This window comes from Malania oleifera, chromosome 3 (assembly GCF_029873635.1).
Source record: "Malania oleifera isolate guangnan ecotype guangnan chromosome 3, ASM2987363v1, whole genome shotgun sequence".
Classification (NCBI taxonomy): domain Eukaryota; kingdom Viridiplantae; phylum Streptophyta; class Magnoliopsida; order Santalales; family Ximeniaceae; genus Malania; species Malania oleifera.
In genome coordinates this window covers 49,876,107-49,948,195 of record NC_080419.1, presented here as the reverse complement: position 1 = coordinate 49,948,195, position 72,089 = coordinate 49,876,107, and the positions used below count along the sequence as shown (strand labels likewise).

Here is a 72,089-nt window from a genome sequence, read left to right as displayed (position 1 = left end):
TGGGAAAACAAACTAGAGTGAAATTTGATACAGCAATCCACCAGACTGAAGGTATTTTAGACTAGATCCATACAGATGTATGGGGGCCCACAAAAACGGCTTCGTTGGGTGGTATGCATTATTTTGTTACTTTTGTTGATGATTTTTCTAGAAGAGTTTGGGTGTATTCTATGAAGCATAAAAATGAAGTGTGTGATATTTTCCTTAAGTGGAAAAAATTAGTTGACACTCAAAATGGCAAAAAGATTAAAAGGCTCAGATCAGATAATGGTGGTGAATACACGAGTGACCCGTTTATGAAGATATGTCAGGATGAAGGTATTACTCGACACTTCACAGTTTGAAATACACCACAGCAGAATGGGGTGGCAGAGCGTATGAATCGGACTTTGCTGGAGAAAGTTCGATGTATGTTGTCTAATGCTGGGTTAGACAAAAGGTTTTGGGCTGAGGTTGTTAAATATGCATGTCATCTTATCAATCGTCTACCATCATCTGCAATAGGGGGAAAAGCATCCTATGAGGTATGGTCTGGAAAGCCTGCTAGTGATTATGATTCTTTACATGTATTTGGTACTATGGCTTATTATCATGTTAAAGAATCTAAGTTGGACCCAAGAGCCAAGAAAGCAATATTCTTGGGGATAAGTGCAGGAGTCAAAAGGATACCATCTTTGGTGTCTAGAGAAGAAAAAAATGATTTTAAGTAGAGATGTAACTTTTGATGAACTTGCGATGATGAAGAAAACAATACGCAAGGAGTCACGAGTTGAAGAGAAGACCATTGGTACTCAACAACAGATGGAGGTTGAGACAATTTTGGGAAACCCAGTGAGAAATGAGACTACACAAGGTAACTCTCCAGTTACGGTGGGGAATAGTGTACAAGAATAGGAGATTTCAATTCGAGAATCTTCACAGCAACAAGAATCAATTGTTTCTCAAAGGTCAAGAAGAGAAATTTGAAAACATGCTCGATATACTGATATGGTGGCCTATGCACTTCCAGTTGTGGATAATAATGTTCCTTACACTTTCAAAGAAGCAATGAGGAACTCTGAATCAGACAAGTGAAAAAAAGCAATGGATGAAGAAATGCAATCTCTTCATCAGAATCAGACTTGGGAGCTAGCCCAGTTGCCTAAGGGTAAGAAAGCAATTGGTTGTAAATGGGTTTATGTAAAGAAAGAAGGATTTCCAGATGCAAATAATGTTCGCTTCAAAGCTAGATTGGTAGCTGAGGGCTACGCACAGAAGGAAGGCATTGATTATAATGAGGTATTTTCTCCAGTTGTTAAACATTCTTCCATTCGAATTTTGTTGGCTTTGGTAGCATAATTTGATCTTGAACTAGTTCAACTCGATGTAAAAACTGCATTTTTACATGGTGATTTGGAAAAGGAAATCTATATGACTCAGCCAGATGGATTTCAGGTTGCTGGAAAAGAAAATTGGGTATGTAAACTGGGTAAATCGTTGTATGGTTTAAAATAGTCTCCAAGACAGTGGTACAAACGATTTCATCTATGATGGTTCAGAAGTACATAAGAAATAAACATGATTATTGTGTTTATTTTCGCAGACTACAAAATAGATCTTTTATATATTTACTCTTGTACGTTGATGATATGTTGATAGCTTCAAAGAATAGGGAAGAAATCAACAATTTGAAAAGTCAGTTAAATCAAGAGTTTGAGATGAAAGATCTTGGTGAAGCAAAGAAGATACTTGGCATGGAGATTCATAGAGACAGAATGAGAGGAAGAGTTAGTTTGTCTCAGAAACAGTATTTGAAGAAGGTAGTACAGAGTTTTGGCATGTCTGAGCAGTCAAAACCAGTAAGCACTCCTCTTGCTCCTCATTTCAAACTTAGTGCTGCTTTATCTCCTAAATCAGATGAGGAACGTAAGTATATGTCACAGGTTCCTTATGCAAGTGTTGTTGGTAGTCTGATGTATGCAATGGTTTGTACTAGACCTGATATTTCACAAGTTGTTAGTATGGTGAGCAGGTATATGCATGATCTGGGTAAAGGACATTGGCAAGCTGTGAAATGGGTTTTGAGATATATTATGAATAGGATTGATATTGGTATAGTATTTGAGAAAAATAATACTATTGAACAACGTGTTGTTGGATATGTGGATTCGGATTTTGCAGGTGATTTGGATAAACGTCGATCAACGACTGGATATATTTTTACATTTGCTAATGGTCCAGTGAGTTGGAGGTCTACCTTACAGTCTACCATTGCCTTGTCTACAACAGAAGTAGAGTACATGGCAACTTCAGAGGCTGTTAAGGAAGCTATTTGGTTGCAGGGTTTACTTCAAAATTTGGGAGTTGTACAGAAGCACATTGTTGTGTTCTGTGATAGTCAAAGTGCTATTCATTTGGCAAAGAACCAAGTCTACCATGCACGAACGAAGCATATCGACGTTCGGTTTCATTTTATGCGGGATATTATTGATGGAGGCAAGATACTTCTTCAGAAGATTGCTACAATTGAAAATCTCGTAGATATGTTGACCAAGATTGTGACAACAATCAAGTTCAAACATTGTTTGGACTTGATCAATATCCTACAAATCTGAGTATTTTTGGAAGGCGCCGATGATGTGGAACTCCAAAAATGTTGGTGACTGAAAATTTTGTTGAATTTATCGTCAAGGTGGAGATTTGTTGTTTTTTTGTCCCATATTGGTAGAATACTTCCACCTTAGTATAAAAGGTGGTTTTGAATTTTTTATATTATTTGTCCCACATTGGAGAGAAGTGTTTTTTAGACTTGAGGTTGAAGCTATATAAAGAGCTCAACTCTTCATTTGTAAAACACACCTCAAAGTTGTACTTTGTCAAGAAGTAGTGGATTGATCATCGGCGTCCGAACCTCGTAAATTTCTTGTCTTGTTCTTTTTATTGCTTTATTATTAGTTTCTGCATTACTTTAATTTCTTTTATATTCAATAGCAATAATTGTAGTATTGGTGTTTGGCACAAGTGGGGTGCCCGGCACAACAATAATAGCATTTCAAATCCATGTAAACAAAAAATTAATGCCTGCAAACTTATGCACTACAAAAGAAAGTCAAGATCAGAGTAGCATCGGACTCTTAAGGCGAATCCTTAAGAGAAAGATCTTACCAAGATATTTTACACCATTAATACATGGAAAAAATGCTGTAAACTTAGATATGACAATAGAGGTGAATAGTGATATTTCTAACAAAATCTTAGATTTTGTGACAGGATGGAAATATACCTCATTTGAAATTTTTTTTTGGTAAAAAATGAAACTCATTGATATAAACGAGCGAGAATTACAAAGATAGGAGGATCAAAGATCCTTCTAGCACAAAGATAAGAAAGGAAAAAAAAAGAAAATTCATCAAAGCCCCTGTTCAATCCTTTTGAAGAACCAACAACAAATAAAGGGGCATATAATGTGATATTGAAAATTGGCAAGAATAACAGGAATTTGATTGACTTAAATATTGAATCATATTTGCATATCTTTCTTTATTTGACACATCTTGCTAATTAGACAGCACCATTTTTTTATTTTTTTTTCGGATACCCTAGGAAACCTGGGGTGGTTGGAGCTCTTTGGGCTCTATCAAAACCCAGGAGGGAACTGATCACCCACAAAGGTCAGCCCCCAGGAAAATCAAGGAGACCTAGAGGGGAATTGAACTCAGGACCTCTTTCAACCTTTGTCCACCTTTACCACTGAGCCCACCCTGCAGGTTGCCAATTAGACATCACTAAAATTGCAAGCCAGTCTATACAAAATAGTCGCCATTAATCATTACATTACCACATCACTGAATATATGCACACCTAACTAATAACTTATATGCATGCATCCTATGTATGAATGTATGTGGAAACTGGGGCCCCCCATCAAAGTAAGAAGGCATCAGACAGAACAGGCATGATGACGCACAATTGAATCTCTGTGAGCAATAACATGCTTTGTTCATTTCTAGACATCCAGAGCATCATCTTATCATGCATATATCTCCATTGTCATCAATACTAAACATGATGAATCACATAAAAATATGTTCTCAAGCATAAAAAATTTACAAACTCAAAACAAAATTGTGATAAAATAAGAAAATTGGATAAGAAAACATAAGCAGAAAAATTTAGAACAAGTTAAAAGGAAAAGAAACTGAATAAGAGAACCAGTTTATGAACAATGAATGTGAAGCAAAGGAAGTTTTCTGAACAACATTTAGCCACAATGGAAGCTTTTATGCAAATTTTCAATCCCACGATAGATATCTTGGTTGTACTGAATTGGTTAAATTGATGAATTAAAGAACATTTTGTTGTTGTTCTTCAAGCTTACTGCACTTTGCAGAGAGCCACCATCTCTGAAGCTCCAACTGGAAGATAGCCTTATGTAGACAGCATCACAAACACAATACAGGGGCATATGTGCATACACTAAAAAACAAAGGGCATGTGTGTTGCATGTGGAGTAAAATCAATGAAATTCCTGCACAACATCCCTTGCAAGTTTTAGATATCTACGCCAATTCAAAGAGATTTTATGTGTGATGGTGATTTGAAGAGAAGCAAGTTCCATTAGTTACGCAGGAAACTGTGTGCTCACAAATGTGCTCAACAATCAAGCTTGGGGGTCTGGGGCAGAGAATTATATCTTCAATCACGCTCTTTCTTGCCAAATGGCTTTGGAGATTTGGAGATAAGGAAGGGGTGTTGTGGAAAAGGGTTATTTTAAACAAGTATGGGAGCTCAATAGGAGGCTGGTTCTCAAAGGACCTGAAGGGTTTTAATAAGGTTCACATTTGGAAAGGTATTATGAAGGGTTATTTTAAATAAATATGGTGGGTCCCGCAGCTATGGGAAATTGGTTCTCCAAGGAGGTGAGGATTCTTACGGAGTTAGCAGTTGAAAAGGTATTATCATGGGTAAAGAAATTAATCTTTGAAGTTGGGAATGGTAATGATATGACATTTGGCTTGATTTGTGGTGTGCAGATACAGTGCACTAGTGTAAAGTGGTGCAAGATCTCTTGAGTTTTGTCTGACTCTGGTTTGGAATTCATTCGGTTACGCTGTAAAGCGGCTGCAGTGCTGGAATTCTGAGGATATACCAGGTGAATGAAGAAAGTTTAGGGTCTGATTTCTTTATGAGATAAAGAAAGAAAAGAGTTTTCAATTGGATCAATCTATCAACTCAAAGGCTCAATAATATGTTAACACAAGTGCTGTTTCTTTCGGGAAACCAGTATTTGTATCCAGACCTTTTATCCTGGACATTCATTTTTTTTTTTTTTTCCTTTCTTCTTCTAGCTTTCTGCTTCTGTTGCATACCTTTTTCTTTTTTGTACTTGAGTTGGCACTGCTTCGGAGCCCTTCAATAAACATTCTAATACATTATTAAAAAAGCGAGGCTGGGGTGCAATGCAAGCAATTATTGTGAGCAAGGCAGGTGCAAATCCACCAAAGTGAGCCTGTGGACCCAAATTTTTCACTTTTTTTTGAAGCATTTCTTTTTTACTCAAACCATATTCTGCATTAAATTATGATCAAAATTTGGTATCCATTTTGTCATATCCTTAAATCTAAAGTTTACATTATCTGTTGGACTTCCTCCCTTTTTAATGGCCTATTTTGTGATGCATAGAACTTCCTTTTTCCTCTACTTCATTTCATTACACCTGTTGAACGAGCGGGTGTGAGATGACTAAATGAGTAAATCAGTTCTTTTTGAGTTAAATAAAAGTTTGTTTAAAATTCTATAATTTGCATTTTGCACTTACCATCTCTAATGATGAATCAGTTCGTACTAAAGGCAAATCAATTCTATTTTGTTTAAGTTACAACTTACAATTTCTAAACTCTGGACTTACCATCTGTATTTGGTTTAGATCCCAAGATTTACATATTCTAAAAAAAAACGTTTTTAAATGGAAAATAAAAGCTATCTGCCAACCACACTTAAGAGATCTATATTTTAACATTTTAAGTCAGCTATACAAAACAATTTCTGTAATTTTTCTGTCCATGGCCATATCTTATGTTAAATCATAAGCAGTGATAGATCCCGGCCTTAAATATAATTTAATCCTTTAGAAAATTGCACAAAATATACATCTATGTCACAGCATAATCAAAATTCATGTCATATTAATTAATCAGAACCAAGGTCTTAAATTTCGATTTCAACTAAAATTTCGAAGCTCCAAAAGTGCGTAAATTTAGATGGAAATTTCCATTTCAATGTCAATTTGGATTTTGATTTGAAAAAATAACGGAAATCAATAGTAAAGCATGAAATTCCTTGTGAAACTTTAGATATGTTTAACAGACATAATAATGTAAGTTTTAGGACTAATCTATTGCAAGTTAAGTACATCTATCTTGTCTATGAGGTGGAAAAGTTGTAATATAGTATGTGTATCAAACAGATTTGAAAGATAATGTGCATTAAATATATTTAGTTAATACAAATGAAATTCTTAAATCATTCAAATATTATTTATTATAAAAATAATGTTAATTTAGACATGAATGGTTAAATAAAATATTGTTGTAAGTTTATTTTTTCATATAATTTCATAAGCACTTGTAATAATCTTTTGTTTTGATAAAAATAAATAAAATAGATTAAATGAGAAATTTCACTTCACTCCTAAATCTTTCATCTGAATTCCGAGGAAATTTCATTGCATAGTTAAAATTTCAAGATTTTGATAAATTATGCAAAATGGAAATCGACTGCCATTTTGATTTCAAGGGTAACGGAAACCAGAAATTTCAACAGAAATTTTCACAATTTCGTAAAAATTTAAGACCATTATCAGAACAACAAACATTCAATATACAATAAAAGCCATGCATACCAGCGTTATCTAGCAATACATTTGACACTCAATTGATACAATCACGATTTCAATTCTCTCTCATTTTGAGTCCATCTACAGTCCTTACAGCTTGTTTAGAACAGATTGGGTAAATATGATTTTATTATATAAAGTTATTTTTATGTTGATAAATTCCAATCAATAAAATAAATTTTGTTGGAAGCTTCAACAATCAATTTACTCTCAAAGTGATTCTAGATTCCAAATCAACCTTAACCTCTAAAGATGTTACTTAAGATTGTTATAAAACTAATTTTGTACTATAGAATGGCTTTTAATTCAAGATGAACCAAATACCCAACTAGATTATGCTTGGTTCACGGAATAGAAATTGCATTGACACAATTGTTTATGAAAAAGACACTCATTGAAAAGCACCTGTAATTCCATCTAACATGGAATTGAATAGGAATAGACATTCCCATGGTAAAAAATATTGAGAATAAACATTCCTTGTCTACTCCATACTATATATATTCAATTAAAAATTTTGCATTGTCATTTGCTTTATGATGGTGACATTTTTTATTCTTTTGCAAGTTATCCATTCCTATATTATGACTATTCTATTCCTAGGAACAGACATCCAAACTTGTTTTAGGAGTACACATTCCACGAACCAAACATAATCTTACCCCACATCTGATTCACATAATGTCTACTTCTAGGGATAGATTAGTTGTATAGGTTAGCTACAATTAGTCACACAAAAAATGATGTTGATACCATAAAGTAAGTAATTATATGAACCTTTTTATGAGTCCATAACAAAAAATATACAAGGAATAGCTATTATCAAATTTGACCAAGGAAATGTCTATTCCCTTATTATTTGAAGGAATCGATACACCAAAAATTGGTACACCCAATATTGACGAGTATGTCCATAGGGGCGGATAGTTGTAAGGTCAACATTGTACAACATTTGATGTCTCGCATAACCGTCTTTAAGTTATCCATAACCTCCAATGCAGTTACAAGAGCTACTATTGATGTCCTACATAACCGACTTGAATCACCCATAACCCCCCTAAGCATAATGGCAAGTCACCCATAACCCCTCAAGCATAATAGCATGCTCATAAATGCTAAGCTGGAAGAGAGTCTGCCTTCACCACTACAAAAAGGGGATCTCAAGAGGAGGTAAGTATCTCATTCTCACTCATTCTTCACTTATTGTTGCAATCTAAACTTCTAATTCCCTAACTTAGGCATTAGAGTGATCCCCTAGAGTACACTTCGGTCCTTCAAGCCATTCTTGTTTGATTCCTTTCAGGTGGCCGCGGTCGAAGGACGGCTTAGCAAAAGTCATATAATTCTTGGCAGTAACAAGAATAATTATTCCGCAAACCAAACGAGCCTTAGTATTTCAATTAAAGAAATAAAAACTTGAGAATGTGACAGACAAGAAGGCAGTAATTTAAGGGGTAAAAATCACGAAAGCGAGTTGGGTGTAGTGTGGTACTGTGAGAGGCACTGTTCTGGTTAGCTATACAGGCAAACCCAAACAATGGGAGTGAGCTAAGATCCAAGAAATCTTGCCATCTTTCGATCTCAAACTGCTGTTCAAGAGCCCCGACAATAAGAGTGAGCTAAGATCCACTCATGAAACGATTTCCGTATTAGTTAAATGCATAAAATTACCATAAATTTAAGCAACCCAGTTAATTATGCGGTATTTACAACGAATTCACATGTGAAAGTGTGCATTATACCCCAACAGCAATTACATAGTCTCTACAAATTGCTCCCTGAATTTTCATTATTTACATTTCCACGCACCTAAAAACATATACCATCTCAATGAAAATATTGCAAGTTCATAGCAAAATTAGCGGACAAAAGGAGAAAAAAAGCAGAAAGAAAGATGGGTAGGAAGCCAACCAGCGCAGGATTTGATGGTGTGGATCTTGAGCAGCAAAACCAGTACGCTGGCGAGGTGGGTCATGTCTCCTGCTAATCTGAATATATTCATTTTGTCTTCTCAATTTTGAATATTGATGGATCAACCGGATATTGTTTTCCTCCAAACAGATCTATAACCCAGAAAATTTTCCAGATCTCCAATTGATCCAACAATACGTAGGAGTTGAGACAGACAAGCTGTGGGGATTTCCTTCTCTCACCCTTTCTCCCTCCCTCCCCTCAGGTGTTGGTAATCGATCTATCCTTTATTAACGGTAAAAATGGATTTCGAGAAGGGCCTGAAAAGTAAATGAGAAATAAATAAATAACATATATATATATATATATATATATATATATATATATATTATCTTTTTTTAAAAAAACCTTAACTGGAAATTCGATTTTGATAGATTCAAATTCACTACTTACTTTATTAAATTTGAGTTGGTAAATTTGATTTTGCCTATTGATTCTAAAAATTTTAAATTTTATTTTAAAGACAGAATTTATGGACTTGTTTATTTGTGTAAATTATTTTTTAAAATTTCTAAATAGTTATAAAAGGGTCACATTATTTTCTATTTTCATTTTTTAAATTTATATTGAAAATGAAATTTTATTTTAAAGACAGAATTTATGGACTTGTTTATCCGTGTAAATTATTTCTTAAAATTTCTAAATAGTTATAAAAGGGTCACATTGTTTTCTATTTTCATTTTTTAAATTTATATTGAAAATGGTAGAAAAAATAAATAAAAGGTTTGTTTAGCTGTAGAAAATAATTTTATTATTTCAGATTTTTAAACAGTTACAAAAGTATTCCTTTGTTTTCAAAATTCTCAAAATTTATATAGGAAATTAGAAATCTAAAAAATAATAAAATAATGTATTCTCAAAATAGGGTATGATTTTTGTAAGTATTTGAAAAAAATAAAAATAAAAATAAAAATAAAACTAGTTTTCAAAAGTGAAAATACAAAAAAAAAATTATTATTTTTTATATAACTGAAAACTAAAAAATAACATGATATTTTCTAATTTTTAAAAATTAAAATTAAAACTAAAACTATTTTCACCATTAAACATTTGATAACAAGTTTTATCATATTATGAGACCATAACAATCAATTTTATTTTTGATTATGTTCCCATTAATCAGTTCTCAAAGTGGGAACTAGGAATTTTTTCAATGTAGAAGTGGCATGAGAGTACAACTTAAAATAGAATATAAAGTCATATAAATTGTAGAAATAGTACAAACGAGGGAGAAGGAGAGGGAGATGAATGAACAAATATTAGAGGAAGGAATAAATAAGTTTAAAGAAAAAAAATAGATTGAAGAGAGAGAGAGAGAGAGAGAGAGAGAGAGAGAGAGAGAGAGAGAGAGGGAGGCATTGTAGTAACCCGAACAAATATATATATATATATATAATAAAATAATAAATATCTTGGAGGAGATATTTTTTAAAATATTTATATATAAATATCTTGGAGGAGATATTTTACTTATTTAAGAGCTAAGTTATGTATTTTTTTTTTATATAACTCTCTCTCTCTCTCTCTCTCTCTCTCTCTCTCTAGAACGCACGCCCACTCTCTCTCTCTCACTTCGATCTTTCGCTGATCGTTACCCGTTTCAACGATCGGAAGTTACCACGAGGATTAGGGAGTGAATTACAAGTCAAGCGGAGTGGATTCTCGAACTTGGGAAAAAGCTAAGGTTCGGTTTTCAAGCGTCTTGGGCTGTTTTTCGGGAAATAGGTAAGGGGATTTAGTTAAGTCAGTTTTTTAATGATTTTGAACTGTAAGAAATGTTTATGGAGTAAGTGTATTTATGTTTTTAGTTGAGGTTTCAAAAACCGATCGTTCAAAAGGTCATTTTTCAAACTTAGGATATATGGTATCCTACTTTATGTACAAATGAATGGCGGGAATGTCAGTTTTATGTTTTTATACCATAATTACTATGTTTTCATGGTTGTCTACGGGTTATGGCAGGTGAATAGTATGTATGTATTATGTTATAACCGAAATGATGAATGTTTGTGAAATAATGAATTGTTTGTGAAATATGCTAGAATTGCTTGTGAAAATACAGGATGATGTTTGTGGCCATGAGAGCCAGGTATATATTTAACGGATGTGAGCCAAGTATGATATGACAACCGAAGGCCGGAAGTTACATGTTAGGTTTTATATAAAATGATTATGAAATATGGTTTTATTACTTAAATTACACGATATGCTTTAAGAACCCTGATGGACCATTATGTCTGGAGCACGGTATCGTTGCTAGGATTTATATATGTGACCATATGCACAACACTGTACTACGAGAGTGGTGTGGTGGTCTATGCCGATTAGCCTTGGTAGAAGGTGTACCATACCTGGAAGGTCGGACTTTAAGGACACGATAGGGCAATCAGGGCAAGCAAGTACGTTGTGGATGCCTGTGTAGTTGAAGTTATGACACAGATGAATATTAACTTTGTCTGGGTTGAGTACCCCAGGCTTAGTTCAGCCTTTGGGTAGCACAACCTTAACCACGGGGGTTTATTCATGGTGTTAGTCCCAGGAGGTGTCTTTTATGCATATATGTACATTTATGTAAATGATGATGTTATGAAATGAATGAACTGTTTATGTTAGGAAAACGAAACGAGTATTTCCAGCTGTATATATATGATGTTAAGACAACTATTTTCGGTTATATGAAAAATGGATGTTTTCTGTAAGCACTAAAAGCATGCTACCCATACACTGATATTAACTTGATCACCCTTACTGAGAAGTGTTTCACCCCAATATACAAATCATCTTTTCAAGAAACTACAAGTATCGTGCTTAGCAGGATTAGGGGGTGAAAGTTAGATTAGCTCCTTTTTGAGAGTGTCTGTAAGAACTCTTGTGTATGAAAGTTATGTTGTCAGGCTCAGGGTTTGTATTATGGTTATATGGACCAAACTAGTTGTCCAGTTTTGGTCGGATTGTAACATGGATGCATAGAAACCTTTATAGATGAACAAACTTAGAATTATGGTAATGTATGTATGAAGAATGTTTCATTACTTTCGCTGCATTATTGTTAAATGATTATGGTATCAGGTACGCAAATGTCACTTTAGTAGCACCCCGAGCCCACGTGGCAGGTCGGGACGTTACAGGTAGTATCAAAGCCTAGGTTTGCTAGGTTTTGCAGACTTTGTCAGTGATAATTACCAGAATATAGGTTGATATAAGTTAAGGATAAAAATGAGTAAGTTAGGTCGGGCTTTAGTCTGGGAGTTCTAGGACGATGATCTTTCAATGGTCTTTTGTGCTTTTCCTGGAATGATGATTTCAGGAAAATCATGGTAAATCCATCAATGGTTTTGGTTCTAAATTGAAGGACTAGAACTCGGAAATTTAGGTTAGGAATGATAAGATGGAAAAGTATGCATGTAGTGTCAGCGTTATAATTAGGGATCGATACCTTCATAGTTCGGTAGTAGGAATGTACAAGTGATTCTTTTAACTGCAAACTTGTATGTTTTAACTATTAGACATTCCATATTTGTATCAACCATAATAAATGTTGAATTTCTAAGTCAATTTCTATCCTAACTTTAGGATGGAACCCAAGGGAAAGGAGGTCATGTCTGGAGGGGACAATCATGTGTATGCCTCTAGTGAAGATGACGTTGAGGCCTCGATTGTGCTGCACAGCATAGCACGCCAGGCTAGGAAGGAAATTCAGAGGGATTCTCGAGAGCAGGGTTAGCTAGTGGCTGATAGAGGCTAAACGTTTCAATAGTTTTCTCTGACGAACCTGCCGGAATTCTCAGGAGGACCAAACCCAATTGCGGTAGAAGACTGGATTCAGGAGATGGAGGAACTGTTAGGGGTGCTAAAATGCACAGAGGAGTAGAAAGTGAGGTTCCCCACATTTAAACTGGTGGGAAAGGGAAAGAGATGGTAGAGATCGGTTAAGCTAGTGGAGGGACAGCGGCCAGGGTATGCATTTGTTCCTTGGAGTCATTTCAGGGAAGTCTTCTTCAACAGATATTTCTTTATTGCCACTCGGGAGATAAAAGTCGAGGAGTTCTTACGCCTAACCCATGGATCCATGACCGTTCAGCAGTATGCAACCCGATTTATGGAGCTATCTTGATTCACTTCACATATGGTCATGGATGAGAAGAAGAAGGTTCAGATGTTTAAGAGGGGACTGAGATAGACGATACGTGCGCAGGTGGCAGCGTTATTGGTCCAGAGCTTTACTGAGTTGGTGGACAGGACTATGGCAGCAGAGGCCAGTATTCAGGAAGGAGAGAGAGAGAGGCGAACTAGAAAAAAAGGCCCTTATCTCATGGGTCTCAATTTAGCTCTAGTTAGAGTACGTGGAAGTGGCCTAGTAATTTTATGCATCAGCATCAAGAGTTAGGATCTCAAGCCTCTCAAGGGAGCTCTCCGAGTGCCACTTGTCCCAGATGCCATAAGAATCATCTGAGCAAGTGTAGGGCTGGAACAGCTGTTTACTACCAATGTGGAGTAGTAAGGCATCAAGTGCAGGATTGTCGCGCGACGCTGAAGTACCCACCTTAGTTACAGCAATATGGGAGAGGGAACGAGGCACCACGAGGGGGTCACCAAGGGAATACAGCCCAGGAACGAGTGTATTCTATGACATCGGGTGATGCCGAGCACGCAGGAGATGTTGTTATAGGTATTATTTATGTGCTTTCCCATAAAGTTGTTTTTCTTGTTGATTCAAGTGCAACCCACTCATTTATACCTATGAGGTTTTTTAAAGTATGTGAAATAGAGACTCAATCGTTAGAAGTTGAGTTAAATGTGGCCATGCCGATAGGATCGGTTGTTGTATGCAGTAAAGTGGTTAGAGACTCTCTAGTGGAGATTCAAGGGAGAAAGCTGCCCGCTAGTCTAATCCTTTTCGATATGCATGGATTTGATGTTATTCTATGGATGAATTGGCTAGCATCCATGTAACGCCCCGACCCTCTACGTGGGCTCAGAGTGCTGCTAATTTATTCATTTACTTGATAATCCACATTCTAATATCATGTACGCAGCGGAAAACATAAATATAATCTCCTAAAAATATTCAGTATGATACCAGAGTTTTCTAAATTTATCTACCAATCATAATAAATTAATCACCCACCTGTATTCAAATATATATACATATCTCCAAAAACATAACCTACACCTCCAGTATTCACAACACCAATATGTTTCACAATCGTTCAAAAAATCTAAAAGACTTAAAACATAAAACATAAAATATTTGCATTCCCAAAAACATCATTAAAATGTTTATATCCTTTCTTTTTCCTTATATCTTCGAAAAATACTATAAAACCTCGAGCTCTTCAAGCTCAATCTCAAGGAGGTCCTGAAAAAAAATACATTTATATTCGGGTGAGACACATTTCAGTAAGGGAAGAAACAATATATTAAAACAATGTGTGGCTAACATGAGTTTATATAACAACATAATATTTAACATTTGAAAATCGTTAACATAATTTCTGAAATCATTCTCTAAGCCTAACCAAACACATGCAAAAAATTTAACCCACGAGATTACCCAAGGATAGGGGTGATTACCTGCCATATAGCACCCCTCTACTCTGATACTTAGGCAACCCGAAGGTCACTACTAAAGCATACCAGGACGCTCACCTTACTCAGTAAGCCCTCAAGTATTAGATTAACCTCGCACTCATATAGTTCAAACAAAAGTTTACCAGCGAAGGCCCCAAGGATAGGCAAATCTACCCGCCCATAAAAATAGGTTCCCTCTTCCCTAGTACGTTATGCAGCTACTGCCACATCTAAAGTTACTAGCACACTCGCCTTTCTTAGCAATCCCTCAAGCAAAGAGTACGCTCCGCCTCATCACACCATGTTCTACGTATATAGGTACTTCTAATATCATAATACTTTATTCTTTCTGTCATTTTTTAATCATACACATATGTTCATGTTCATAGCTTAAACATTATGTTGCATTTCTCTTTACGTAATCTTCAACATTTCATCGTTCACATTTTTCATTTCATTCCATTGTCATTGCATAACATTTTCATTCCATTTCCTTCGTACTATAGCTGGTCTTTAGCCATCATCAGTTAGTCTACAACTCCTTTTAGCTGTCATCAGTTTGTTTACGTAGAAATATGCTAACTAATTTGACTGTCTTTTAGTTGTCTTACATTTACATGGTTGCATTTAGTATACACAAGCAACATAGTCCATAACATATTTTAATCTCAATACTTTACTTACTTAGCCTGCATCTCATACATTTAACATATATTTGCACAGAATCTCATGCCACACAATTTAACAATAAAATTTATACATATTCCTATAAAATTGGTCAACCTACATTTAACATTTATATGCTGAGAATACATTTCATTTCTTATATAATTCCTCAGAAATCACTTTTCACTTTCAACTGTTTACTTTCACATATACATAGCTACATAAGAAATCCTAAGCTCAAAAACATAGTTTTACATGGTTGATATTTTATAATTCACACCAGAACATACATATAATATAACATAATTTATTACCTTTAATTTCATAAAATCTGATTTAATACATAATTTCCCCTTACCTGGTTTCTTGAACTATGCCAACAGGGACCTCGAAAAATACTTGCGGCGCTCACCCGAACCCTGAATAAAAAATTCTAATTCCATTAAATTAATCCTAAATAAAATACTATTTGAATATTTCCTAGGCCCTTAAATACCAAATAAACACTTATACCCTCAAATATTTCCAATTTGTCAAAATTTTCAAATCTCACTCTCGCTTTGGAGTGGGGTCTAGAAAACCCCAATTAAAAATTTACTCATGTCAAAATGATGACGGTCACGACTAGGACCCCGTGGTGGCGCTTGATCATCGATTAAATAGCAGATTTAACGAGAAATTGAGAAATTAGGAAAAAATTACCTTACCCTGGGGTTGGTGCCTACGCCGCTCCCATGACAAATTCGCTCCAGTAGAAATGTCGGTGGTGGAGTTAGGAATCCAATGACACCTTCCGTTTTTTGATCGGTCGAATATCCGTCGAGAAATGAGAGGAGAGAGAGAGAGAGAGGCGGAAATGGAGAGGCGGGAGAGAAGGAGACTAAGAGCGCCTTTCCTGAGGAAGATTATTCAATACATAATATATATATTATTATATTATTGTTAAATCTTATATATATATATATATATCATATTATTTATTTAATAAATCAAATTTAATAATATTTAATTAATTAATTAATTAATAATACTTTTTATTTAATTAATTTTTTTAATAATGTTTAATTAATTAATTAATAATTATTCTTAACTTTTTTTTTTTCATACTATTTCTTTTTACTTTTTTATTTAATACATTAATTTATTAATGTTTAACTAATTAATTGATCAATAATTTTAATTTATTAATTAATTTTTTTCGGGTTACTACATTCTTCCCTCCTTTAAAAAATTTCGTCATCGAAATTTTGCTAGCTAATTAATCATTTCCTTAACCTCTGAAATCAACTAACCAACCTCATACCACACATTTTCATATATTTCAATTTAAATATCAAACACTCAACTTGACCACAAACCAATTAATCACATCACCTAAATTATTCTCCTTCAAAGATTTTTCTTCCTAAATCAACAAACCTAACCTTCGAGTTCAAATTCCAAGTTCTTATTTTTCTGCTCAGAAATATTACCATTGATGAATTTACCATGATTTTCTGAAACTAGCTACTTCTTCAGAAAAACACAAAAGACCATCAAGGGATTTCTGCCCCCAAACTTAGGAAACATAACTTAGAATTCCTAACGGTATCTTAATCTACCCATCCCTATCCTTATCGCAACACAATCTTATACTCTGGTATATAAATCATTCCTAACCTAATACTCTAACCTTTCCATATCCAGGAGATGTGAATCTAATCACACTTCCGGCTGGACATTGCTCTGATACCATCCCGACCCTCTACGTTGGCCCGAGTGCTACTAATCCATTCATTTACTTGATAATCCACATTCTAATATCATGTACGCAGCAAAAAACATAAATATAATCTCCTAAAAATATTCAGTATGATATCAGAGTTTTCTAAATCTATCTACCAACCATAATAAATTAATCACCCACCTGTATTCAAATATATATACATATCTCCAAAAACATAACCTACACCTCCAGTATTCACAACACCGGTATTATGTTTCACAACCATTCATAAAATCTAAAAGACTTAAAACATAAAACATAAAATATTTGCATTTCCAAAAACATCATTAAAATGTTTATATCCTTTCTTTTCCTTATATCTCCCAAAAATACTATAAAACTTCAAGTTCTCTAAGCTCGATCTCAAGGAGGTCTTGAAAAAAAATACATTTATATTCAGGTGAGACACATCTCAGTAAAGGAAGAAACAATAGATTAAAATAGTGTGTGGCTAACATGAGTTTATATAACAATATAATATTTAACATTCGAAAATCGTTAACATAATTTCTGAAATCATTCTCTAAGCCTAACCAAACATATGCAAAAGATTTAACCTACGAGATTACCCAAGGATAAGAGTGATTACCCGCCCATACAAGTAGCACCCCTCTACTTTGATACTTAGGCAACCCAAAGGTCACTATTGAAGCATACCAGGGCACTCACCTTACTCAGTATGCCCTTAAGTATTAGATTAACCTCATACTCACATAGTGCAAACAAAAGTTTACTAGCGAAGGCCCTAAGGATAGGAAAATCTACTTGCCCATACAAATAGGTTCCCTCTGCCCTAGTACGTTATGCAGCTACTGTCACATCTGAAGTTACTAGCACACTGGCCTTTTCTCAGCAAGCCCTCAGGCAAAGAGTACGCCCCACCCCATCACACCATGTTCTACGTACATAGGTACTTCTAATATTATAATACTTTATTCTTTTTGTCATTATTCAATCATACACATATGTTCATATTCATTACGTAAACATTACATTGCATTTCACTTTACGTAATCTTCAACATTTCATCGTTCACATTTTTCATTTCATTCCATTGTCATTTCATTGTCATTGCATAACATTTTCATTCCATTTCCTTCGTACTACAGCTGGTCTTTAGCCATCATCAATTAGTCTATAACTCCTTTTAGCTGTTATCAGTTAGTCTACGTAGAAATGTGCTAGATCTGCTAATTTGACTGTCTTTCAGCTGTCTTACATTTACATAGTTGCATTTAGCATATACAAGCAACATAGTCCATAACATATTTTATCTCAATACTTTACTTACTTAACTTGTATCTCATACATTTAACATCTATTTGCACATAATCTCATGCCACACAATTTAATAGTAAAATTCATACATATTCCTGTAAAATAGGTCAATCCACATTTAATATTTATATGCTGAAAATACATTTCATTTCTTACATAATTTCTCAGAAATTACTTTTCACTTTGATCCGTTTACTTTCACATATACATAGTTACGTAAGCAATCCTAGGCTTAAAAACATAGTTTTACATGCTTGCCATTTTATAATTCACACCAGAACATACATATAATATAACATAATTTATTACCTTTAATTTCATAAAATCTGATTTAATACATAATTTCCCCTTACATGATTTCTTGAACTACGCCAATAGGGACCACGAAAAATACCTAGGGCGCTCACCCAGACCTTGAATCAAAAATCCTAATTTTGTTAAATTAATCCTAAACAAAATACTACTTTAATATTTCTTAAACCCTTAAATACCAAATAAACACTTATACCCTCAAATATAACCAATTTGTCAAATTTCTCAAATCCCACTCTTGCTTTGGAGTGGAGCCTAAAAAACCCTAATTGGAAATTTACTCATATCAAAATGATGATGATCACGACTAGGACCCCGTGGTGGTGTCTGATCATCGATTTAACGAGAAATTGAGAAACTAGGGGAAAATTACCTTACCCCAGGAATGGTGCCTATCCCACTCCCACGACAAATTCGCTCCAGTAGAAATGTCAGTGGCAGAGTTAGGAATCCAACGGCACCTTCCGTTTCCCGATCGGACGAATATTCATCGAGAAATAAGAGGAGAGAGAGAAGGACACTGAGAGCGCCTTTCCTGAGGAAGAAATCTTCCTCAGAAAGGTTCAATACATACTATATATATATATATATATATATATATCATATTATTTATTTAATAAATCAGATTTAATAATATTTAATTAATTATTTAATTCATAATATTTTTTATATTTTTATTTATTTATTTATTTATTTAATTTAATAATGTTTAATTAATTAATAATTACTCTTAACTTTTTTTTCATACTATTTCTTTTTACTTGTTTATTTAATACATTAATTTAATAATGTTTAACTAATTAATTAATCAATAAATTTAATTTATTAAATTTTTTTTCGGGTTATTACAATCCAGCTCGCAAGCATAAATTGTTACAGGAAAGATGTAGTATTCAGACCTCCAAGGGAGCAAGAGTTTAGATTTATAGGGTCGTGTGTGCGCTCTGCACCACAGATCCTTTCGATGATTCAAGAAAGGAGGTTTCTCCAGGAGGGTTGTTAGGGGTACCTTGCATATGTGAAAGAAGTACCAAAGGAAGGACAGAAGCTGGAGGATATCCCAGTGATAAGGGAGTGCTCAGATGTGTTTCTGGAGGACTTACCAGGATTACCTCCTAACTATGAAGTAGAGTTCACCATTGAGTTGACTCTGAGGACGATGCCAATTTCCAAGGCTTCGTACTGAATGGCTCCAACTGAACTAAAACAGCTAAAGAAGCAACTACAGAAACTTATAGATAATAATTTTATCAGACCAAGTGTATCACCATGGGGAGCGCCGGTATTGTTCGTGAAGAAGAAAGATGGGTCGATGAGGATGTGCATCAACTACAAGGAGATTAACAAGGTAATTGTAAAGAATAAACTCATTACCACGTATTGACGACTTGTTTGACCAGCTGAAGGGTACTCAGGTTTTCTCTAAGATCGATCTGCGATCCGGGTATCATCAGTTGAAAGTGAAGTCAGAGGACATGTCGAAGATAGCCTTTCAAACTCGGTATGACCATTATGAATTTTTGGTAATGTCGTTTGGTTTTACGAATGCACCTGTAGCATTCATGGACCTAATGAATAGGGCGTTCCATGCACACTTAGACCAGTTCGTGGTGGTGTTCATTGATGACATCTTGATTTATTCGAGGAGTTCTACAGAGCATGAGACTCATTTAAGGCTAGTACTTCAGGTACTTAGAGAGAAAAGGTTATTTGCTAAATTCAAGAAATGTGAATTCTGGTTAGAACAAGTTGCATTTCTAGGACATGTGGTGTCTAAGGAAGGAATATAAGTAGACCCGAGTAAAGTAGAGGCAATAGTAAACTGGGCGAGACCGAAGAACATACATGAGATTAGAAGTTTCTTGGGTTTGGCAAGGTACTGTCGTCAATTTATCGAGGGTTTTTCTAGGCTGTCAGGTCCTTTGACACAGCTTAGGAAAAAGAACAGCAGGTTTGATTGGACTAGTGAGTGTGAGCAGAGTTTTCAGGAGTTGAAGCAACATCTAGTCACAACCCCAGTGTTAACCATTCCATCAGGGGATGGTGATTACGTGATTTATAGTGACACATCCCAGAAAGGGCTTGGGTGTGTTTTGATGCAACAGGGTAAAGTTATCGCTTATGCTTCTCGTCAACTCAAGGAGTACGAGAAGAATTACCCTACGCATGACTTAGAGTTAGCAGCTGTGATTTTTGCATTAAAGATCTGGAGGCACTACTTATACGATGAAAGGTACAATATCTTTATGGATCATAGGAGCCTCAAATACTTCTTCTCCTAGAAGGAGTTGAATATGAGGCAACGCAGATGACTCGAGTTGATTAAAGACTATGACTGCACCATTAGTTACCACCCATGAAAAGCTAATGTGGTAGTTGATGCATTGAGTCGGAAGTCAGTGAGTATGTTGATTTTAGCAATTGTGAAACAACATCAAATTATGATGCATCTAGAGAGGCTGGGAGTGAAGTTGGTGGACAAGGATCTATGAACATTCATTGCCAGTTTAGTTATTCAGCCAACTTCACAAGAGAGAATCAAAGTTGCTCAAAAGGAAGACACAGAAGTGGTAGAGGTTATGGAAGGGGTTCAGAATAGTTTGAAGCCAGATTTCAATATCTTAAATGATGGGGTATTGAGATTCCACACTAGGATTTGCATACTGAATGACGCTAAGATTAAGAGGGTCATTCTAGAGGAGACACATCGTTCGCTCTGTATAGTACATCCGGGGAGTACGAAGATACAGGGATCTCCAGGAATCTTTCTGGTGGTCTAACATAAAAAGAGAGATTGTGTGTTTCGTAAAGCAGTGTCTGACATGTCAGTAGGTTAAGGCAGAACATCAAAGGTTAGTGGGACCATTGCAACTACTCCTTATTCCTAAATGGAAGTGGGAGCACATCTCCATGGATTTTTTCATAGGGTTGACATCAGCACTCTATAGACAGAATGCAATTTGGGTTGTGATTGACAAATTGAAGAAGACAGCCCATTTCGTCCTAGTGAAAGTCAGTTATTCCATGAATAGGTTGGTAGAGCTATATGTAGAGGAGATTGTGCGACTCCATGGCATCTTGGTTTCTATCGTTTCAGATTGAGACCCACGATTTACCTCTCATTTATGGAAGAGTTTGCAGTATGCTTTGGGATCGCAGCTCACATTCAATACTGCATTCCACCCACAGACAGATGGTCAGTCAGAAAGGACTATCCAGATATTAGAAGATATTTTACGGGCATGCGTACTGGATTTCAGTAGCATTTGGATTAGATATCTGCCATTGGTTGAGTTCACCTACAACAACAGTTATCAGGCTAGTGTAGAGATGGCACCATATGAGGCTTTGTATGGTCGCCGGTTTCAGTCTCTGTTATATTGGGATGAGGTGGACGAGCGGAAGATTTTGGGACCGAAATTGATTTAGCAGACCTCTACAAAGGTTGAGCTTATCAGGGAGAGGATCAGAGCAGCACAGAATCGGAAGAAGAGTTATGCAGATACACGCTGACGAGAGCTAGAGTTCGAGGTAGGTGATGCTATATTCTTGAGAATTGCTCCGATAAAAGGAGTGAGGAGGTTTGGTAGGAAGGGTAAGCTAAGCCCTAGGTACGTCGGCCCATTCTAGATTCTAGACAGAGTCGATTCGGTGGCGTATAAGATAGCACTACCTCCCGCATTGTCTAGGATTCACAACGTGTTCCACGTGTCCATGCTTAGGAGGTATATACCAGATCCTTTGCATGTGATCAGTTATGAGTCGTTGGAACTTGGGGACACGTTAGTATATGTGGAGATACCAGTTCATATCCTAGATCATAGAGAGCAGGAGTTACGTACGAAAAATATTCCTCTAGAAAAAGTACTATGGCGTAATCACGCAGTAGAGGAGGCCTCATGGGAGTTAGAGTCAGAGATACGTCAGAAGTATCCTCATCTTTTTAGAGATGCTTAGAGCTAGTAAGATAAGTAGAGCAGTAGGTAAGTGGTTTTATGTATATATGTTTTGTACATGTTTAGAGTATGTATGGTCTCCGGTAGAGTTTTGTATGAATATTATAATCTCTTGAGACATGGTATATAACCACGGTATTCCTCTGCCATAAGTGAGAGTAGGTACTAAACTTGGGACGAGACTACTATGTGGGTGGCCACCGGCTCTTACTAAAGTCGGCCCAGCAAATCAATAGTAATCCAATGGATGTAATAGGAGTCAGTCTGTAGGGACCCGAATCCAAAAAATAAATAAAGAAAAGAGAAAGGAAATTAAAAAGGATAAAAAAAATAGAGCTTGTCGACGAGGCTCCATTTCTTATTGACAAAGTCTCTTCTGTGGTTCGGTGACGAGACACAGGGACCCATCGACGAGACAAGATACCGAGGGATTTTAAGAGATTCTAAAATCTCAAGCTTGTCGATGAGGTCAATTTCTTGGCCACAAGCGACCTTCTTCGGCTCGTCGACGAGAACTTCAACTCGTCGACAAGGCTGGCCGGGTCAACCTAGTTATAAATAGAATATTTATTGCTTCCATGCTAAGTTATCTCCATTCTCTCTCTCTCTCTCTCTCTCTCTCTCTCTCTCTCTCTCTCTCTCTCTCTCTCTCTCTCTCTTTCTCTCTTTAGAACTCAAACCAGCTCTCTCTTTCTCTCTAAAATTTTGTGTCATCTGTTGTCAGAATCAATGATTCGATGTCACTACGTGGATTAGGAGGAGAATCTCTACAGTTATAACAGATCAAATTTTCGATTTGAGGATTTTTGGGGTTTTCCCTAAAATTGAGGTAAGGATCTAATTTCGTTTTTGGTTTAGTGGTTATGTAGTAGTTGAGATTATAGTGAAGTAATGTTCTTCAGTTTTTAGGTTTCAGGGATCCCGTGTCGTTGTTTTGGATCGATTCGTTTGTGTTTCAATTTTCGATATTAAGGTAAAGGGATTTGTTCACATCAGTATTTTTAGAAAACTAAACCGCTAGAAAGTTAGCTTATGTCCTTATGCACCATTTAACTGCTTATTTGCAAAGTTTTACTGGGTATAAATGTTGTTTCTTACTATTTTACGATTTTACGATTTTTGGCAAAAATGAGGTTTTGGCATATGAACTCCAAACTTTTCCAAAACTACATTATTTGTTTTAAAACTAAAGTAGGAGCTGCTTGATACCCATGTTTGCGGTCCAAATGGTATTTTTTGAGTTATACACTGTTTATAGTGGATTTTGAAGAAACGAGTGTGACATATGATATGAAGTGGAACATATTGAACTGTTATACTTGTAAATGAATTGTGAGAACTGAAGTTCCTAACACCTCTGTTTGAAAGAAAGAAAGAATGCATGAAAGATTGCATGATTACGATTGTGAAATTACTGTAATTGCACAAGTTGTTATGTTTTCATTGTAAATTATATATATGATAAATTGGGACCACAACTTGTTACTAAAGGAGTTGAAAGACACTCTAAAAGAGTTGAAAGACACTCCATGTTATATGAAGCTTTAAATAGCTTGAGGCGCGGTTTCATTGCTAACTGAGGTACAGTGCAACCACACATGTGAATCAGTGTGGGTATCGAGACAGTCGGCTTGCAAGAGTATGGAGCCACTAGTGAAATAATGGACCAAGTGGGGCAGTTGGACTATATATGTGATGCTTGACAGTGCCTGCACGAATAGGGCCCTGTTAGAGTTTACTAATGCATAACCCGTGCCATGGGGTAATTAGGCATATTTATGACGTTTCAAAGTTGGTCATTGTCCTAAATTTTCATATACATGATTTAAAAAACTAAAATGGGCAAAGTCACAGGGTTGAGTACCCTGTGGAGGGATCGTACAGTGTATGGGCCTGTACCCTATCCTAACCTCGAGCACTCTCTCTTGCAATGATGCTGAATTATGTTTATATATCTCTTATAGTACAGTATTGTGAATGTGATATTGTGCAACTGTTTCTAATTGGAATAAACTCTTGTAGTCATGTGCTGATGTAATATCTTCCACCTTATTGAGAATTGTCTTACCCTAATCTTACAACCTTTGTTTCAAGTCCTATAGGAAGTCGGTCCTAGTCTTCTAGAGGGACTTTGGTATGTAGAGTCTTGTTAGTGGACGTAAGTTTTTGTATCGGTACTGGGTTGTTAGCTTGGTTGAATGTAAGGGGATGTAATATAGTTTATGTTTTAAGTATGGATCTTATGTACTGAAGAATACATAAAACTCTAGTATATGTCTAATAGAATCTCGTAAGAATGTTTATAATTTTCATTGTGCATGAATACAGATATGTATGAGATACACCCGTTTGTCCCTATTTAGGGCGGGTTGTTTATATATGTTTATCATATATAGGTATAACGTAGGTGTAGTAGCACTTTGGGTTAGTATAAAGGGCCGGAGCGTTACACAATCAGCAAATTCTGAAGACGAAATTTTTATAAAGAGGGGGAAATGTAGTAACCTAAACAAATTTTTTTTTTTAAAAAAATATATATATAATAAAATAAAATAATAAATAAATAAATTAATATAATAAATATATTGGAAGAGATATTTTTAGATATTTATATATAAATATCTTGGAGGAGATATTTTAGTTATCTGAGAGTTAAGTTGTGTATTTTCTTTTATATAACTCTCTCTCTCTCTCTCTCTCTCTCTCTCTCTCTCTCTCTCTCTCTCTCTCTCTCTCTCTCTCTCCTCTCTCTCTCTCTTTCTCTCTCTCTCTCTCTCTCTCTCTCTCTCTCTCTCTCAGTTCGATCTTTTGCCTACCGTTTCCTATTTCAAAGATCAGAAGTTACCATGAGGATCAGGGAGTGAATATCTACAAGTCTAGCAGAGTAGATTCTCAAACTCGGGAAAAAGCTAGGGTTCGATTTTCGAGTGTCTTGGGTTATTTTTCAGGAAATAGGTAAGGATATCTAGTTAAGTTAGCTTTTTAGTGATTTTGAACTGTACGAAATGTTTATGGAGTAAGTGTATTTATGTTTTCAGTTGAGGTTTCAAAAATCGATCGTTCAAAAGGTCATTTTTCAAACTTAGGATATATGGTATCCTACTTTAAGTACAAATGAATGGTGGGAAGGCCAGTTTTATGTTTTTAAACCATAAATACTATGTTTTCATGGTTACCTATGAGTTTTGTTTAAAGTACAAGAGATTGTGTGGCAGGTGAATAGTATGTATGTATTATGTTATAACCGAAATGATGAATGTTTGTGAAATACTGAACTGTTTTTGAAATATATCGAAACTGTGATGACCTGTTTAATTTCTTCATTTTTTTTACAATACCATAAAATTCAGCAGATCATAATCCACCTGGACTCGCAGGTATTAGGGATACATCAGAAACACATCACGGAAGCCTATGCAGCAGGAAACATAAATCATAAACACCTCATTATACCATACATTACAATACCAGAGTTACTGCAATCACTGTATATATATGTACACAATACACAATCCAAAAGATATCTAGGGCCATCCCACAAAATACATCCGACCCTATCAAAACACTTACCCTTCTGAAAGGGCAGACCAATCGTACTAGATCAGCAGGGCTTTACCTGCTCTCCTATGAGGGGCTCCTGAAATGTTTATAAAATTCAGGGTGAGACACCTCTCAGTAAGGGAAATAAACTAATACTAGTGTGTGGCAATATGAGTATTTCGTGTTATACATATACCATACAAAACATATTCAGTAAACTATTATGTCAAATCTGGAAAAACATATATATCATCAAAACATGGTAGAACATACTGCATTTTCATAAACATATTTTATCTTATAAAATATAATAAAAAAACATTCTTGGTAGGTTAGCTAGCTGTTGTCATGTTTTACCCCCACATGACTGGGTTGTGTGGCCCAAAGGCGGGACCTGACAATGATTGACCGACCACTGTCAAGTCAAAAGTACAGTCTGTAAGTCTGATGAGTCTCCTAGACCTGGTCCATACACCAGGGGCGCTCACACACTTCTTAAAAACTTGACCATCCAATCTCACACTACTCCGTACAGTGGCGTTAACACAAATATCATGATCATGATGACCATGGACACATAGCAATGGTACTGTGCAAGTGCTAGCCTAGACCAAGCCAACTAGGTTTTGATATCATATAACATATACTAAAACTATGATACATGGATATTTCATATCATTAATTATCAAATCAATCATATCATTTTGCATATATACGTATATCATGAAAATCATTGGCCCGTACATTGATATTTCACATTTACCATAGCTCGGCCCATACACTAGAAAATCATATCCATAGCATAGCCCGTACGCTGGAAAATCATTTCCATAACTCGGCCTGTATGTCGACAAACATATCCATAGCACAACCCGTACGCTGGCAAATCATATTCATAGCACGCCCCATACGCTGGCAAATCACATACATAGTTCGGCCCGTACGCCGGCAGATATATCAAAATATCGGCTCGTATGCCGATTTTCCATTATAAAAATTCGTATCATTAACACATTCCCAGAAAATGGTATTTCATATCAATTTCAACTCATGTCACACAAAACAGGTTTTTAGTATATTTAACATACCATCATTTTCAGCAGTATTTCCCAAATATAAATCATATATAAATATATTTATTTTTTGGAAATCAAATGCTATAACAATATACATATTTTTATTCATAAAATACTAACTTAGTTTATCCCCTTACCCGATTCTTGAAAAGCCCCTAAGAAAATTTGTCCTGCACCCGCAGGGTTCCCCGTTCAACATCCTGAAAATAACATTCCCCATAACTAAAGTTCAGTATTTTTATGCTTACTACGCTTTCTACAACTGTCAAAAAGCCAAATATTGAGTAGAAATCCTTACCCTGGATTTGAGATGGTTTCCAACTCAGCCCTACCGACGATCCGCTCTAGCAAACTTGCAGAGAACTTTCCCAGGAGCATCGTGGTGGCTTCAGATCGTCGAACTGGCAGAAAATCGGCCCAAGATCTTAGAAAGAAGGGTAGGGAACCAAAGGGTAAGAGAGAGAGAAGTTTTGCGCAGGAAATCGATTGAAAAATCACATTTAACCCTACTTATACTTCGAGATTCGTCGACGAGCCACGTCACCTCATCAACGAGTCCTGTAGAAAGTTCGTCGATAAACTTCAACCCTCGTCGACAAATTTTAGGCCTCCAAAAATACTCTCTCAGTATCTTCTCGTCGACGAGACGAAACTTTGTCGACGAGATCCTAAAGAACCCTCGTCGACGAAAAAACCCCTGTGTTCGTTGACGAGGCCTGAAAAATTTCTTGGGATTATCCCATCCAAAATGCAACGTCATCGACTGCCTCCTTCTGTTCCTATTTCCAATTCTCTTTATTTTTATTATTTAAATACCATTATTCTTCGGGTCGTTACAGAAACTGCTTGTGAAAATACAAGATGATGTTTATGGCCGTGAGAGCCAGGTATATGTTTAACGGCTGTGAGCCGGGTATGATATAACGGCCAAGGGTCGGAAGTTACATGTCAGGTTTTATATGAAATGATTATGAAATATGGTTTTATTACTTAACTTACACGATATGTTTTTGGAACCCTGATGGACTATTATGTAAGGAGCACGGTACCGTTCCTAGGATTTATATATGTGACCATGTGCACCACATTGTACTGCAAGAGTGGTGTGGTGGTCTATGCTGATTAGCCTTGGTAGAGGGTGTACCATACCTGGAAGGCCGGACTTTCAGAACACGGTAGGGCAATCGGGGCACACAAGTACGTTGTGGATGCCTGCGTAGTCGGAGGTATGACGTGAATGAATGTTGACTTTGCTTGGGTTGATCACCCCAGGCTTAGTCCAGCTTTTGAGCATCACAACCCTGACCACGGGAGTTTATACATGGCGTTAGTCTTAGGAGGTGTTTTTTATGCATATCTGTACCTTTATGTAAATGATGATGTTATGAAATGAATGAAGTGTTTATGTCAGGAAAACGAAACGAGTATTTCCAACTATATATGTATGTATAATGTTAAGACAACTATTTTCAGTTATATAAAGAATGAATGTTTTCTGTAAGCACTAAAAGCATACTACCCACACACTGATATTAACTTGATCACTCTTACTAAAAAGTTTCTCACCCCAATATACAAATCATCTTTCAGGAAACTACAAGTATTGTGCTTAGCAGGATCAGGGGGTGATAGTTAGATTAGTTCCTTTTTGAGAGTGTCTGTAACAACTCTAGCGTATGTAAGTTATGTTGTCAGGTTTAGGACTTGTACTATGGTCGTATGGACTAAACTAGTTGTCCAGTTTTGGTCGGATTGTAACATGGATGCATGGAAACCTTTATGTATGAACGAACTTAGAGCTCTGGTAATGTATGTATGGAGAATGTTTCATTACTTCTACTGCATTATTATTAAATGATTATGGTATCAGGTACGCCGACGTCACTTTAATAACACCCCGGGCCCATGTGGCGGGTCAGGGCGTTACAAGTACTAGGTCATTAGCACTAGCCTAATTGTATTGATGTGCTAAATTGGATTGGAAGTTCTTTTACAAAAGAAGTTTCCCTTTGCCTTGGTTTTCACCTATTATATGTTCTAGTTGTTCCTCACTTCAATAAAAATTTGTTGTCCTTTAGTAAATTAACCTCTGATTTCCCATTATTTGTTACATTTACTAATAACTCTTTTACTATTCATAATTTCCAAATGGGAAAGGTGGTGGCAACCGATAAATGAGATGACAACTTATATGTGCTAGAAGGCAAAAATTCAGCCTTTGTTTCTATTATTCAAAATAAATCTCTACATGCTTCGTATGATTTATGACATGCTCGCCTTGAACATGTGAATCATTTTGTTATTTCTCTTTTTAATAAAAAAGGACAGTTTTATCTTACATCTTTATTGTCATCTCCTTTATTATGTAGCACATCTCAAATTGTGAATAATTACCGATTACCTTATACTCGTAATGAACATCGATCATCCAAAGTGTAAAACTTATTCATCGTGACATATAGAGTTCTTCTCCTGTAAAGATAAATTTGGGTTTTGCATACTATGTTTTTTTTGTTGATGATTTTTCCCGTTTCACTTGACTTTATCCATTGAAATTAAAATCTGACTTCTATGATACCTTTCTTCAATTTCAAAAATTTGTGAAAAATCAACATTCTACCCATATAAAAAATATTTCAAAGTGATGGTAGTGTAGAATTCACTAGCAACCATTTTAAGGCACACTTTCGTATATCTGACATCCATCAACAACTCTCTTATCCATATACTCTCGCCCAAAATTGTCGCATCGAAAGAAAACACTGTCATCTTGCATTCTCACACTCGTACTCACTTATGGGCTGACGCTCTTAGTACTACTGCTTACTCATTTGTAGTTATTGGAGATATAGCTAGGTATGAATTAAATAAAAAATTATTTTTTTACAGCTGAAAAACAACTTTATTTTTATTTTCTAATATAAATTGTTTAAAATAGAATAATAAATTGATATTTTATATTTCTTTAGAGATAAGAAATAAAAATAAAGAATGTCTCCAACGATTAATTAAGAGGTGGGTCAAAAACTTTTTAGACAACTTTTGTCTTATAGTTTTTTTTGGGAAAATAATTAACAATTTTTTTGAAAGAAAAAATAACATTGGGAAAACCACTGAATGTATCTGAGGCTGAGGGATAGTGTGACAAAGAAGCACCGCCAGAATATGGAATATAAATTGCGGTGACAGAGACAGACGTTCATCACAGTAGCCGAAGTGGATCCGCAGCCCATACAACATTCTACACCTACATCCTAATCCCGCTACCCTTTTCCACCCGTCAATCTCAATTACACTTTTGCTTTAATTGCTTTAATTTCATTTCTCCCTCTCTCTCTCTCTCTCTCTGGGTCATGAATTAATTATATAAGCCCGTGCATGGGCGCCCAGTTCATTCTATTCAATTCAGTTCAATTCTCTCTGGGCCGGCCGGGAAGCTAATTGTCGCAGAGCATCTTTATGTTAGCTATGGGCTGTGCGAGTGTGCGTGGGGTTGCGTTGATTCCCGCGCTGCTGCTTCTGCTACTCATCAGCGGCGACGCGGGCGGCGTTAACATAGGAAATTATGGGAAGAAGAAAAAGATTATTCCAACGACGGCAGAGGGGCCCTTCAAGCCGGTGACGGTCACCCTGGACAGCGCATTCCGAGGGCGAGCGGAGGACTTGCCCCACACCCATCCTGCCCTTCAAACCAACGGCGCCCTCCCCTTCCACCCCCAGCAGATCTCCATCTCCCTCTCCGCAACCTTCGACTCTGCTTGGGTCTCCTGGGTCACAGGTCTCTCTCTCTCTCTCTCTCAAACACTGACTATTTAGCGTACGCGATTGTTTCGGGTCGCGCGGTAATCAAGTTACTGATTTGGAACAGTAATTGCTATTTTCAATGCATGTGGATTGATGCCTGTCTATTTGTTTTGTTCATCACGGAGAGGTAGAGGACTTAGGAGTACTGCTTTTGAAATAAATATTAGAACAAAACACATTGAGATTCTATATAAATATACATAAAGACTTTACTTAAAATTTAAAAATTTTATTGACTTCCATTAAAATTTCAAAAAATGGCTTGAATCTCTCTTATTATTAAATTTTTGAGACATTCTCTTAAAAATGTTATCTTTCTTGTCAAATATATGAGAAGTTCATATCTTTTTCATGTATCTCAAGGGGGATTTTTATTTTTATTTTTGGTCAAACTTTATGAGATGTCAATGAGTTTTACTCTAAATATTATTTTAATATTTCAACCCATTAAAATGAAATCAGATCCATTAACATGACATCTTACAACAAAAATTTTAAATATTTTGATTTGTCTATCTCATGTTATGGACAAAGGTAAATGAATAGGATCCACGGAAATTTTAGTACTCGTCTCATTTGGGAGGCGTTATTTATTGCACTATTTTCTTTTCTCCCATACCAAACTCTAATGAAAAATTTATAGCAATATTTCCAATTTAAAAAAACATACTAAAAAAATGTCACTATTTTCATTTTATTATTATTATTATTATTATTATTATTATTTCTAAATTTTGTATAGAAACTTTTGCAAAAGATGTTTCTTTTTCTTCTTCTTTTTTTCTTCAAATTTATTATATTCACTTGAAAAATGAAATATGGGAAAATTAGTAACTATTTGTAAAATTAAAAACGGAAAATAAAGTTTGGGCTTGGTATCACTTGGTGAAACAATTTTTACTTACTATTTTTATTTAAAATAATTGCAAAAACATTACTTTTTTTTTTAATTCCTTTTATTTTTGACATTTGTATGGAAATTTTGAAAAACAACAAAAATATGTCTTCAACTTTCTTGTACAAATATTGAAAAGCAGAAACTAAAGTGACGTTTTTCTTGTAATTTTTTATAAATGGAAAATAATTTATTTTAAAGCTTTTCAACAAATGTATAGATATTTGAAAAACAATAAAAACATACTTTCAACTTTCATATGCAAATATTGAAAAGTAGAAAACAAAGTGACATATTTTTGTAATTTTTTAGAAAACTGGATGAAAAATAAAGCTATTTTTTTTTGTCAAGCACATTACTTTTCTCCTTTTTTTTTTTTTTTTAAATTTCTTTGCAGAGTAATAATTAGGTAATAAAATCATCATTAAATTTTAAACAATAAATTCTGGGTGTCAACAACTTTTTTTCTTTTCAGAGTGCAAATAGCTAGCATTTTTTATAGGAGCATATGTTAATTAATCTGAGAAAGAGGGTTTTGTTTGGGTTTTGCAGGGGAATTTCAAATTGGAAACAACATTAAACCATTAGATCCCAAATCTGTTGCAAGTGTTGTTTGCTTTGGGAAGCTTAAACACCATCTTGTTCATAAAGCCAAAGGTTACTCCCTTGTTTACAGCCAACTTTATCCTTTTGAAGGACTCCAGAACTATACTTCTGGAATTATTCACCATGTTCGTCTCACAGGTTCATATTCCTTTTCATCTCGCATTTTATAAATTTATTTTATAGTGCAGTTAAGATCCCTTATTTTTGCTGTTGTAGTTTCCACTTTACCGTGGCCATAAATTGTTAGTAGAAAAAGAGAAAATTAATGAAATCTTCATTTGTTTCCTTCCATGTAGTCCTCATAGTTTTCTTCTCCTCTTGAATCGCCATTATGCACTTGTGCAGGATTGAAGCCCAACGCCAAATATTACTATCGATGCGGAGATCCTTCTCGGGGAGCCATGAGTGATATTTATCACTTCAGAACTATGCCAGTGAGCAATCCAAGGACATACCCCAGCAGAATAGGAGTTGTAGGAGACCTGGGTCTTACATACAACACAACTTCAACGGTTGCCCACTTGATGAGCAATAAGCCTGATCTTATTCTACTGATTGGGGACGTATGTTATGCCAACATGTACCTTACTAATGGAACTGGATCGAATTGTTACTCTTGCACGTTTTCCCAAACTCCCATTCACGAAACTTATCAGCCTCGGTGGGACTACTGGGGAAGGTGAAACTCCAATTACTTCATACTCAAAAAGCTTTCCTACTAATGTTCCTTTTTTTTTTTTTTGAACTACTTAGTTCTACAAAATTGTGACCACTTCATTTGGATTGAGTGACTTGGAGAGAAAAGAAAAGACAGAAGGACACTGATCTGCCATTACTATTTCGTAATCAAATTATAAATTTTCTGAGTAGCAGCCATAATCCCCTATCACCTCCTTGAATTATTTTTGACTTTCATGGGATTTCTGCAGTTGCATCCGTGGCCTCAGTCCATTCTCAATTACTAAAATTTGTCAGCTAAAGTTTATTACAGTCTTCTTGTCTAGCCCCGATTTCCTTTCTGATTTCCATAGCTTTCTCCTGGCTTTTATTTGTGTTTTTTTATCCCGAATAATCCACAAATTTAGCCTTAATTACAGTATGTTTGGAAGATTTACTTGTCTGCTTGTAGGGTAATGGTGGTTTTTAGTGTGGGAATTGTTCTATTATACTTTCATATGCCGTGGGAGGTCTTTATCCTCGCCTTTTTTTTGTACGTCTGTTTGGAGTTTCTAAGTATCTTGCTTAGTTTCTCCTTTATAATGATATTACCTTTTCAAAAAAAAAAAAAAATCCTGGGTTTTGGTCATAGCCAAATAAAATTCTATAGAAGACCTGTTTGTTTCAACATGGCTTTTTTGGTACGTTGAGAAGAGATTAGGAACCTTGATACGGGTGTTTATGATGAGACATTTGATTTCAGGTATATGCAGCCCCTACTGTCCAAAGTTCCAATAATGGTGGTCGAAGGAAACCATGAGCTCGAAGAACAGGTTGGAAATCAGACGTTCATGGCCTACAGTTCTCGATTCGCATTCCCATCTAAAGAAAGTGGATCTTTCTCCGCTTTCTACTACTCTTTCAATGCAGGGGGGATACACTTCATAATGCTGGGTACCTACACTTCTTATGACAGATCATGTAGGTTTACGGGTTAACCCTCTCTCTCTCTCTCTCTCTCTCTCTCTCTCTCTCTCTCCATGCATGTGTATATAAATATATATACATACATACATATCCCCATTAACAACTTATATGACATTTTATGCTCATTCAGCTCAATTTGCTTATATAAATGTTACAGCGGATCAATATAAGTGGTTGCAGAGAGACCTGGCTGCTGTTGACAGAAAAGTGACTCCATGGTTGGTAGCTACATGGCACGCTCCGTGGTACAGCACCTACAAGGCACATTACAGAGAAGTTGAGTGTATGAGGGTGGAGATGGAAGACATGCTTTATAACTATGGTGTTGACATAGTCTTCAATGGACATGTAAGTGCGCAGCTAGCTCTGGGCCGCACCCCCTCAAGTTTTGCAGCATATCTATTTAACTGTTTTTTCTGTACTGTTATTTGAATAAGGTTTGTTTAGTATCTCTTATTGCCTAGAATTCGTAAGATAACAAAACAAATATTATTTCTACTCATACATGAAATGGTTAATAAATATTTATCTCATTGCAAGAATAGTTGGACGACCAATCTCGTTACGGTATAAACATAGAGCTCTTTTGACCATAAACCATACTTGGCTAACAGTACGTTCAAGCTAGTTCTGCATAAAGTCTTCTTTCCACTGCATGTAACAGTGTGTGATTTGGAGTTCCATAGAGAATTACAGCTATTTTCTTCTTCAAAACTAGACTGAGTGGTCTGCAGAAATTGAAAGTGTGCACTTACTCATCCTGGAAGTTGTTGCTTGTTGGAAGTTAATTTGAGTCTTTAACCACAACATAGGATGAGACTCAATACTTCAGGCTACATTTCAATTGTGAAAAAGTAGTTGACTTGCTGACAGAGGTATCTTGACAAGTTGTTCTGCTTACAACTATGCTGCTTTAATAAATGCAATTTTATGCTATTCTAATGACCGGAGAATTTAAGGAAATAGATTAAATGCCATATGCTTTTGGCAAAATTAAATTTAATGCTTTTTGGAGTCATAGTTCCTTTTTTATTTTTGCAAAAAAAAAAAAAAAAAAAAGACAGGTTCATGCGTATGAGAGGTCGAACCGAATATACAACTACACTTTGGACCCTTGTGGCCCAGTTTATATAACGATTGGTGATGGAGGCAATATAGAGAAGATGGCAGTAGCACATGCTGATGAACCTGGTAACTGTCCAAACCCTAAAAAGCAAGAGCATAAGGATGGCTTCTGCGCGTTCAACTTCACATCAGGCCCGGCAGCGGGCAAGTTCTGTTGGGACCGGCAGCCTGATTATAGCGCTTACAGAGAAAGCAGCTTTGGCCATGGGATCCTAGAGGTATTCCTCTCTCATTTCTATTTCCCTGGTCCACTAAATCTTAGTTTTAAATCCGCCAACGGGGACTGTGATATCAGCAAGCAGGGTTCTCAAATTAAAAATAAATATGGTTTTGCAGAACCCATATAATGAAAATTCAAATAGCCATTTATTGGAGCTTAGAAAGGCCAGTCTTTTTGGAGACTGGCTGAATGAAGTCTTAAGAGTTCCTTCATCTACTATTAATTATACTGTCAAGTTTTGCCATAGCCATATAACTGCATTGAACTGCACATTTGGACCATTTATACAAGTTTTTGCAAAGGAGGTGTCCAATGTACAGCAACTTTTTCAAAATTTACTATTGAAAATGAAAATGTGCTCGTCGTACGTATTGCAAACTAATTTCATATGTAACTTGCAGATGAAAAATAAGACACATGCTCTCTGGACATGGCACCGGAATCAGGATTTATACAACGAAGCTGGAGATCAAATTTACATCGTAAGGCAGCCTGATAGGTGCCCGGTTAAGCCACCAAGGTAAATTGACTGTGTTAGAATTGGAAAATGATAATAGAAAACATGATAACTCGACGACAAACAAAGCGTAATAGAATTAGAATGCTAAGTCCTACATGAATTTAACAAAAGGCTAATAGCTAGGTATTCAATTATAGAGAGAAGTAACCCCACAGGGTATGTTTGGCATATCTAGAGAGGCATAATAAGGCAAAATTGAGCTTATTTTTGAATTTTAATGGTTGCAACAACGCAAGAAGTGGGAATTTTTTGAAGGAAAGAATTTCTAAAAATTTAGCCCAGAGCCCACAGATAAAACCCTCAATTTCTAGGATCCAACAAAGTTTCATTTTTGGTTAATGAGTGAAAAGAATATCTAAGAAGTCAGCCAAAATAAGTAGTGTATTTGTGGCAATAGATATATTTATCTTGGATGACTGCTACAAAATATTTTTCTTCTCTACTCTTCAATGGAAAGGCATTTTTGTTCTCATTTTGGTCTTTTAACCTTTGTACTCGTATTCATTAATTTGAATTTATCATTATGGAAGAAGTTAACCTCTTGTTGTTCTTTTCATGTTCAATTTTAGGTCAATTCTTGAGTGACAAAATCGATCGGAAATAAATCGATCATACGAAGAAAAGGGGAAATTGGAAGTGGAGTACAAAGGATTGAAAGAGTATTTGGCCAGCATTATCGTCATCTTCTCCTTTCAATCTCTAGATAGAATAAAATAAAATAATCAGTTGTTATGTTTCACCTTGTGGAATTACTCCCATAGAAATGTTTTTTCTTAAACATAAATAAATGGCATTGTTTCCCAAAGGTTTTAACTTTTCGATGCTTTAAAAAATTCTAAATATGGAGAAATGAGCATCCCGCCATGTCGTAGAAGTCTAGTTCCAATATTTTTTAATTTCTTAAAAGCAAAGGGCACATCCTTGACCTTAACCAATCAATCAAATATTTTCATGTATCACCCAAGATCATGGTTTAAATTGCTGGTGTTACGAGAGCTAGGAGTAGACTGGAAGTGGTCGTAGTGGTCGAGAACTTCTTTTCATGCATGCTCAATCATGCCAAAATTGAAAAATAAGTATGAAATCCTTTAAAACATGATTTTTAATGAATTTGATTGCTTTTATTTAGCTAACGAACACTTTTTAATAGTCAACATTATTTTTAATTATATTAATTTAGTGACTGTCTGCCATACGTCCTTTCCTATACTTTTTACTACTCTAATGACTAAAAAGATTAGAAGTGTAATGAAATTCAAAGATAATTAATCTTAAACATAAAAAGAGTCAATATACAATACACATGAAATTCATTACATGAATACAATATTACAACACTGGTCACCACCATACATAAAGACATGGAGGCTCTTCATTGTCTCCATTTATATTATTACCTCGGGCTTGAGATTGAGATTGTGAATCATCTCCCCATGCTTGTGGAAATACATAGTTAAATAAACTTATATTCACATCATTTCACCATTACTCTTGAAAATATACTAATTGTGAAATTCCAATCAAGAAGGAGGTGTGTAATATCCTCCTCAATCATATCTTGAATCATATTAATACCCATATGTTGAGGTTGGTGTTGACTCTAAGTAATGACAACAAGAAGACTCACTAGACCCACTAGGATAAGGAGGTATCATGACGATATGCATGATATGGAAGGTGGTTGAGGTGGGCACACTAGATAGTAGCTACTATCATGAGATCTATTAACATGTGCTGAAGACTTTGCTAGGGTGAATCTCCAAACCATCTTGACACAGATGAAAAACTCAAGATGAGAAATGTAAATGGGTTCGAGATATGGGTCGAAAACATAAACTAATGGAGTCGCTTCTAACACACTTTATCTTAAGTGAGGTATTAGAAAACTTAATTAATTACTACTTATTTATTAAGAATTGAAGAAGAAATAAAAATAGGATGAACTGCACAAAGATTAATGGAGGTTAAAATGAATTGCACAAATGATCATGTAATATTTGAATTTCAAATTCAAATATAAACAAATTTAACTACCTTGTGTGAGACATGGTAGTTACCTTAGTCTTAACCACTGCAGGACACATGTCAACGGTTAAGGACGCGTGGTAAGACTACTTTTGCTACCACTCACTACAAAAAAACTGACTTTTAGTGATGAAATTATTAGTGACGAATTCAATTTCGTCACTAAAGGGGGGTATTAGTGACGAATTTGAGAATCGTCACTAATACGAAACTATTAGTGACAAAATTGAATCCGTCACTAAAAACCGAAAAAAATTGCAGGAAATAGTTTTTTACGTAAAAATTATCCCGAGAAAATATTTGTGACGATTTGTACAGTATTAGTGACGAATAAGATCCATCACTAAAGGTTCTTATTAGTGACGAATAAGACGAATAAATAATCGTCACTACTATTATTTTTAAAATAAAAAAAAAAATTTTATTTCAGAGTATTAGTGACAAATATACAAATTCGTTACTATTGCCCCAGTATTAGTGACAAATTTGGGAACCATCACTAATAATTTTCGTATTTAAAAATAAATAAAATTTTTTTATTTCAGAGTATTAGTGACGAATTTCTTTATTCGTCACTATTTGCCTATTATTAGTGACAGATCTGGGAACTGTCACTAATACTTCACGTATTGAAAAATAAGTAAGAATTTTTTGTTTCAGAATATTAGTGTCGAATTCATATATTCGTCACTATTGCCCAGTATTAGTGACGGATTTGAGAACCGTCACTAATACCTCATGTATTTAAAAATAAATAAAAATTTCTTGTTTTAGAGTATTAGTGACGAATTTCTTTATTCGTCACTATTTTCCCATTATTAGTGACGGATTTAAGAACCGTCACTAATACTTCCCGTATTAAAAATAATCGCAATATTTTTGTTTCAGAGTATTAGTGATGAATTTATTTATTCGTCACTATTGCACCAGTATTAGTAACGGATTTGGGAACCGTCACTAATACTTCCCGTATTCTAAAATAATTTCAAATTTTTTATTTCAAAGTATTAGTAACGAATTTCAATATTCGTCACTATTTCCCTCGTATTAGTGACGGATTTGAGGACCGTCACTAATACTTCCCGTATTAAAAAAAAAAAAAAGAATTTTAGTCGCAAAGTATTAGTGAAGAATTTATTAATTCGTCACTATTGTCCTACTAGTAGTTACGGTTATGGATTCGTCACTACTAATCATTTTATTGACTTTGCCCTAATCTTTCTTCTCTTCCCTCCTTTCCCTTTCCTTTCCCACGCTCGTCTGCCTCTGCGCACTCCCGATCCCCCTCCTTTCCCTCTTCCTTCTTTCCCCTCATTTCCCTCCTCCCTTCTTTCCCCTCCTTTCCTTCCTCCTCCGGCTGCCTTTAGCAGGTACCGCAACCACCGCCGCCGCTACCCGCCACACGTCGTCTAGTCCTCGGCCTTCGCTTGCACTCAGAGTCGCAGCCCCAGCTGCGCCGCCGCTTGAGTCCTCTACCTCCCAACCCCAGGTATGTTTTTTTTTTTTTTTTATTAAAATTTGGGCGATTTTTTTTTCCTCCATTCAAATTAGTTTGTTATAGGAATATATTTATGTGTCTTATTAAATATTTTCTTAGGGAACTTTTAAGGTGTTCTATTTAACTAGGAAACATTGATACACATACCACTCCATGGAAAATAATTTACATTTGATTGCATGTAAAATTGTTCATATCTTATGTGCATCAAATTGTTCATTGTGCAGCCCTAGCCCATTTAGAGCCACCTATCAGCCCAAAAAATAAAAAATAAAAAGACATTTTTGTAATCTAAACTTGATTTTATTCATTCATAGTTTGGAATTCAAATACTAAATCAGGATTTTTGAAAATTAGAAACACAATGTAATATTGAATTTCATAATACAAATTTTATTATGTGATGTAAAATATATACACCCAAAGACCACATTATTACACATTGACATAGTATGCATAATACATAAATTATAATATTAATTCTCCTTGCTTCATATATCACAAAAGCCTCTTAGTCAAGGAAGACCCCATGTGTGTGTTTGATTAGATTTAAACTTTTCATTCCTCAAATTGTGCTTTCATATTGTATTGCATGAATTGCTTATGTCAAAAGTTGCCTTGTTGTTCATGTGAGGGAATTGTTTGCTTTCATATTCTCGCAAATTTACCCTTAAATGTGTTTTCTTAACTCCCAGGCAACCAATATAAGACTTTTGTTTCATGATCGTATAAAGATATTTTTTAAAATTGACTTGTACGGTAGCAGGTAATCTGCTCATGATAAAATAAGCGTATATATGCTTGCGTGTATTATTTATTTATTACCCTTCTTTAAATTCAAATTCCAAAATCTCAAATATGAAAATTTCATAATAAAATGATTGACTATAAAAAAAATAATTTTTAATTACTCATGAGATTCTTAATTAAAAGTACATATTTTTCAATTATCAAAGAAAATTTAGTATTTAATAGTATACTAAAATAAAAGAAAAAGTATCATGTTATTTTATCAAATAGAACTTTTTAAGAACTACTTTTTTAGCTCACCCACCCAGTCGACTTTGTTTTTCTTTTCAAGATGGTTTCCTTCTCTAACTCTAGTTTTCTTTTGATTTTATATTCAACGGCAAAAAAGAAAAGTGCAAAATAAGAAGGCCAATAGACTTATTTCTTCTCTATTGGTGGACAAAACTTACATAAATGGTGAAAGAAGGCCATTGGGCAAATGTCTAAAAGTTTTAAGTTGGGTTTTGGGGGAGACATATTCAAATCTTACGTTCGTATGATTTGTTTCATCTGTTTGATAGCCTTCTATGATATTCATATACATTCGAAATGATTATAATTATTTTTCTTGATTATACTAAGCGTCATCTCTCCATTTGTATACTAATTTTTTTTAATGACTCTTAATTTGTAGGATTTGCGGTTGTCATAACATCAGTATGATCCATGCATGCATGCACTACAGTCGTCAGATGCAACTTTTGACTATTTTTTTGTAATTTTTATTTTTATTTGAACAAATGGAATTTTTGTATTTTAATTTGAATTTGTACTAATATTTGTATTTGAATTTTTAATATTTTAAAATAATTTTTGTCATCTGAACATATGTTATTTCTTTATTTTAATTGAATTTGTATTTAAATTCGAAATTTTGAATGATTTACGAATTTTGTAGTAATTATGGTTTCAGTTTATGTATTTGAAAATGTAATTACTGGTTTTTATATAAGAATTAATGATTAAAAAAAATTAGTATTAAAGGTTTTTTAATTTTTCTAATTATTAGTGAAGGATTCAAATTCGTCACTAATACCCTACTATTAGTGACGAATTTGAATCCTTCACTAATGCCCTGGTATTAGTGACAAATTTATAATTCGTCTCTAATGACATACTATTAACGACGAATTTGAATCCTTCACTAATGCACTAGTATTAGTAACGAATGTGTAATTCATCACTAATACCCTACTATTAATGACGAATTTGAATCACTAATACTAGGGGATTAGTGAAGGATTCAAATTCGTTACTAATACTAGGGCATTAGTGAAAGATTCAAATTCCTCACTGATACCCTACTATTAGTGACGAATTTGAATCATTCACTAATGCTCTGGTATTAGTGATGAATTTATAATTCGTCACTAATGACGTACTATTAGTGACGAATTTGAATCTTTCACTAATGCCCTAGTATTAGTAATGAATGTGTAATTCGTCACTAATACCCTACTATTAGTGACGAATTTGAATCTTTCACTAATGCCTTAATATTAGTGACGAATTCGTAATTCATCACTAATACCCTACTATTAGTGACGAATTTGAGTTGAACCGTTTTAGAATTTATAGTGACGGTATTAGGGTTTTAGTGACATTTATGATTCGTCACTAATATTTCATTATTAGTGACAAAATTTTTAATTCGTCACTAAAAGTTAGTAGTTATGGTACATATATCAACTATTTTAAAACCATTACTAATATTCATAAATTCGTCACTCTATTAGTGACGAATTTATGAGTATTAGTAATGACTATTAGTGACGAATTTATGAGTATTAGTGATAGATTTGATCCATCACTAATACTCTAATTTTTTATAGTGACTCATGAAATATGAAAATAAATTAAATAAAAAATATTAACTCTTGAAATTGAGAACTGCTTCCTTAAAAAAATATCAATTCTTAAAATTGATAAATCTTTCTTTCAAAATTGCCCCAATTTAATTCCTTTACCAATAGCTTCACCTGTTGGGAAAAATAATTATACGAATATACATGAACCAATTCCCACAAGTAAATCAATGAAGTAATGCAAAATAATAAATAAAAAATAAGACATAAAATTTAACGTGATTCCCTTAAATGTTGAGGTACGTGCACAGGGCACGGAAAACCAAATTCACTATCACCAAAAATTCATACAAAGTGGATACAAATGGCACAAGCCTTGCAAATAAACAAGAGTGTATAAACAAATATAGCAAGATGGAAATGTCTCACCAAATACTCTGAATAAAGCTCTAAAGAAGAACCTACCAGCCAAAGTAGAGCACAATGATATACCAATATGCTGTAAATAATCTACAGCCGGAGTCACACGAGGAAGAAGGTAGCAGCAGATTGTTGTACTGAAGAGATGATTGGCGCAGGCGTGGGCATGCTGCAGGCACTGGCTATAGGTATTGGCTACAGGCGCTAAAGGCTATATGAGTGAAAAACCAAAAATGGAGAAAAATTAAGGGCTAGCTAAATTGCTTGCTGCGTGTGTGGAGAAAATTCAAAAGTGGAGGAGAAGCTGCTGCGCATAATCTTTGATTTTGAATTTCAAAATCAAATCTCCAGATTTTGCTCCTACTAGGAAACATACATTTGAAAACAAAACCTTTTCAAGGCATTGAGCCCCACAGGAAGGAATCCTAATAAATCTCCCCCTCCCGACTTATAGGGACAACTCCACCAATCCGGCCAAAACTCGATACTTCACATGCTTGTCTTTAGTCAATACTTTTGTCATCATATTCGAACCATTGTCGTCGGTGTGAATTTTGTCAAACTGCAAATTTCTTATCCAACACATCCCAAATCCAATAATATCTCACATCAATATGTTTTGACTTTGAATGGAAGATATAATTCTTGCTCAAAGGAATTGCGCTTTGGTTATCACAATAAAGAACATACCTTTCTTGGTCCATGCCCAACTCTTTTAAGAATCTCTTCAACCAAAACAATTCTTTGTAAGCTTCCATAATGACAATAAACTCGGCTTCTGTAGTAGATAGAGCAACCAATTTCTGTAATTTAAATTGCCATGCCACAGCTCCCCCTGCAAAAGTCATCAAATAATTCGAAGTGGATTTTCTATAATTAACATCACCAGCCATGTCGGCATCCATGAATCCATGGAGTGTAGATTTACCATTTCCAAAGCACAAACATACCTTTGAAGTACCTCTAAGGTATCGGAGAATCCATTTTACCGCTACCCAATGCTTCTTTCCCCAATTACCTCTAAGGTATCGGAGAATCCATGTTACCGCTAACCAATGCTTCTTTCCCCAATTAGAGAGAAACCGAGACTAACAACTCCAACAGCGCGAGCTAAATCCAGTCTTGTGCAAACCATTGCATATATTAAGGAACCAACGACCGAGGCATAACGAATTTTCTTCATCTCTTCCTTGTCTTTCTCACTTGTAAAACTTTGTTCTGTACTAGGCTTGAAATGACTGGCAAGTGGGCAACCAACGGATTTTTCTTTATCCATATTAAACCACTCAAGCACTTTTTCAATGTATCTTTCTTATGACAATCAAATTTGCCCTTTTTCACGATCATGAACAATTCTCATGCCAAGAATTTGCTTTGCTGGTCCCAAGTCTTTCATGGGAAAATACTTGCTTAACTCCAACTTCAACTTGTTAATCTTGGAGAAATCCTGTCCTATATTAAACATATCATCAACATAGAGTAAGAAAATAATATAAGTGCCATTCAGAAATTTTTTCATAAACACACAATCATCCAAAGAGGTTTTTGAGTAACCATGATCAATCATGAAAGAATCCAATTTCTTGTACCATCTCCGTGGTGCTTGCTTCAATCCATATAGACTTTTCTTTAATTTACACACTAAATTTTCTTTCCCTTTTTGTTTGAAGCCTTCTAGTTGTTCCGTGTAAAATTCATTTTCCAAGTCACCATGTAAGAAAACGGTTTTCACATCTAGTTGCTCAATTTCTAAATTCAAGTATGCTACTATGCCAAGAACAACCCGAATAGATGACATCTTCACAATCGGTGAGAATATTTCATCAAAGTCAATTCCCCTTTTCTGACCAAAACCTTTTACCATAAGCCTAGCCTTGTACCGAAAATTCTTTTCATCATTTTTCAACCTAAACACCCATTTATTTTTCAAAACTTTCTTTCTAGGAGGAAGTTTAACCAAATCATAAGTGTGATTGTCAACTATAGACTTCATTTCCTCTTGCATAGCCTTCATCCATTCAATTTTATTTTCATGGTTCATGGCTTCTTGATAGCTTTCGGGTTCCTTTCGATTTGTTAGAGTAACGTAGTCACTTGATGGATATTTAGTTGAAGGTCTTGTCTCTCTTGAAGATCTTCTCAATGGGGTTTGCTCTTGAACTTGTTGCTCCCCCTCATTTTCATCTTCAACATCATTAGGAATTTCATCATTTCCAACATCTTCAAGAGGTGGACCAACATCTTCCATATTTTCATCATGTGCCAAAGGTGGAGAAGGTGACTCTAAGTTAACAAAATCATTCCCATTAGATTGTGGTTGCTCAACTATGCCAAAATCTTCAATTGTTTGATCTTAAAAAAAAAAAACAACATCTTGGCTTTTAACAATTTTTTTGTCAATTGGATCCCACAATCTGTATCCAAATATATCATGCCCATAGTCAAGAAAAATACATTGCATTGTCTTGTCATCAAGTTTGGATCTTTCATCTTTTGGATGAATGTGAACAAATGCACGACAACCAAACACTTTCAAATGATCATAAGTAACATCCTTACCTTTCCAAATTTTTTCAGGAACTTCACCAAGTAAAGGAGTTGAAGGAGACAAATTAATCAAGTCCACCACCGTTCTCATTGCTTCACCCCAAAATAATTTTGGCAACTTCGCATGAGAGAGCATACATCTCATTCTCTCCAGTATGGTGCGGTTCATTCTTTCAGCCATACCATTTTGTTGAGGGGTTTTCTTGACGGTCTTTTGATGTCTAATTCCTTAGCTATAACAATATACATCAAATGGGTCAATGTACTCTCCACCATTATCCAAGCGCACACATTTCACCTTCTTTCCAGTCTCCCTTTCAACTTTAACTTGAAAATGCTTAAACACATCTAAAACTTGATCTTTAGTTTTCAAAGTGTAAGCCCAAAATTTTCTTGAACAATCATCAATAAAAGTGACAAAATAAGGTGCACCACCATGAGATTTAACTTTCAAAGGACCATATACATCGGAATGTATCAAATCTAGAACATTAGATTTTTTAGTAACAAGCTTTGTACGAAAACAAGCTCTATGTTGCTTACCGGCTAAACAATGAACACAAGCTTTAAGAGAAGTACCTTTCATTCCAAGTAGATGCTTCCTTTTGAACAAAAACTACATTCCTTTTTCACTCATGTGCCCAAGTCACTTATGCCACAAATCGGTGGAAGAGTGACTCTCAATTGCATTCACAATACCATTACCAATTTTACCTTACATCATATAGAGTGTACCAGTCTTCTTGCCTTTAGCCACCACCAAATTATCCTTTGTGAGCTTCCATTTTCCATTGCCAAAATGGTTGTCAAAACCTTTATCATCAAGCTTTTCGGTAGATATCAAATTTAGCCCAATGTCGGGTACATGTCTCACATCTTTAAGCACCAACTTGCATCCCGGATTTTTTTTCCAATCAAACATTTCCCATGCCAACAATTTTTGACAAACCTTCATTTCCCATCCAAGCAACTCCATAATTTCCTTTGGAATAAGAAGTAACGAAATCTTCCTGAGAAGTGACATGGAATGACACACCGGAATCAATAACCCAATCAGTCTCTTGACTTGTCAAATTAATGCAACTTTCATCACAAACAACCATAAGATCACCATCAAATGCAACTGAAGTTGTGTCTTCATACTTTTTTTCAAAATTTTTCTCTTTGTTTTACTCCTTGAATTTCAATTTTTTATACTCCCGCTTCATATGCCCCTTCTTATGACAATAGTGACACTCAATATTTTTTCCGAAACTGAACTGAATCGGCCTCTTGATTTATCATTACGGTGAGAATACCTGCTTTTTCTTCTGCCTTTTCCCTGATTTTCTGTCACAAGTGCCTCTGAATGAGAAGAGCCAACTAATTTTATTCTATTTTCTTCACTCAACAAGCTGCTAGTTACTTGGTTCATAGTAACAACTCCTTCAGGAGCCAAATTACTAACTGTCACAACCAAAGTCTCCCAATTTTATGGCATTAAGGCCTGCAATTCATCATCAAAAACTATTTTCATAGTAGCAAGTTGATTAATAATATTTTTCATCTCATTCAAATGCTTGGTAATAAGACCACCATCTTTATATTTCAAATTCACTAATTTTCGGAGAAGAAAAGCTTTATTTGTAGCCAACTTTCTATCATAAAGACTCTCCAATTTTTTCCACAATTCATGTGCCGAAGTTTTAGTAGAAACATGATGAAAAACACTATCACCAATCCATTGCCGAATGACACCAACGGTCTTTCTATTAAGCCTATTCCACTCATCATCACTCGTGTCTTTAGGCTTTCAGCTATCGCCTTCAATAGGCCCATCCAAATCTTTGCAAAATAAAAGGTCTTACATTTTTGTTTTCCAAGTTACCCAATTGCTTCCATTGAAACTAATCATGCGACCAACATTACCATCCATGATTTACACAAATTTAATGCGTACAAATAACTTGGCTCTGATACCACTTGTCGAGAAAAATAATTATACGAATATATATGAACCAATTCCCACAAGTAAATCAATGGAGTTTTGCAAAATAATAAATAAAAAATGAGACACAAAATTTAATGTGGTTTCCTCAAATGTTGAGGTACGTCCATGGGGCACGGCAAACCAAATCCCCTATCACCAAAAGTTCATACAAAGTGGATACAAAAGGCACGAGCCTTGCAAATACACAAGAGTGTATAAGCAAATATAGCAAGATGAAAATGTCTCACCAAATACTCTGAATAAAGCTCTAAAGAAGAACCAGCCAATCAAAGTAGAGCACAATGAAATACCAATATGTTGTAAATAATCTACAGTCGGAGTCACACGAAGAAGAAGGTAGCAGCAGGTTGCTGTACTGGAGAGATGACTGGCGTATGCATGGGCTTGCTGCAGGTGCTGGCTACAGGCGTTAAAGGCTATATGAGTGAAAAGTCAAAAATGGAGAAATTGAGGGCTGGCCAAACTGTTTGCTGCGTGTGTGGAGAAAATTCAAAGTGGAGAGGCAGCTGCTGCGCATAATTTTTGATTTTGAATTTCAAAATAAAATCTCCAGATTTTGCTCCTACTAAGCAGCTAACAAACAGTTGATTTGATTTTGAATTTTAAAATAGAATCTCCAGATTTTACTCCTACTGGAAAGCTAACAAACATTTGAAAACAAAACATTTTCAAGGCATTGGGCCCATAGGAGGGAAGCCCAACATCACCAACACTTTTAGAACACTTCAAACTACTTGAATGTTACCCAACTACACGAATCTTTTATACATAATGATTTAATCTAAATATTAACTTATGTCTTCGAACATTGAATTCCAAAATACTTATCTGAAAAATTTTAATATCTCACTGAAAATTCTAATTTTGTGACTATATATTTGAACTGAACATATCACTTGCTTGATAGGCTGCCTAGGTGCATATATTAGGGAATCAAGTCCAATCACGGTTCAAAAAAAAAAAAAAAACTAAAATGTCAAATTGAGAGAACTTTACTTCAGGTTGTAAATATATTTATTTTTCTTTTATCTCTTTCTTTTTTTCTTCTTCATAAAATTCATAAAATGAAACACATGAAATAGACAATGAGCTCAAAATAAGCTTAATTTTTTTTTTTAGAGGTTAATTAACCAATAAACTTATCATTTTTGGACTTCAAAGTTCCAATTTTTTCAATTGTAGGGCTTTTCAAATTGTGCCAAAATGAAACACAAGAAATAGACAATGATGAGCTCGATCAATAGAAGCTTGAAATTTTTTTTAAAAGGTAAAACAAGAAGCTTGAATTTTTATTGTTCATTAATGAACATCACATCATTTTGGACTTTGAAGCCCTAATTTTGTTAATTGTAGAGCTATTCAAATTGTGCATAAAGCTATGAATGTACTAAGTATATAGAGACTGACTGTCATTTTATTCGCCCAAACAATTTTCATGACATTAAACCTAATTTTTTTTCATCCTCTAAACAACCAATTGATATTATCACCAAAGCACCCAATACCAATCTATTTTAGCACTTAATTACAGACTCAAGTCGGTGTCTCAACCTACTTGATTTTTTTTTGGGTGGAGCGTTAATGTCTTCATGACATGTACAATTTTTGGGATTATGTCCATCTATGTATAAATAGAGATTATAAGCCTTTACAACATACACTAATTTTCCCAAATCTTGTTTAGTCAATCTTATACGTGCATGCGGGGTATAGTATTGCAATGCGTGATAAGTATTCACCCTCAATTGCAATGTGAGAACTAGTAACATTTAGTTCAAATGAATGACCATTTAATGATATTGATTATTTTATAGCAAACATGTAAATTAATTTAAGAGCTATTAAAGAATATACGCATAATCTCCAAGGCTATGACATTAGTTTTGTTCATTTCTTTTATAGCTTACATTAAGTGAGGATGGGGCAAAAATGTGTCTGAGAGATCATATAAGGTCAAAATCATGTGAGATGATTTTGAATAAGAGTAAATTAATTTAATTAATTGCGTACTAATTATTGTTATTATGGCAAGTATCTCCATTGGTGTGTAGTCCCAAAATCAATGCTTGAGGTCATTAGAGGGAGGGGAGGATAGGAGACGAGTTATCACAGAGAGGGTGGGATCTCGAGTTTGCAAGAGGAGAGCAAAAGGGAGTGTTTTAACAAATTTGAAATTGGGTGACCAAGTATCACTCCACCTTCAAACAGATATTGATGGTAATTGAAGAAATCCAAATCATTATTCTTTGACTCGGAAGAGTTGACCCAACTTCAAGGAGAAGGGCTTATTGAACCAACATATTAAGTCGCAGTGGGCTTGTGAAGTCTTCTATGTCAACAAAAGGGTTAAGCTATCTCGAGGAAAACTAAGACTCGTCATCAACTACTAGCACTATTCGATTCTAGGTCACACTTGTGTTTGTTTTTATTTTTTTTTTTTAAAAAAAAAAACTAAAATTGAGTAACCACTGCTTGATTTCGTAATGCAAAATCAAGTAATTTTGAGAAATATTTTCCAAGGTGCATAATTCTATGAAATATTTTATTAAAATAAAATTATTTTAAAGAAAAAAACAATCCTTAATTGGGAGGCTACATATAATATTCAAAACAATACCTTTGGACACACTGATCTATCAGGAGTAGCTTCCTCATCGTACATCGTACATCGTACAGGGCAGATTGAACTTGGTTTGTCTGCGGTCCTAATTCCGTTGAATTAAAACATGATTTTAATCTTTAGAAGAGGGTGACCCTGGATACACTCTACCCTCTCTCTCTCTCTCCTGAATGGAGTGCCTATCTTTTTTAGGGGCTTCCACACTCTTCATAAAAACACATAGCAACAGAAAATTACATAGAAAAAGAACCCAATAATCATGGTTTTAAATCGCGGTTGTAGGTAGTGTAACGTAACGATAACGGGTGTAATGGGAAGCGGGAGTAGCGGATGTTACATAATAGGAAGTGGGTGTGACGGCTGTGAATTTGTTTGAAGCACTCACAACCTTGTGCATATTAGTGTACTTGCATGTTTTAAGCTTTTAGCCCTTCTTAGAAAAAGTTTTAGTGTATTTTGGATCCTTTAGTTCGAGTAACTAAGTTATTTGGTAAGGGCAACAAGTTTACATTTGTTTAAACCACCATTGATAGAAAAATTACGTGCTTGTGTGTATTTATACTTCTCATTGTTGTTATCTGTGATAAATTCTTATGTGCGCTAAGTTAATTAATAGAACAAAATACATTATACACTTGTATCATTGTCATCCTCATTATAATCTTTCCCCCCTCTTGCCACATGGCATATTGAGAATGATTTATGAAAAAGAGGGAAAAAGTGATAAGAAAAAGTAAAAAATAAAGTAAAATTTTTGGTGTAACAGTCTTATAGCGGTTACGTAACGGCCGTAGTGGCCTTTACGTAACGGTCGCTACGGCCGTGGATTTTCTTCTCACCGATTTCGCGGTGTGTAACGGTATCGGTGACCCAAAAAACTGTTACGTAACGTCATTATGTAACGGTCGCGGCCTTTATGTAAAACCATGCCAATAATATATAACAACCAAGAACCAAAAAAAAATGAAAAGCATATGCTTGACAGTAAAAACTGATGCGAAAACAGCTATTTCTAGTTTAATCAGTAAGTTTCATGTCAGAACGGGCTTCAATTCTCTCAGCCTTGAACAAATTCAAATTTGCTACAATCCTTGTCGGACAATTAAGAAGAGAGCAGAGTAACGCAGGATAGAAATTAATTAATGGATATATATATATATATATATATTTCAATATAAATATAAATATGGTAATTAATATATGTAGCTCCTGCCGCTGCTCATAAACAAATGGGCCAGTTACTTAATTTCTACCAAAACTGCATTAGCTCTTCTCTACAGGATGGGCGCTTTTGGCAACCCTAGCTAGCAAGCCAGGGCAAATTAATTAAGACAGTTGGTGTGCGCTCTCTCCCCAGCATGCCTAATTTATTCCTAGAATACTGATAAGCAGCAGGGTCGAAGATGGATGAGTTACAGAGAGAATAAGCAGAAGAAAAGAGGCTGCAGGCATGAAGATAGTTACTGCAGAAAACCTCGAAGAAGAAGCTATTGAAGCGTCGGTAGTACTGGTGGGTATTCCCGGATTCAGTCCCCCGTTATCTACACTACTGCCACCATTACCGCCGCCGCCACCAACTGGCGTGCCTGTGGGAGTCGTTGAACCATTTGTGCCTGGTGTGCTCGGCGTCGTTGTTCCTCCCGCCGCGCTGCAAACACCATGCATCATCCAGTTCCAAACACTTAATCAGTCACCAGGATTTATCTATGCCAAAGAGCTACAAAATGTAATGTACCCTTTTATTCCATCTGAAATATTAATGACACATTAATGTACCCTTTTATTCTATCCTCGGAGTTGACTTTTGACCAAAAAGTAAAAATAAAAATAAATATATTATATATTTTTTTATTAAAAAGTGTCAAAAAAAAAAAAAAAAGCAAGAGCATGCTCATCTATATTTTATATATTCTTTTTGAATTTTTCTATTTTAAAAATAATTAGAAATTTCATTGTATTTTAAAATTCTCAACATTGGTACAAATAATTGGAAAACAATGCAAACATATATTCTAACTTTTCTTCGCAAATATAATGATAGTTTTTTAAAAATTAAATTTCTTCCTTCAGATTTTCAAATAATTAGAAAAATATTATACTATTTTTCTACTTTTTAAAATTAAGCAAAGGATCTAGAAAAGAATGAACTTTTTAAAAACCATTTTCCTATATAAATTATAAAAAAATAAGAAAAATAAGATGACATTTTTTTTAAAAATCTAAAAATAAGAAATAATTATTTTTAATAAATAATTAATAATATGGCAAAAGTTACATGAAAACATTTTTCAAGGCTACTCATAATTTTTATTTGACAAATAACCATTCAACCGGTGGACCCCATGATATGGACGGAAAAGATTTTACGGGCATCCGGAGAAACTACATCGATTTTTGGGCCAACCCTCTCATCACCTCATTGATTTCACCTCACCCACTAACCGCACCGCTACTGGCATCCACGGGTCTGTCTTCCTCTCTGTGCTTGAGGAGGCTATTAATTATTTAAAAGTAATTTTTTTTTTTCAAAAATTAAAATCATTAATATGACACGTTAATCATCTTATCACAGCATCAAATAAAAGGAACTTAAATTTTTTTTTTAAAAGAAAGAAAACAAGTAGACGCATAAATTAGAAAAAATTCAATATATATTAGGGAACATATCTATGTCGTTCCTTTTGTCGGGACGGTAAAGTTCCTCATAAACCAAAAATCGACAAAGTAAAGGGGAAGAGCATACCTTGGAGACGAAGGATAAACGCAAGATCCATAGCCTGCAACGTACAGTGCAGTATATGCATATATTATTCAAAAAATAAAATCAAATGAACAAACCAAAAATAAATCTAAATACGATTTTTTTTTTTTTTAAATCACTCAGAGAGAGAGAGAGAATACTAGGATCGGTTTTAGCGACGGTAGCGGTGCCGGCGAAGTCGCAGGTGCCGGGACCCATGGAGTTGCGCTGGTAATAACTGTTGAAGGCGTAAGAGGAGTGGGCGGCGATCGTGTTGGGGAGGTAGCAGAGCCCATTGGGCTGGATGGGTCCGCAGTCCGCTCCCGCCGAGCAAGCGTAGTCCAGTGCCGTCTGCAGCGCCTGGTCGCTGGCGTCACTCCGGGCCACGCACCAGCTCTCTGCCCCCACCGGCGGCGCCCCTCCACCCTGCTGTCCCTCAGCCCCCACAGCCATGCCGATCATCATCGCCGCCGCCACCATCAACCACTCAGCCAGAGCTGCCATGGCCGCCCCCAAAGTTTCTGATTTTAAGCTGGCCGCTCTGTGGCGACAGCCCGCACACTACAGTTGGTAAAGCAGGAAAGAGAGAGCGCGCGAGAGAGAGAGAGAGAGAGAGGGACAGAGGGCAGAGAATATGAGAGAGAAAGAGCGAGAGAGTTTTTTAATTTTTTTTGTTCTCTTTTGTGCTTTTTCTTTTTCTGTGCTGAACAAATTGCTTTGGAGGTCGCAATATATACGGAGCGTTCAGATCAGTTGGCTGCCGTCTGGCCCCGTCTCAGGCTTTCATGCTGGCCGGTTTCAACTTTCAAAAGGGAACGTGAAATTACACACATACCCTCCTTCATTGACTGCGTTTTACATTTTTAACGGTCACTTTCTTCCTGCTTCAATTTAAATAATTCCTTGCTGTGCAATAGAACAATTTAATTTTTAATTTTTAATAACTAAATTCTCAAGATAAAATAATGAAAAAGTTATATTTAAATATATTTTTATTTTTCAAAATTTATCAGCAACGAATGAAATTCTCACTCAATTTAGCAAATACTTCTCATTTAGAATCGGAGCTAAATTACAAATCACAATATTACTAAATTTGGCCTCATTTTGGACGGATGATCTAATAGAATGTAAAAATTAAATAGTTGATTTATCTTTAATTGGAGTGTGTTGAATGTGTTAAGCAAAATTGTTGATTATATAATAGATTTAGGCCCACACAAACATACAAATACAAAATAAAATTAGCACAAAATGAAAAGTTTGAAGTTTATTTATTATACTGTAAAAATAATAATATTATAGATGAAGTGTGACAGAATATGAACAAAATAAATGAAAATTTTAAAAAAATATATAAAAAATTGAGTGAGAGATTAGATTCTATTCTATCTAATTTTATTTCATTACTAATACAAAATATTCAATCTAATACAGTCTGTATTAACTCAATCACCACATATAGATTTGACTAAATTGAGATAGTTGCATCATCAATTTAATCGAAATTTTTGGGAAGTCGTGCCATTTAAGCAAAAAATTATACAATTTCCTCTTTCTTCTAATCACCATAGAGAACTTTTATTAAAGTAGAATTGCTAAACTCATTAACGCAAACCAACATTTTATATTTTAACTACTTAGTCGACTAAGACAATGTCCATGATTAAGTAAAGCAATAAAGACATAGTAGGTGTCAATATAAATGCATGTGTTTTCATTTAATTTATTCATTAAATAATTAATTTTTATTCTATTTGTGTTTAATAATTTAAATTAATTATTTTTATTTATCAATGCCAATATTTTAATATATTAAAAATCAGACACAAATCATACTTAGTTATAAATTAATTATATGCTAGTAATATGTATTTGTGCATTACTAACGGTTGAATCATTATTAGTGACAGTTTTAAATTAGTTGCTAAAACGGCGGTGACTAATATTTATTAGTGATGAATTTTAAAACTGTCACTAATAATGGAGTATTAGTGACGGTTTTATTCCGTTACTAAAAGCCTACGACCGTCACTATAGATTTTACATTTTCTCGACTGAAAATTGTTACTAAAAACTAATTATTAGTGACAGTTTGAAAACTGTTACTAAAAGTAGTACTATTAGTGACGGTTTTCAAACCATCACTAATGCTTCCGTCACTAATTGAGGTAAGATTAGTGACGATTTTTCAAACCGTCACTAATACTTTAAAATAAATAATTTTTTTTTAATTCATTCATTATTTCCTTTAAAAACCTATAATTATATTTTAGCATACATAATATTAAACTAGAATTACTAAAAAATTCATAAATTATTCAAAATTAAAATACAAATTGTTCAAAATTAAAATACAAATACAAATTCAAATTCAAATTCAAATACAAAAATTCATTTTGTTCAGATGAGAAAAAATATAGAAAAAGTCAAAAACTACATCCTACTGTAATGTTTGGCATCATCCTGATGTTGTGACAGTTGCAAACCCTACAAAGTAATAATTATAGAACAAATTAGTATACGATTTTTGAACATATATGTACGTATTACAAGTAAAAATGATTTAATAGCAAAATGATCAGACATTCAGATATAGTTTTAAAAAAATGATACAATTTTAAATAGCTAAGTTTAATCAGTCAGAATTGACCTCACTTGGTTTGGACCTCGTATGTCCGACTTGGACACTTGAGTGCTAAAATCCATAACGTTTCTTAAGTTTGTTTGTATTCTAACTTTACTTCTAAGTGAGAAAAAAGCTCCTGGGGAGGAATTTTTGGGCATCGCCAGTTCTGACACATCCATTTCAATGTGACAGACATGTCGGGACTCACCCTACTTGGTTTGGACCTCGTATGCCCGGATTGGACACATGAGTGCTAAAATCCACTAAGTTTGTTAAGTTTGTTTGTATTCTTACTTTACTTCTAAGTACGCAAAAAGCTCCCGAGGAGGAGTTTTTTTTTTTTTTTTTGCATTGTTAGCTTCAGCACGTCCAACTCAATGTGACGAACGTGTTGGGACTCACCCCACTCAGTTTGGACCTCGTATGCCCAAATGGGACACCTGAGTGATTAAAATTAACTAAGTTTACTAAGTTCGCCACTAAGTGCATAATTTTCAACTAGGGAGACATTTTTGGGCACCTTCAGTTCCAACACGTCTAACTTAATGTGACGGACGTTTCGGGACTGACCCTACTTAGTTTGGACCTCGTATGCTCGAGTTGGACACCTTAGTACTAAAATCCACTAAGTTTGCTAAGTTTGTTGGTATTCATACTTTGCTTCTAGGTGCGCAAAAAGCTCCCGGGGAGGAGCTTTTGGGCATTTGATAGTTTTTCCAAGGCTTGGGTCCTTAACTACTAAAGATAAAATTTATAAACCTAACTATTCTCAAGTTTGATAGAACAATGAGTAAGTTGGGGGTTGATCCTCAGCGACTCAATGCAGCGATTTACTAAATTAATCTAATTTACTACGCTGGAACAATAAGAAAAGATTGAACTTGGGGTTTTCTATTTAAACTATGACATAAAATTAATGAAATTAAATTTCTTATGGAAAAGTAATTCCTCGATTATGAATCCACCCTAGGTCGTTAATTTACAATAATTAGGTTCGGTTATTTATCCGTAATGGGGTTTCAACGGTCAAGTAATCCGCTCGAGTAGTATAGCATACCCGAGTTTGCACCAAAGAGAACTGGGTATACCCTATCTAGCGAACACAGATTCCTTTCTAGAAACCAAACCCTATTATGCACAATCAACTAAATTCTCGCTATAGGACTCTAACCTAGGGTTACAACCAAAGAATCAGATAAATTAGCTACTCAACATGCAAGCAATCAAACGTAAACACAAGATGAAAAATGAAACTGTAAACATAACTTTTATTGAAATTCATATTAAAGCAAAGCAGAAATGAAAATACGATTAAACTACTGCAATCAGATATTAAACAAAGCAATACAACTTGACGGCTAAAAACTATCTAAAAGGAACCCCAAAGGAACTCAAGGGAACTAGAGGGAACCCCTAATCATCTCTTTGAAGTTTAATTTTAAACCCCTTAGGGATTACACGCGCTGAAATTCAAATTAGGAAACAATCACCCAAAATCTCGCAAAGCAGATTTCTGAAGTCGATCGAAGTCGACTCGGTCGCACTGCCAAGGGCTCCTGGCCGCGCCCTAGTCGACACATTTTGGGAAAATATTCAATTAGTTTTGTGTTCAGTCGATGGCATCATTGACCAGGTCGCACATCCAAAGTCTCCTAGTCATGCCCGATTCGAGGGTCTCTGTGAACTTGTTGTTAATTAGCAGTATAGAGTCTTCTAGCTCGACTTGGTCACCCCTTGTGATTCCTTAATCGCTCCACATCGTTGATTAGGGATATTCTGTTGTAGTTGAATCAAGGCCTTAGAGACCTAGTCGAGCACTTGGTTGAGCTTGGTGCTTCCAAGTTGCTACATTGACTCCTTGCACTACTTCACTCCTTGATTTAAGCTCTGATTTCCTGAAACATCAAATATACCATGTGTAACTCTGAACAATGATAAGAAGTGATAATTATGGAGTAAATAAAGACATCACATATATAGGTAAATAAGGGTCTAAATATGCATATTTTAGGAGCACATCACAACCCTCAACTTACACTTTGCTAGTCTTTAAGCAAAGAAAACTAAGAAAAACCTACAAAAGAGAAATAAATTCCTAACTACCTCCTCTTTCATGGACAACACGATTGCATTTACCTTATACAATAAGGCTTTAAATCCCTAGGTGGCTCTAGTGGACAAGTTATAGTCTCATGAGGGTTTCCAGGGCGATCCCCCAAACACCTATCTCAGTGAATAACAATCAAAAGCTCAAACAAATAACACAGTCATACCACTTCACATACATACATATAGCATCATTACAAACATACCTATCTACCAATACCTCCATTATAAAGACAACTTCAAAGAAAAGCACCTATACATGCATCAACAAGATATGGCCATTCAGATATTGTAACTCTCAAAGAATCAATCAGCAATTCATTTTCAGGGCTAATATCATCATATAAATATTAGCCTAAACAAGCATAATCACAAGGCAAGTGTAAAGTGAAAGACTCATTTCACTCAGATAATCCTCATACACCTACAGAACGGTTGTCTTGACTCAACCTCACTGGTGTACTCTCAAAAACACTCATAAAAGTGGGGTCACTCCCATATGTGAGGAAAAACGTGCATGGTCAAACATCTCACATACATCGAAGAACCGATGAAGAAAATGGAGTGAAGTAGTCTCAAGAGAATGGAATCCAACCTAATATCGAGGTGTCGAGTCCTTCACCCTAGCGCCTTCTCACCTACTCGCCACACCTTACAAAGATCACCCTAAATTGATAATTTACAAACCATATGTAGATCCATTCATATGCATCGGAACACCTGAAGAAACTTGATACTTGCCAGAGTGTTGTGTCCCTAACTTGACCATTATGTTTTCATCAACTTTCTATTCTTTATTTTTTTTTTGGAGCAGACATCTATATCATTTTCTATTTTTCTTTCTTTTCTACTCATTGATTACGCGTCAAAGTTACGTAATTAGGCATTTAAATTCATGCATTAAAGATTATAATTTTAATTAAATGCCCGGTTATGTCCAATATTTTAATCAGTGAGCTCGTTTGATAACTTTTAGATAATTATCATATTTTTGTCGAAAAATTTACGGACATTCGTGATTTATTATTGTAGGATAATTTTTAGACATTAAAGCCGAAATTAAAAATGTTTGTGTGTGTACGTGAGGTGTACGTGAATCGGCGGTGCATGAAGTCGTGTACATCAAGCTGGAGGTCGTGCCACGAATGCATAATAGCTAGACTTCACACAATCTAATAATTTCCGGAATTAGAGCATGTGAGCATGTGAGGAATCAGTCGCTTGAAGCCGTGTGAGCTAGGCCGTGAGTGGAGCGTCAAAGGGGGCTGCCAACCATGCATTGAGACACGCACATGGATCGCATACACATGCAAGAAGCCAGGGGGCCAGGCCATGCAAAATAGAGAAGAGGTCATGATTAAGGTCCATGAAGAGAGTCCTTTGGAGCATGCGTGAGTGGGTTGAGACCATGTGATACTGGCAGCCCATGTGTGAACAAAATGGGCAGGAAGAGATTGAAGCCCATGAGCTGGGGATCCAGTCATGGTGATTTGACCATGTGAACAGTAAAGATCCATGCGTTGGGGGCATTTTGGTGAATAAGAGGGTAGGTTTGCTTTTTAATAAGGGAGTAGGGTTTTATTGTAAAGGGGGGTCTTCAGCTGGAGAGGGGAGTCGCAATAGATCCGTGAGTAGGAGCAACAGACCTGTTCGGGAGAAGGAGAGCAGCAGCATCTTCTCTGGCATTCCACCATCAGTTCTCTGTTTTTTGGCAGCATCTCTGCTCATCTCTCGTCATCTTTGGCTGGTTCTTCTCTGACATCTCTCACAAATTGCTTGTCGTCTCCCAGTCTCTTAACTCTCAGTCTTCTTCTCTCATCTTTCTCTTATTTCTCTCATCTTATGTCTTAGTTGTTTTTATTTTTATTTTTCTTTTTAAAGTATTGCCAATGTCTAATTTATTTAGTAGCACTAGATTTCTTTATTTATGTTTTTTACTTCTTGTTTTAATTAATTAATGCTTTTAAACTCTGTTGGGAGATTGTTCACTTTAATCTATCCTTGTTTTCTTATTTAAAAGTTGTTTTAGGATTCAAATAATTTCTTTGGGTGTTTTATTAATAAAGTTAGTAATTTTATTCAGTAAATTTGTTAAAAGTTTAATTTTGTCTGATTTCCGTATTAGAACTAGTATTTTTATTTAGTGGACTTTATTTATTCCAAATCCGCGTGGTTCGATCGACCGGATCATTTTGAACTACGAGGTTCGGTCGACCGGGCGGTTGGCATTTCCTACGTAGGGATTCGGTCAACCAGGGTGTTGCCCATATATTTTTGGTCGGTTGACCGAGAGGTCAACTTGTTAACCCAAGGAGGCTCGATCAACCAGGTCTGCCTATATATATATATATATATATATATCTGGTCGATCGACCGAGAGGTCAACCTGTTGACCTAGTGGGAGTTTAGTCGACTGAGGAACTTAGTGTAACTGAGGTCAGTTGACCAAACAAGCCAATTTCGACATTTTTGATCTTTTTCTTTTTAAAATGGTTTCCCTATTCATATGATGATTAACTTAAATTTGATAGGACATTCATTTATGCATGCATGGGGAACCTAAGGTCTGTCTAGGTCTTCTTGAGAAATAACCCTAAAAATTCTGCGTCGATCAACCAAATCCCTAAGGTCATTTGGCTCCCTATGGTCAGTCTACGGTCATTTGAGCATTTAAAACATATCATGCAAGATGTATGCATTATTACAGATCAAATATAAAAATAAATGCATATACAAGTAAAAACAAATGTCTTCTTTATCTTCTTTGCTTTTAAATCTTCATGAAAAACGTCAGGAAAGTGTGAGCTTTACGTTCTTCTTGGCATCCATTTTTCGGTATCGTATGTTTATGCTGAAATGAAAACCTGTTCACACACTAAATGCACACATAAAATACTGGTGCTTTGTCAGCATCAAAACAAGGATCAGACTCAAAAAGTCAACACTTATTAATTGGGTATTAATTTAGTTTGCTTCAAGATCAAATTGATATACTCTTTCATAAAGAATTTATAAAAAGAGTTCAAGGAAAATTTTAAACCCAATTCACCCCCCCTCTTGGGACTACACTTTATTTTTTTTCCATTGGTATCGGAGCGAGGTTGTAGCAAATCTTAACCTAGAAGCTACACAAAGATCCTCATGGCACACCTAGGCGTAGCTCCCTTTGCCCAGGGCCAATTCTTAACTAGGCCTCCTATCTTTTGTGGTCTTAACTATACTTTTTGAAAACAAAGAATGAGAATCTACCTACAAACTATGGATTGGAAAGCATGGAGGGTTCTCACACATAGTGATCTTATCCCTACCAAACTTGTAGATGGAAAAGAAGTTCCTAAAGAAGAAAAAGAAATGACCGAAAATGATCATAAGATGTTGCAAGTAAACTCAAGAGCTATAAAAGCATTATATTGTGCCCTTGATATAAATGAATTCAATAGGGTCATGACATGCAAAACAACCAAAGAAATATAGGATAAATTAGAAGTAACCTATGAAGAAACGGTTGATGTGAGAGACAATAGAATTGACATGCTCACTATTGAAAATGAAGCCTTTAGGATGAACCCAAATGAAACCATTACTAATATGTACACTAGGTTCACTCATATAATAAACTCTCTCAATGCCTTAGGGAAAAATTACTCTACATATGAGATGATCCGAAAAATCCTTAGTGGTCTTCCACCTTGTAATTAGTAAATAGTAAATAGGAAAGGTCTTCATTTATATCATCTTCATTTCAGGTCTGTAATAGTAAATAGGAAAGGTCTGTAATAATAAATGCATATCATGCATGTAGGAACTAATAAGCTCAAATACCTTAGACGAACCATAGGTCCAAACACATTGCATGAAAAAGGCCCTACATATCTTAGAAATAATTATCATGAGAATAGGAGTGATTTCAAAAGAAAAATTAGGCTCAAAATTGAAAATTTTATATGATCGATCGACCGAAACACAATACACTAAAACCTTCGGTCAACTGAACCTCTTCAAGGTCAAAAAGTTGACTAGTTGGTCAACCATCTTTAAAATGAATTGCAATACCCTAATTGATCGAACTGGCACATGGGTAAACCTTAAAGCCCTAGTCAACCAAACTTGAAGAAGAAAAATGGCCCGATTGACCGAACGTTCAACTTTGATCAACCGAACTTGTCCTGATCAACCGAACCTTGGAGGTTCTGAAATTGCCTCAGGTTTGGTCGACCGAACCTACAGTTCAAAAATGCCTCGATTGACCGAACCTGGCAATTGGGTCGACTGAACCTCAAGTACAGTCAACCAAACCTCTCGAGTTGCCCAAATTTTTACCGTGGTTAAGAAGGGTTAAATAGGGTTAATGTTCCTAAACATTTTTAAAACAAATTTTATAATACCCTATGTATCCCCAACAGTTATAAAATTGGGCAAGTCTATAAATATGGGTTTATTTGCTCTAATTAGACAAGCATTAGAAAATTGATTAGCAAAAAACTCTCTAAAATTTCTTAAGCCCTATTTTCTCATACAAACCCTATACACTTATATACTACCATTCTTTTGAGAAATCAAGTTTTGTGAGTGTGTTATTCATTGTGTGTTATTGCTTGAAACCCTCATTTGTTCATTACATAGTTGATTTTTGGATTGAGGGTTGAACTTAGTTTTCCCTCATATTTAATTCGATAAATCTTTTGTGTGGGAAAACTTAGAGCTTGTAGGTCTTAGCATTCAGATTGCAAAAAACCTTAGCTCATATTTTTTTGTGTGCAAAAATTATTTTTACAAGCTCATATTTGAATATCTCATTGTGCTTTGATACTAAGAAAATATTTTTGAAATATTTCAACTACTCTTGGTACAAATCTTTGAAACCCTAAACTGTGATTGTAAAGACCCTAAAAATTAAAATGATTAAAATAATTAGGAAAAAAATTAAATAAAATAATAAATAAAGTTAATTAATTAATTAAAATTATTAATCAATTAATTAGTTAAACATTATTAAATTAATGTATTAAATAAATAAATAAAAAGAAATAGTATGAAATAAATAAAAATAAAAATAAATTAATTGAAATAAGATATAAATATATATGTATATATATATATATATATATATATATATATGTATAAAGATAAACTTCCTGAAGCTTTTGCTTCAGGAACAAGTCTGCAGACGCCAACCCCCCACCCTGAGTTTTTCCTACGCCAGCCATCTCCATCTCCGTCTCTCTCCTTCTCTAAATTTCTTGATAAGTTTATAGCAGATCAGGAAACGGAAGGTGTCATTGGATTCCTGGTTTCGCTGCCGACATTTCTACTTGAGCAGATTCGTCGAAAGAACAACTTAGACACTGCTCCTGGGAAAAGGTAACTTTTCCCCATTTTTCCAATTTCTCTTTAAATATGCTGTTAAATCGACGATAAGACACCACCACGGGGTCCTAGTCGTCGTCGCCGTCGTCATTTTGGCGTAGGTAATTTTCCAATTAGAGTTTTCTAGGCCCCACTCCAAAAGCGAGAGTGAGATTTGGGAAATTTGGGAAAATGGTTATATTTTCGGGTATTATTATTTATTTGGGAATTATAGCCCTAGGAAATATTTAAATAGTATTTTATTTAGGATTAATTTAATGGAACTAGGGTTTTTGATTTAGGGTCCGGGTGAGCACCGCAGGTATTTTCGGAGTCCCTATTGGCGTAGTTCAAGAAATCAGGTAAGGGGAAAAATATATATTAAACTAGAAATTTTATGAATTTAATGAAAAAATAAATTGTGTAATATATACATATATATGTTTCGGTATGGGTAAAATGTCAACTGTTTAAATTATATTTTTTCAAGTTTAAGGTTGTTTATTATATATGTATATGCGAAAATGAACTGATGAAAGTGGAAAAATATTTTTAGGATAATTATGTAAGAAATGAAAGGTATTTTCAGTATATAAACGTTAAATGTTGGTTGGCTTATTTTACAAGTAATGTATGAATTTTACTGTTAAATTGTGTGGCATGAGATTTTGTGCAAATATATGTTAAATGTATGAGATGCCGGCTAAGTAAGTAAGACATTATGAATAAAATGTGATATGGATAATGTTACCTGTGTATGTTAAATGCAACCATGTAAACGTAAGACAGCTAAAAGATAGTCATGTTAGCAGATTCTAGCGTATTTCTATGTGGACTAACAAATGATGGCTAAAGAATATCTGTAGTACGAAGGAATGAAATAAAAATGTTATGCAATGAAATGACAATGCAATGAAATGAAATGTGAAACGTGAATGATACAAATGGGAAAGAGTCACTTAAAGTGAAACACAATGAAATGTTAAGTTATGAACATGAAAGGATGTGAATGATTGAATAATGATAGAAAGAATGATGTATTATGATATTAGAAATATATATGTATATAGAACATGTTATGATTGGACGAGGCGTACCTTTCTCCTGAGGGCTTGCTGAGTAAGGCGAGTGCACTAGTAACTATAAATGTGGCAGTAGCCGCATAACGTACTAAGGCAGAGGGAACCTACTTGTATGGGGGGTAGATTTCCCTATCCTTGTGGCCTTTGCCGGTAAACTATTGTTGAACTGTGTGAGTACGAGATTAATCTTACATTTGAGGGCTTACTGAGTAAGGTGAGTGCTCTAGTATGTTTTAATTGTGACCTTAGGATTACCTAAGTATCAAGGTAGAGGGGTGCTACTTGTATGGGTGGGTAATCACCTCTATCCTTGGGTAATCTTGTGGGTAAATCTTTGCGTGTGATTGTTTAGGTTCATAAAATGGTTTTAATGTTATGATAATGATTTGCAAATGTATTTAAAATGATATCTATATACCTCATGTTAGCCACACATCGTGTTTAATATATTGTTTCTTCTCTTACTGAGATGTGTCTCACCCGAATATGAATTTATCTTTTTCAAGATCTCCTCGAGATTGAGCTTTAAAAGCTCGAGGGTATTTAGCCTTTTGAGGATTGTATAAAGAAAAAGGTATATTCCTATGTTAGTTTTGGGGAATGTAAATGTTTATGTTTTATGTCTTTATGTTTTAAGTCTGTTGAGAATGGAATGGTTGTGAACATACTGAAATGTTTTAGAGATTTGTGTATTTATGGAAATGCAAGTGTTGGATGGATATTGTGAAATTTAGATAGGGAGTAGTAAACTCTGGTATTATATTTTTTAGAAGATTATAATTATGTTTTCCACTGCGTATATATTGACTTATGGATTGTCAGGAATTTTATCTGGTATAACGCGCCGGACCCGGGTTTAAGGGTTTGGGGCATTACAGATGGTATCAGAGCAGTGTCCAGCCGGGAGTATGATTAATTTCACATCGCTTGGATATGAAAATATTAGAGTATTAGATAAGAGATGATTTATACCAGAGTATAGGAATGAGTTAGGATAAAAAATAGGAGATGGGTAGATTAGGCGTTGAGAAGTAGGTATGGTGTAGGGAAGTATAGGATTTTGTCTTATAGCTTGAAGGCAGAAACCCCTTGGCGGACTTCTGTGATTTTCTGATTAAGTCGACGGTTTCAGAAAACCACGGTAAATCCATCGATGGTGATGTTTCTTAGCCATGAGATTGGTCCTTATATGGAGAACTTGGATGTGTATTGGATTTAAAGTATATAATTGTATTGTTGAGATTATGATGTGGGATATAGTAAATCGTAGAATTATGGAAACGAAAGACCGGGTAACAATTTTTGAGGACGAAATTTCTTAAGGAGGGGAGAATGTAAAGACCCTAAAAATTAAAATGATTAAAATAAATAGAAAAAAATAAATAAAATAATAAATAAAGTTAATTAATTAATTAAAATTATTAATCAATTAATTAGTTAAACATTATTAAATTAATGTATTAAATAAATAAATAAAAAGAAATAGCATGAAAGAAATAAAAATAAAAAAATTTAATTGAAATAAGAGATATATATATATATATATATATATATATATATATATGTTTAAAGATAAACTTCCTGAAGCTTTTGCTTTAGGAAGAAGTCTGCAGACGCCAACCCCCACCCCTGAGTTTTTCCTGCGCCAGCCATCTCCGTCTCTATCTCTCTCCTTCTCTCAATTTCTCAATGAGTTTGCGGCGAATCAAAAAACGGAAGGTGCCGTTGGATTCCTGGTTCTGTTGCTGACATTTCTACTAGAGCAGATTCGTTGTGGGAACGGCTTAAACACTGCTCCTGGGAAAAGGTAATTTTTTTCCATTTTTTCAATTTCTCTTTAAATATGCTGTTAAATCGACGATCAGACACCACCACGGGGTCCTAGTTGTCGTCGTCGTCATTTTGGTGCAGGTAATTTTCCAATTGGAGTTTTCTAGGCCTCACTCCAAAAGCGAGAGTGAGATTTGGGAAATTTGGGAAAATGGTTATATTTGCGGGTATTATTATTTATTTGGGAATTATGGCCCTAGGAAATATTTAAATAGTATTTTATTTAGGACTAATTTAATGGAACTAGGGTTTTTGATTCAGGGTCCGAGTGAGTGCCGCAGGTATTTTTCGAAGTCCCTGTTGGTGTAGTTTAAGAAATCAGGTAAAGGGAAAAATATATATTAAACCAAAATTTTCATAAATTTAATGGAAAAATAAATTGTGTTATATATACGTGTATATGTTTCGGTATGGGTAAAATGTCAACTGTTTAAATTATATTTTTTCGAGTTTAGGGTTATTTATTATATATGTATATGCGAAAATGAACTGATGAAAGTGGAAAAATATTTTCAGGATAATTATGTAAGAAATGAAAGGTATTTTCAGTATATAAACGTTAAATGTTGGTTGGCTTATTTTACAGACAATGTATAAATTTTACTGTTAAATTGTATGGCATAAGATTCTATGCAAATATATGTTAAATATATGAGATGCAGACTAAGTAAGTAAGACATTATGAATAAAATGTGATATGAACAATATTGTCTGTGTGTGTTAAATATAACCATGTAAACGTAAGACAGTTGAAAGATAGCCATGTTAGCAGATTCTAACGCATTTCTATGTCGACTAACAAATGATGGCTAAAGAGCAGCTATAGTACGAAGGAATGAAATGAAAATGTTATGCAATGAAATGACAATACAATGAAATGAAATATGAAACTTGAATGATACAAATGGGAAAGAGTCACTTAAAGTGAAATACAATAAAATGTTAAGTTATGAACATGAAAGGATGTGAATGATTGAATAATGATAGAAAGAATGGTGTATTATGATATTAGAAATATGTATGTACGTAGAACATGTTATGATTGAGTGAGGCGTACTTTTCGCCTGAGGGCTTACTGAGTAAGACGAGTGCACTAGTAGCTATAGATGTGGCAGTAGCCACATAACGTACTAGGGCAGAGGGAACCTACTTGTATGGGGGGGTAGATTTCCCTATCCTTAGGGCCTTTGCCCGGTAAATTATTGTTGAACTATGTGAGTACGAGATTAATCTTACACTTGATGGCTTACTGAGTAAGGTGAGTGCTCTAGTATGTTTTAATTGTGACCTTAGGGTTACCTAAGTATTAGAGCAAAGGGGTGCTACTTGTATGGGCGGGTAATCACCCCTATCCTTGGGTAATCTCATGGATAAATCTCTGCATGTGATTGTTTAGGTTCAGAAAATGATTTTAATGTTATGATAATGATTTGCAAATATATTTAAAATGATATCTATATACCTCATTTTAGCCACACGCCGTGTTTAATATATTGTTTCTTCTCTTACTGAAATGTGTCTCACCCGAATATGAATTTATCTTTTTCAGGATTTCCTCTAGATTGAGCTTTGAGAGCTCGAGGGTTTTTAGCCTTTTGAGGATTGTATAAAGAAAAGAGTATATTCCTATGTTAGTTTTGGGGAATTTTAGTAACAACCCGAATAATAATGGAATTTAAATAATAAGAGGAGGGGAAATGGAAATGATAACAGAAGGGGGAAGTCGACTTCGTCAACAAAGGCGAAGCATTCGTCGACAACATCACATTTTGGAAGGAAAAACTAAAGGGAGTCATCAGGGATTCGTCAACGAATACAGGGGATTCGTCAACGAAGACTTAAGAGAATTCGTCTACGAAGACTGAATTTCGTCAATGAAGAAATACCGAGAGAGTTTGGACCGGTTGAATTTCGTTGACGAGGATTGAATTTCGTCGACAAAATTATTAAAGGATTTGTCGGCGAATGACATGACTCGTCGACGAATCCAGTTCTATAAATAGAAAAATCCAAATTTTCTTTACTTCATTACTAAGAAAACCTCTCTCTCTCTCTCTCTCTCTCTCCTCTTCGGTTCTCTCTCTCTCTCTCTCTCTCTCTCATAAATTATGGTCCAATTTTACGCCGGATCGACAATCCGAAGTCACCACGACGCTCCTGGGGAAGTTCTCTCCAAATCTGTCTGAGCAAATCATTGGTGAAAGCAAGTTGGAAATCATCCCTAAGTTGAGGTAAGGCTTTTTAAGCCAAATTTGGTCTTATGAATGTTATAGGAAGTGATGTACACGTAAAAATACTGAAATTTAATATTGGAAGTTTTCAATTTCAGGGTATTGATCAGGAAACCCTACGTGTGTGAGATTAGAGTTTATAAGGGCTTTTCTCAGTAGTTAGGTAAGGGAATAAACTAAAGCAGTTATTTTCTTGCAAATTATTGTTATTTATTAGAAAAGTTATGTTCAGGAAAAGCATATATTTTATTTGTATATTAAGAAGGAAATGCACATTTAAGAAAAATACTGTTATTATGTTGAAATGTATATGTATGTATGAGATTCCAGAAACTATGATTTTAGCATACAATGCATGGGTTTTATACAGCAAAGGTGTGGCATGAATATTATTTTATGTGGAAAAATATTATGTTATGATAATGATACGAATGCAGTATGATTTGAGAAGTTATGAAAGTATACAGTACATTATGATTCTGACAAATATATGATTAAATGATTATTTTCAGAATGACACATATATGTATGATACCAGCGCAAGGCCGTGTGTATGTATGATTTCGGAGCAAGGCCGTATGTATGTATGATTTCGACGCAAGGACGTATTTATGTATTATTTTGGCGGAAGGCCATATTTATGAAATGTTCGGCACAAGGCCGTGATTATGAAAGATACTATATTATCATGTACTATATGTTATCAAAACCCGAATGTTAGTTTAGTTCAATTTCAGGAGCTCGGTGCCGACGCTAGTTATAGATCAGATATTTACGTTCAGACTTGTGCTAACCACCCCACGAGGGGGTGGGAGATAGATATTTGGTGTGACTTTCAGTGTAAAGTTGTAGACGTCCACCTAGCAGTCCAAACCAGAGTGTGGCGGGCCCATAGGACTTACAGACATATTTGACTTGGAAGTGGTCGACCAACCATTATCGGGTCCCACTTTCGGGCTACACAACCCGTCATGGGGGGTAATACATGACATTGGCTAACTATTCATCCTGGGTATATTTTTAGTATTACAGTTATAGCAGATGTTTTATGTATGTTATGAGTTATTGGCAAATATGAAAATGTATGATTATTCATTATGATATGATGAATGTTTTTCGATTTATGAAATGTACTGTATATGTATAAATGCATTAAATGTTCATGTTGCCATACAATTGTATTTAGTCTATTTTCCCTTACTAAGAAGTGTCTCACCCCCGAACTAAATATATTTTTCAAAAGGCCCTGAGTGACCGGCGGATCGTGGCCACCGTTAAGTTAGGGATATTAGCCCGTTAGGAGGGTAAGATTTTGGTACTAGGGTTAAAATTATTTTGTGTTTGACCCTAAAGTTATTTTGATGTTTATGGGGATGTATAAAAATACAGTTTTATGATGTGTAGTAAACTCTTGTATTATGCTTGATAGATGGATGATTTAAATTTTATGATTGCTACTGCTTAGGTTTCCACTGTGATTGAGAGGCATCCCCGTTACCCACGGGTTCGAGTTGACTTTCCCATTTATCATGTTATATTTCTTATTAAGAAATTGAGGTCACTACATTTGGTATCAGAGCCTAGGATACTAGGTTTTGTAGACTATAGAGTGTAGCAGTAATAATACCAGAGTATAGGATAAGGAGACTTGAGGTCTGGTTTTGTAGGCTAGATGCAGAACTTCCGTGGTGGTTTGTGTGATTTTCCTGCGGTGACGATTTTAGGAAAGTCATTGTAAACTGTCGTCGGGTTGGGTATCTAGGTTGCAGGATTGAACCTTGAATTAAGATAGGGAGAGATGAATTAATTAGGAGAATATATTATATGAGTTGAGTGATATGTATAGTGAAGGGGTTTTGAGTTAAGTTACTTGTTTTCAAGATGGACCTTGGTAGCAATAGTGTCCACGCTAGTGGGAGTGAGGGTGCTGGACCCTCAGGCATTATGGGCAGTGATTCAGATGTCGTCTTACGCAGCGTGGCACAGCAGGTTATGGTAGAAATTGCTAGGAGTTTGAAGGAACCGAGTGGTCCATCAGCAGGCCACAGTAGTTCGATTGAGAAGTTTATTAAGATGAGTCCTCCGGATTTCTCAGGAGGGATAGATCCTGCAGTTACTGAAAATTGGGTGCAGGAGATAGAGAAAATATTTGCGGTGCTACAATGTTTATAGGAGCAGAAGGTGCTGTTTGCCACCTATAGACTGATTGGGGAGGCTGAGAGATGGTGGTCAGCAATGAGACTTTTAGAGCAGCGAAGGACTATACCTGTGGAGATGATGTGGGAACGATTTAAAGAAATATTCTTCGACAGGTATTTTCCAGCCTCGTCTAGGGAGGCTAAGATTGAGGAGTTCCTGAATCTGAAGCAGAGACAGCTGTCAGTACAGCAGTACACGGCGAGGTTCATCGAGCTATCTCTGTTTGCCCCGTACATCATTCCAGATGAAGCAAAGAAGGTACGGCAGTTTGAGAGAGGCCTAAAAAGGGAAATTTATAAGAAGGTATCGATTCGTAAGTTGCAGGATTTTGCCGAGCTAGTGGATAGAGCCACTATAGCAGAGATTAGTGAGCAATTGGAGGCTGAGGAGTAGAGACAGAAGAAGAGATCCATACCTTCTGGTTCCCAACAGGGGGTTGGACGTGGTTCGTGGAAGAGAGGTGGCTACTATAGGGACCGGAGACAGGAGACCGAGAATCGCGGTTTCTAGGGTGTACAGTCATCTCCAGCTTGCCCGACTTGTGGGAAGAGGCACCCAGGAGAGTGTCGTGCCGGGCGAGATGTTTGCTATCGATGTGGGGAGCCAGGACATATGATGAGGGAGTGTCTGACGCAAATTGGTGTTGCTCCTGCCCCTAGACCTACACGAGGAGGTTACCAAGTGCCACGTGGAGGCCAGTAGAGTAATATGGCCCCAACCAGAGTTTTCGCTTTGACGCCAGGCGACGCTGAGGCAGCCGGCGACGTGGTGATAGGTACTATTAATATGTTTTTATTTAAAATTACTGCACTTTTTGATTATGGTGCCACACACTCGTTTGTGTCCTTGGGGTGTGTTAAATTATGTGGGGCAAAAACGCAATCATTAGATGTTGAACTACTAGTGGCAACACCAACCGGGTCAGCAGTGAAATGTAGTAGGATGCTTTGTGGTTACCCAGTTGATGTTCAGGGGAGAATTTCATCTACTAATTTGGTGGTACTAGATATGCACGGGTTTGACATTATCTTTGGCATGGATTGGCTAGTAGCTAATTATGTTATTATAGATTATCGTGCAAGAGAAGTGATATTCAGACCTCCAGGGAAACTAGAATTTATATTTACAGGGTCACGAGTGCAATTCTTACCTCAGATGGTCTCAGTTGTTCAGGCCAGGAGACTGCTTCAGAATGGCTGTCAGAGATTCGTGGCTTTTGTGAAAGAAATGTCAGAAAATGAATTAAAACTTATCAATACGCCTGTGGTGAAAGAATTTACAGACATGTTCCTAGATGAATTACCAGGTTTGCCACCTAATTGTGAAATAGATTTTCCCACTGATATACTTCCAAGTACAGTGGCTGTCTCTAAAGCATCGTGCCGAATGGCGCCAACAGAATTGGCGAAATTGAGAGACCAGTTGCAGGATTTGCTTGATTAAGGGATTCATATGACCTAGTGTATCATCGTGGGGAGCTCTAGTACTATTTGTGAAAAAGAAGGACGGGTCTATGAGGATGTGCATAGACTACAGAGAAATTAATAAAGTAACAATCAAGAAAAAGTATCCTCTACCCCGTATCGATGATTTGTTTGACCAGCTCCAGGGTACACGGGTGTATTCCAAGATTGATCTCAGGTTAGGCTATCATCAGGTGAAGGTGAGAATGGAAGACATATCGAAGACGACTTTCAGGACCAGGTATGGGCATTACGAGTTTCTTGTTATGCCATTTGGTCTGACGAATGCTTCTGCGATATTTATGGACTTAATGAATCGGATCTTCCACCCATATTTAGATCAATTTGTGGTTGTCTTTATTGATGACGTACTAGTCTATTCGAGGAGCTATGAGAAGCACGAGATACATTTGAGGTAGGTTTTGCAGATGCTTAAGAAGAAGAAGTTGTATGCCAAGTTCAGTAAATGTGACTTTTGGCTCGAGAAAGTTGTGTTTCTAGGGGATGTTATTTCAGGAGGCGAGATTTTTGTAAATCCCAGTAAGATCGAGGCAGTGGTGAATTGGGCTAAACCGAGGAACGTCCAGGAGATCAGCAGTTTCTTGGGGTTAGCCAGCTATTATCGTTATTTTGTCAAGGGGTTCTCAGCTTTGTCAGGACCTTTAACACGACTAACGAAGAAGAATGCTTTATTTGAATGGGATGATAGCTGTGAGCAGAGTTTTTTTCAGCTGAAGCAGAGGTTAGTCACAGTGCTGGTATTAATTATCCTATATGGGGGTGAGGGTTATACTATTTACAGTGATGTGTCCTTGAAGAGACTTGGCTGTGTGTTGATGCAGCATGGTAGGGTAGTGGCGTTTGCATCTAGACAATTGAAAGAATAAAAAAAGAACTACTCTACCCACAATCTAGAGTTGGCTGTAGTGGTACATGCATTAAATTT

The 72,089-nt window shown here is 35.4% G+C and overlaps 3 protein-coding genes and 1 non-coding gene across 4 annotated transcripts in view; 1 reads left to right on the top strand and 3 right to left on the bottom strand.

Annotated features, from left to right (window-relative positions):
• LOC131150995 (ER lumen protein-retaining receptor) overlaps window positions 1-9,129 on the bottom strand; it is an 18,768-nt gene extending 9,639 nt beyond the window's left edge. Inside the window, exon 1 of the mRNA XM_058102139.1 lies at window positions 8,786-9,129. Within this exon, the coding sequence (XP_057958122.1) occupies window positions 8,786-8,876 (91 nt within the window). The 5' untranslated portion in view covers window positions 8,877-9,129. The remainder of the gene's footprint in view (window positions 1-8,785) is intronic.
• Window positions 3,876-3,985, bottom strand: LOC131152522 (small nucleolar RNA snoR100). Its single transcript, XR_009136017.1, has one exon. It is a non-coding gene; the product is annotated as a small nucleolar RNA snoR100 (small nucleolar RNA).
• Window positions 9,130-30,330: 21,201 nt separating the features above from the next.
• Window positions 30,331-36,628, top strand: LOC131151045 (purple acid phosphatase 15-like). Its single transcript, XM_058102217.1, has 8 exons — window positions 30,331-30,787; window positions 32,261-32,452; window positions 32,660-32,993; window positions 33,735-33,952; window positions 34,116-34,306; window positions 35,023-35,301; window positions 35,705-35,823; window positions 36,393-36,628. The coding sequence occupies exons 1-8, from the start codon at window positions 30,469-30,471 to the stop codon at window positions 36,406-36,408; spliced, it is 1,668 nt and encodes a 555-aa protein (XP_057958200.1). The 5' UTR covers window positions 30,331-30,468; the 3' UTR covers window positions 36,409-36,628.
• Window positions 36,629-50,509: 13,881 nt separating this feature from the next.
• On the bottom strand, window positions 50,510-52,959 carry LOC131151582 (PLASMODESMATA CALLOSE-BINDING PROTEIN 3). The gene is made up of 3 exons (XM_058102830.1): window positions 52,419-52,959; window positions 52,261-52,294; window positions 50,510-51,165 (listed from the first exon to the last, which is right to left on the bottom strand). The coding sequence occupies exons 1-3, from the start codon at window positions 52,759-52,761 to the stop codon at window positions 50,880-50,882; spliced, it is 663 nt and encodes a 220-aa protein (XP_057958813.1). The 5' UTR covers window positions 52,762-52,959; the 3' UTR covers window positions 50,510-50,879.
• Between the last annotated feature and the right edge of the window lie 19,130 nt (window positions 52,960-72,089).

Bases quoted from the DNA above. Each gene is read 5' to 3' on its own strand.
- LOC131151045 (XM_058102217.1), top strand. From the start codon at position 30,469: ATGTTAGCTATGGGCTGTGCGAGTGTGCGTGGGGTTGCGTTGATTCCC. The intron at 32,453-32,659 runs GTTCATATTCCT...GCACTTGTGCAG, and splicing joins TCACCATGTTCGTCTCACAG to GATTGAAGCCCAACGCCAAA. The intron at 35,302-35,704 runs GTATTCCTCTCT...TGTAACTTGCAG, and splicing joins TTGGCCATGGGATCCTAGAG to ATGAAAAATAAGACACATGC.
- LOC131151582 (XM_058102830.1), bottom strand. From the start codon at position 52,761: ATGGCAGCTCTGGCTGAGTGGTTGATGGTGGCGGCGGCGATGATGATC. The intron at 52,295-52,418 runs GTATTCTCTCTC...TGTACGTTGCAG, and splicing joins CGTCGCTAAAACCGATCCTA to GCTATGGATCTTGCGTTTAT. The intron at 51,166-52,260 runs GTATGCTCTTCC...TGGTGTTTGCAG, and splicing joins GTTTATCCTTCGTCTCCAAG to CGCGGCGGGAGGAACAACGA.